The 72,089-nt window shown below is 31.4% G+C and overlaps 3 protein-coding genes across 3 annotated transcripts; 1 reads left to right on the top strand and 2 right to left on the bottom strand.

The window, feature by feature from the left end:
* Positions 1-2,838: 2,838 nt before the first annotated feature.
* On the top strand, positions 2,839-8,291 carry LOC143049021 (uncharacterized). Its single transcript, XM_076222838.1, has 4 exons — positions 2,839-3,087; positions 3,552-3,788; positions 6,435-6,482; positions 7,129-8,291. Exons 1-4 carry the CDS (start codon positions 3,027-3,029, stop codon positions 7,854-7,856), a joined length of 1,074 nt encoding a protein of 357 aa, XP_076078953.1. The 5' UTR covers positions 2,839-3,026; the 3' UTR covers positions 7,857-8,291.
* A 9,368-nt stretch (positions 8,292-17,659) lies between these two features.
* Positions 17,660-29,595, bottom strand: LOC143049963 (uncharacterized). Its single transcript, XM_076223742.1, has 4 exons — positions 29,444-29,595; positions 27,512-27,608; positions 24,831-24,958; positions 17,660-23,550 (listed from the first exon to the last, which is right to left on the bottom strand). The coding sequence occupies exons 2-4, from the start codon at positions 27,552-27,554 to the stop codon at positions 23,155-23,157; spliced, it is 567 nt and encodes a 188-aa protein (XP_076079857.1). The 5' UTR covers positions 27,555-27,608; positions 29,444-29,595; the 3' UTR covers positions 17,660-23,154.
* An 8,385-nt stretch (positions 29,596-37,980) lies between these two features.
* LOC143049961 (uncharacterized) lies at positions 37,981-69,148 on the bottom strand. The gene is made up of 25 exons (XM_076223741.1): positions 69,041-69,148; positions 68,067-68,171; positions 66,839-67,007; positions 66,358-66,438; positions 62,603-62,670; positions 60,990-62,288; positions 60,363-60,440; positions 59,756-59,877; positions 59,367-59,475; positions 56,754-56,903; positions 55,120-55,229; positions 51,251-51,412; positions 50,298-50,450; positions 49,597-49,702; positions 48,811-48,894; positions 47,644-47,756; positions 47,282-47,335; positions 46,229-46,384; positions 45,881-45,988; positions 45,268-45,440; positions 44,851-44,913; positions 41,225-41,374; positions 40,681-40,782; positions 39,457-39,547; positions 37,981-38,437 (listed from the first exon to the last, which is right to left on the bottom strand). Exons 1-25 carry the CDS (start codon positions 69,135-69,137, stop codon positions 38,306-38,308), a joined length of 4,035 nt encoding a protein of 1,344 aa, XP_076079856.1. The 5' UTR covers positions 69,138-69,148; the 3' UTR covers positions 37,981-38,305.
* Between the last annotated feature and the right edge of the window lie 2,941 nt (positions 69,149-72,089).

The following is a 72,089-nucleotide window of genomic DNA, read 5'->3' as shown; positions in this document are numbered from 1 at the left end:
TCTATCACGTTTTCAAAATTTGTTATCAACAATAGAATTTGATTTTTAAAACTACCGGATCAAGTTTAGACATATAATTAGAAAGTTAGTGAAATAAAGGTATCAAAGAATGTAGAGTGTGTGAACTTCTTGACTTTTTTAAAGAGATAACTGTGAACTGGATCCCCATCGATGTCCTGCATTCAACTGTGAATCAGTTTGCTGCAAGGGTTATCTACTTGACAATGACAACATGTGTAAGTTTTTCATTTATGTATTATTATCTTATGATTACAAATAAAATATTAAGAAGACCCCACGTGACAGGACACGCTATATAACAGTCATACAAAACTTAAGATAGAAAAAAATTCGAGGAAATCGATTTTAAAGATCTTATAGACATATTATTATGTAGTTCCTTGTTTCCAGTGCTGACCAGTGTCTGGAGCTAATGACAAAAAATCTGAAATAATCAGAATAAAGTGAATACTTAAATATGTCACAATTTTCTGGAAAAAGCTGACAAAGCACTTGGAGAACCTAGAAAGCGAAATGTTATTATTTTAATGATATAGAAAATATCATACGGAGAAATCAACTTATGATGTTATTACAACTTCTGTATTTTTCATTTAAGAATTGAATGCTTCTTTTTGTAAATTCATTGGGGTGTAAAAGCGTTGACCGAAGTACATTTGTATGAAGCACGGAAACGCTTCATCTAAAAATGTGCGCACGGTCAACGCTTTTACAACCCTATGAAGTTACAAAAAGAAGCATTCAATACTTATAATTACATTTTTAAGCTATGATTATGAAAACACGTATTTTATAATTGTTTTATTTAATACACCTGTGCACTTTATTGTGGGACTACGTGTTATCATGAATGAAAAGTTTTTATTGAGTAATGCAATTGCTTAAGGAATAACACGTGATGTGCAGTTAGCCAATCAAAATAAAGTATCATAATGAAACATACATCTAATGTAATTATTTTTGAATAACAAGTGACAAATATTGATAACTGTATAGTTTGTATGATATCGATTAAGCCGTTTGTAACACGAACGGCTTAATCGATATCATAAATAGTTAGACAACTGTCGTATTCCTGTATTGGTAAAGGTGTTTTCTAACAATCTGATTTTAGCTAAACATCATTCTTGTCTTACAGTTGTTTTTCGTACCGTTACATTGACAAAAGTAAGTGAGCACGCCGAACAAATAATATTGTACGTGACTGAAATTGGGATCTTGCAGCAAAACTTGGTAATCATACAGCGCAGAAATGCAAATTTACTAACGATAATATTCAAACAAATAAACTATAGAATCCAATAAAAACTTCTTGAACTATCTTTAGCAGTTGATACTATATTTGACAATGACGAAAAAAAAAAAATAATTTTTGACAATATTTGCATCATGAAGGGTGGTTAAAGTAAAACATTAAAGTGAAACACAGTAAAATACGTGGCATATTTTCTACAAAGCCAACATAGATATCAGGCTCATACTTTTATCCATTATCTTTACAGCCTTAAAACACACATATTGTTTTGATCAATTTTAATCAAAGGAATATCTGTCAGAGTTTGAACTTGTTTTTACTTAGGACACGATATAATCTCTTTAATTCTTTTTTTGAAAACATTACTACTATCATTAATAACCGTTACGTACATGACATAACCATAACATTCACTGCTCAGTAAATTTTCCATGTCCATGTTTACAAAAAGTGTCAAAGTTATGAAAACGAGGTTCATAAACAATATATATCGATGGTGACCAAAATTTCTTACAAGTCTTTAACACGCTTTCCATAAAAAGGCGACAGTGAGTTTTGAACAGCGGTATACTACTGTTGCCTTTATTTACAGAATTCGTTTTGCTGAATTAAGCAAATTAATCAGTTGTAAATATAATAGACCAACATAATTTGAAAGTTGTAAAATAAATGTACAGACTAATTAACTTTAACATATTTAATGGATTAATTTTCAGGTAAAAAGTACACAAGTGAGTAGAGCTATTACTTTGTAAAAAAATACTTTTTATGATATCTAAACATTCAGTCAGTTATAATAGATTCAAAATAAAATGAATACCAAAGGTTACCTCATGAAGTTATTGGTATGGCTTAATGTGGATGTGCATATAACGTCAATGAGAAAGCAACTCTAAACAAAACCCGGATCTATAAATATATAAAATTATATATAAAAGATTGAAATTCACGGAAACTGCAAAACTCTGAAATGATTAAAAAAAAAACACTCCGTGGTAGTTTAAGGACACGTGCTCATGTTAAAATCTGAGAATAATAACCTGAAATAAGAAAATTTTAGTCGAGTGTATTCTGTGTATGAAGAATATGGATCATCAGAGTGAAACTTTGTGCTTTCACATATTTGTATATGCATATCATTTCTTCAACATCTTTTTCATCAAAATTTTAAACCAATCCCAGAAAACAAGACAATTAGAAGAGAGAGAAAAAAAAACATCGATTATTTCTAAACATTAAATACATACAAACTATCGAACCTTTTATAGACCCCTTTTTATGATATGAGATTTTCTCATTGTTGTAGGCCGTACGCATGGTACGACTGCCAATAATTGTTTACTTTCACTCAATTTGTTCATTTTGAAATTTTAACACATCTCCTTATTTTAATAGTAATACGTTAGTTGAACCACTTAGGCCACTTGCCTATAGAGATCTCAATTTAATTTAGATACGGTAAACTCGATTAACAGTAAATTGTCAAGTTACTAGCACATCCAATTTATTCGTGTCCTTATAATTCTTTAATATAACAAACATATATCAACACGTTTCAGAACCACAATTTCTAGTTTGTCCAAGAGAAGGTCATAAGGTAAATATTTATATAAAGCCATCAATCAACCATGCGGAACTGTACCTCCCACTTACGGTAATTGATTGGAAAGGAGATCAACTAGAAACAACTTTGTCAAAAACTAACTTCAGTCGATGCAAGTGTTCAGGGCCACAAGAGGAAATTGTTCGTATGACAGCGATTGATGAGTTTGGAAATGAGGCTGAATGCCGGTTCACAGTATCAGTCATCGGTATGCAAATGATTTCTATAAATATCGTATAATAAATGTACTAATAAGTCTGAGAAAAAATGTATTGGTATAGCAGCTTATTGATTATTTTCCGTTTTATTCTCTAAATGAAATGTATTTGATAAATTAAAGAAACGGTTAATGCGGTTTTTCACAAAACATCACATCAAACGAATTGACAACAACGGTCATATCTCTTACTTGGTTTCTTAGTCATTTTTCAAAACTGTTACAATTACAGTATACACTAGTAATAATTATTAGAATTTCTATGGTCATCTTGAGGTATGTGTACTTGTCTAACGTGCATTCGATATCAACGCACATCTCTTTTTAACAATTTTTGCTACTAATATCCATATTCAGATGTATGAAGGAATTAAAGACTTATTTGTTACGATTTTCAGACTCCAATGAAAGCTTTAAACCTGTATTATTGTAATTTTCATACTGTGTTCTAACAGATGTTTCTCCGCCTGTTTTTATTTACTGCCCGGAACGTCAAACTAGAAATGAAAATGACAACATTGTGTGGAAGACTGCAAAAATACGGGACAATGTCGGTATAAAATCATTATCCACACCAGACCGCTATTACAATACAAAGTTCCCACCTGGACTGTATTCACTGGTCTATAATGCTACTGATTATTCCGGTAACTCAGCTACCTGCAGGTTCGAGGTCAATGTTTACAGTACAAGTAGGTAAAGCTAGAATTATGTTTTAGGGTTTCTGATATGAACAAAAGAAATGCAGAAGAAAGCGTCAATACAATAAAAATATTATATCAAATTACTAGAGACTTATATATTCTTTACAATAAATAAGCGTGAATATATTCAGCTCTAAATATCATGAAATCTTGCACACGCTGAGAACGAATTTAATAGGAGCTGTCTCAGATCACCGAATTCAAGTAGCACGAAAAATATATATATATAGGACAAAACATAATCACTTGTAAAGTTCATCACTGGCACATGCACATACTTTATTTTACCTTATAACCTTTTTTGTCGAGTGTCACTGATCAAAAGCGCGACTGGGGTACTAAATACGTATCTTGGTATCTATGATGAGTTTAGATGTCAACCATTCTTTTTTTTTTAACTCACTCAGTGAACTTAAATTGAATGAATACACAAACATTGACAAATATGAAATCGATTATAATAATAGAATAGGTAAACACAATCATAAATACAAACTAAACAATGAGAAACAAATACGCATTATAGAAAATTATCAATTACAGAAATTTGGCACACAGTTTTTTACCCGCATACAAGTCAACAATACTGTGCGTTCATGTAGTGATAATTAATTTTCTATAAGTAGTAGACGAGTGACATTAACCATATTTTTGTATTCATTATGTACCCACATAACATACGGCTAAATCATATACAACGAAAGGACATCATTGGTAATATCTTTTTTGCCCGGTTGTCAAATATTCGGTTATAAGAAGATCAGCAACAGCACATAATTTTACAAAAACTAGTAATTACTACAATGCCAAGCAACACGAATGAATAATAGTATCAAAGGTACCAGGATTATAATTTAGTACGCCAGACGCGCGTTTCGTCTTCATAAGACTCATCAGTGACCCTCATATCAAAATATTTATAAAGACAAACAAGTACAAAGTTGAAAAGCATTGGGGATTCAAAATTCCCAAAAGTAGTGCCAAATACAGCTAAGGTAATAAAATTAACGGTACCAAATTTCTTGCACCAGATGCGTATTTCGACAATACATGTCTCTTCAGTGATGCTCGTGGCCAAAATATTTGAAATCCAAAGCTTATATAAAAGATGAAGAGCTATAATCCAAAAGGTACAAAAAGTATAGCCAAATCCGTGAAAGGAATCAGAGCTTTGCATGAGGGAGATAAACTCCTTAATTTATAATAATTTCTAAGACTCTTCAGTGCCACTCATATCAAAATATTTATAAAGCCAAACAAGTACAAAGTTGAAGAGCATTGAGGATCCAAAATTCCCAAAATAGTAGTGCCAAATACAGCTAAGGTAATCTATGCCTGGGATAAGAAAATCCTTAGTTTTTCGAAAAATTCAAAATTTTGTAAACAGGAAATTTATAAAAATGACCACATTATTGATATTCATGTCAACACCGAAATGTTGACTACTGGGCTAGTGATACCCCCGGGGACGAAACGTCCACTAGCAGTGGCATCGACCCAGTGGTGTAAATAGTATCAAAGGTACCAGGATTATAATTTAGTACGCCAGACGCGCGTTTCATCTTCATAAGACTCATCAGTGACGCTCATAATTCCAAAAAGTAGTGCCAAATACAGCTAATAACGCATTTCATGAACGCAAAATATAGAATTATTCAGATTTATACCACTAACGTTACCATAACAAGGATTAAATTTTCGAAGCACCTTCCTCATAGGTAACTTGTTTTTGTAGTGACACCGGTTAGAAAAGACTAAAGAAGGTGCATTGGTGATAAGTGTTCTAGTGTGTTCATAATTGAATTGCAATCATTATTACAGTGTAAAATCTTCATTAAAGAAAATTCCGTGAAAAGATGTTATCTTTTTTGGTCCGTACACTAGGTGACGTCATAGGTATGCTTCCGGCGTCAAACATAAACACCGGGCGTTTTCTGGCCTCTGTGCCGCTTCAGAATATAATAAAATTATCCCAAATTCATGTATTTGGTTTTGATGTTATATTTGTTATTCTCGTGGGATTTTGTCTGATGATTGAATTGGCCCGTTTCTGTGTGTGTTAGTTACATTGTAGTGTTGTGTCGTTGTTCTCCTCTTATATTTATGCGTTTCCCTCAGTTTTAGTTTGTTACACCGATTTTGTTTTTTGTCCATGGATTTATGAGTTTGAACAGCGGTATACTACTGTTGCCTTTATTTGACACAAAATAAAATTACATTAAGTTAAGACACTTTAAATTATGTAGATGAATTGATTCGAAACTTTTCATTCCGAATTATGTCTAAACGCACCAAATCATGACAAAATTATTGTACTAAACACTCGATATTACGAGTATACTTAATACTTTATTTGGTCTTATTTACCTTTTTGATTCTATCGTTACATTACTGCTGATTCTTTTGATCATATGAAACACGCGTCTGGCATATAAAATATTAATCCTGGAATATATGATGAATTCTTTTACTACCTGTGCTAATATAAAGTTACAAATAGTCAAACCAGGAAAAATTCTTGTGGTCATGAGAGGTAATCATTGCATTTAAGTCGATGCAGTGCAAATGCAATTTAAGTTTACATATAAAAGACATTAATTCCAACCACTGTGTAGTAATTTGTTATTTTTTCAGCTTATTCTCAAAAATATGAAAAGAATACTGACCCATCGATTGTTATAAGTAAGTGAACTTTGTATATTGATGAACTATTCAAATGCAAGGGTAAATTGATTATCACTTTTTCGTGTTTAAAATATTTTCACTGTGATAAAAGTTCATTACAGCTGTAAATTAAAAAATATAATCGATTTGTTATAAAAAAAAATCAAATTTAAAGTGTCAGCCATGAGAGAAGAATATCTATAGGGATTAACGAAAAAGTTTGAAGCAATGAGAGGCACTAATTTCAATGTCTTATACTTACATGCTTAGTATAATCAAAATTAAAATTATGATAATGACCATTTACATTGTACCACCTCCCAACTTTTATATATATATATTTATTTCCAAATGTTTGCATTTACTTACCGTGTTCATACATGCTCAAATAAAAGATTAATTATACGTGTATTACCACTATTCCTATAGCTGTTTTGTGGTTTATTAAATCGAGGAGGCAATCCACTTCTTTTAAAGCATTTTAATCCTTTTTCAACATTGACCGAATTCACTACAGTTACTAATTCTGAAAATATTTGAGAGACAAAATTCACATTAAGTTCACTTTAAAACTAGCAGTTTAAATTTTGTATAGGTTATTGTTCGCTGTTTTTAGTACATACATGTATTAATTATATAATTTTTTGTGACTGACATATTTCAGGTAGTGCTATAGTAGGAGCATTATTTATCATACTGATAATGATGGCGCTTGGAATATACCGTCTGTATACAAAGCGCCGTCAGCTTAACAGTCAACGACGTCATCAGCTTTACAATACAGGTTGTCGTCAGCTTGACAGCTTAGGGCAACATCAGCCTCACAATCCAGAGCGTCAGCAGGTTAACAGTTCAAGGCAAAATCAGCCTCACAATCCAGAGCATCAGCAGGTTAACAGCTCAAGGCACAACCAGCCTCAAAATCAAGAGCATCACCAGGATAGCAGTACAAGTCGTCTTTCTATTGTTGGAGACCCAGATTTGATTACGAGTCAAAGAGAGACGCATGACAATCCCGTTTTTACAATATATAACGATGATCCGCCGCCATATGAAATAGCTGCTTTTGACAAGCTACCAGACTACAGCCCAGCTACATCTCCACCGTCATATGAAGCAGTTCAAAGTTTAATTGAGTTCACTGATAATCCGATTACAGAAATTCCTCAATTAGAACCTTCTCCAAGATCTTCTATAACTCAGTCAAATGTAGATTATTCAAGGGAATGCAACGCTGAAATACCTGTAAATACTGTTTCCGAAGAGGTTCAGGATAACACGTCAGTGCAACAATTCCTAGAAAGAGATCTACATCTGCCAGCACATGTAAACATGCAGTCGGATCATGTGCATTTTCAAATAAACTCGAATAGCATACAAACAGATGTCTGACCGTTCTAAACGTGTTACAATTAGCTTTAAGAACTATGTTCTAACATCGGTAAACTGTTGTGGTCTAAACTAATCTCATTAAATGTTCGGAGGAAATCGTGAAATAAGTGTGTACTAACAAATGTATCAAAAAATCTTCTCATTTAAAGAACGAGATTCACAACAATTAGTTTAATGGTGATCAGGAAGGCCAAAGCCTCATCATTGTTTGAAGGAAGTATCATCGATTAAAAAAGGCCATGATGTGGCATTCAAATCAATACCATAGAAGTAAACCAGTAAATTCTACAACTTCGTCAGTGTTAGATAAACAACTTTGAGTGATACCAATCCGTGAACTGTTTTATAGTTTTTCTTGACAGAACATAACTTGTTATTCAATTTTACATTTATATTTTATTTTACATATAAAAAAGCTGAAGAACAGTAAAATAAGCGCTGTTTCTTTGCTCTTAGTGTAAATTTTGCTGTGTATGTACTTTTTTTGTTTCATGGATGGCCATGGATATATTTATATCTATATTAATATATAGAACAAAGTAAAATCATAAAAATAATGAACTCTGAGGAAAATTCAAAAAGGATATTCCCTAATCAAATGGCAAAATTAAAAGCTGAAACTCATCAAACGAATGTCATATTACTGACTTTGTACAGGCATTTTCTTAATATTTAGAAAATAAAGAGTTGAAACTTTTTCATAGATAGCTGAACCTCTCACTTGTATAACAGTCGAATCAAATTCCAATATTGTGACAACGATACTTGAACAAAACAAACAGACACAATAGGTCAAAATATCAAAAACAGGGGTAAAACAGTCCTCAAACAAAAAGAAACAAACAAATGTAACAAAGAAGCACGAAAAGGCATACTTCAAATTTAACAAACTCATTTTGCTTTTTTAATATTCGATTTTATTTATCTATGTAAAATCTCCCCATAAAGGATTGATATTTAAGTACTGGGACCGAATCCTTCCCTGACAGACCCATGGTTAGATTAACATAAACTCTGACGTAGAATCGCGCATTTGACGGCACACAGGTAGATATAAATAATTGTGTCGTTCAAAGTATCATGACGGGATATATAGTTCAGAGTCACGTCAAATGGATATAACAAAAAAACAGACTTAACAGTAAAAGTTATATTATTAAAGACAAATAAAAGAATACTATGACATGATATTACTTAAGATGATAAACAATGTTAGTGCGCAGAATCCATACTTCAAGACCATCGTATAGATGCAATTAATGCCATTTCAAACTTGATCTATTTTTCAAAAGAACTATTATTTAAGTATATAGAAAACTATTCATTTTATACATTTTATAGGAAAGTATAAATCTAGGTCGATTTCCAATGAGAAAAACTATCCAACAAAGTATGCAGAATTAAGTGAACAGAAACAGATTAACGTGATGTACATACAATTAATTCTATTAAAATCAGGCTAAGTACGGATTGAGCCGCTATATTCCACCTACGATTGCTCCTTTAGAGACGATATTTGGTAGAGGGCACTGAACTATTTAAGTTAGCAATTCCCCCTGAATGTCTGAACATTTAACTGCAGAATTTTGCTTTCGACAAACACATATTGTGTTGTTAATGAACTTGCATATGAGTTTACAATATTCTGGCACAATGATTGATATAATTTTGTACAATTCTTATGTAAATTCAAGTATTTGTAAAGTCTTCATATATTGTATTAAATTTTGACTTTAAAAAACCTAACTGCATATATGTACAACGAGCATAGTTTATTTAGAATGGGAAATCTAAATAAATTAGTCTTTTACAAACAAAGTATACATGTTATGTAATGAGACATTTCGTCTCCTTTTGCACAATGTTGCATTTGTTGAAAAAGAAACTAACATGTTTTGCTAATTGAAACCCTTACAATATACATGATCAAAATATATCGGACGCGGGCTTCGTTTGAAATGAGATTTACTGTGCGTATTGCTGTGTGTTTAATAATTCTACATTGGCTAGACATATAGATGAAAGGTTAAAGTTTTAAAAAAAAAGTTGAACCCCGTTGCATTTTTGTGCCTGTCCCAATTCAGGAGACTCTGGCCTTTGATAGTCTTGTATGTTTTATTTAATATTGTTCATTTCTATTTTGCTGTGAATAGTGTGACGTCTATTTTTGATTAACTAGTACTCATTGTCGTTAAGGAGCAAGCTGAAACCCACTCCAGGTGCGGAAATTTCTCGCTCTGTTGAAGACCCATTAGTGGTCTTTGAATCTGTTTTGCTCTTTGGTCGGGTTGTTATTTCTTTGACACATTCCCTGCTTCAACATATGGATGAGGCGGTTTTGTCTTGTTTCGTTGCATTCCAATCAGTGTTTATGCAGAATGTTTTGTTTTATTAACAATTCCCAAACAATAAGAAGTCCACAGCGCAATGTGTCATTATTTTGCTATGAAAAACTCCAAACATTTTTGAGCATGATAAAAAAAATCGCCAAACTAAAGTTGGTATAATTCCATAAAGATCCGTTTCATTTCCTATGTAAAATGTAGGAGGCAAACGTTATTGTAGGTACAACTAATGAGAGTGCACTTGCTTATATGTATCGTCTGCTTTAAAAAAAAACGTGATTGATTTAATGTCGATAGTCCAAAAGTAAAGTTTTATTACATGTTTCACATAAGCTTAGCTTTCCAATGATCCTTGACTATTAGTTTATGGTCATATTGCAACGTAAATGGGTTTTCGTGTGTAAACGTATTATTCATTCATAATCTGTCTCATGACATTATACCCTGCTAGCTCATCCATTTACGTTACTGGTAGAGAGGGTTCGGCCTGTGCTTTCGCTCCAGGACTTCTGACAGCATACTGACAATACAACGAAACAGTAAATTCAATAATGACAGGAATAAGAAACCTAAAAATGACCAGTGATGACGATTTGCCAAGCAATGTATTTGCTCATATTACAAATGACCAAAATTCATAAAACAGTTTCATATTTAATAGACAAAGACAACATAAATACATAAATCATATCGCGGTATCTCCAGGGCAAAAATATCAATTTAGAATTTCAATACACTTTCGAACTTCCCCTTTTTGGACAAACAATGCGGTGAAAAATACCCATACAAGTTAACCATTTCAAAGAAGCGTTTGGCCTTAGTGCTATCTAATTGAATAAAATAAAGTACTAGAATTTTGAGGTGTCCGTTTACTTCAAATATTGAGAGCTGTACACTATTCGTTTTTAACTAAATTATAATCCAATCAATCAAGTTGTGACGTCATCCTTCCGAGACAAAATAATTATACCCACTGGTTCCCATCGACTTTGTTAGACTAGAACATGAATCTCATTATTCTCTGACTAGGGAACAAAAATCGATCCAGTAAAAAAAAAACCATCGCATTTCCCGTTTAGTTTTCAATCCAACCAGAGCAATGTTTGAAAAACGTTTTTCAATAAAATTGACCAGTTCAAGATCCAAAACCAAAACATGCGATAATACAAAATTCTATTTCAGAGTAATTAGGCACGAACAATCCCGTAGATTGACGACCGTTACTCCAAAATATCCCTCGGATTAACCCTCTGTCTAAATATCGCTATCAAAATGAAACCCATCTCTTTATAAACCCGAAATCATAAAATATCAAGCTAGTGTACAATTCCCTCTATTTATTCTGGAACGGAACGTAAATTTAACATTTTAGAACTGTTTGACTACGAGACCGAAAAGAAATATATCAAATGTAAAGAAATAAATATTTAAGTCAAACATCGAAATACAAAATAAATTGAAATTTAAAGTACAACTTACCAGTACGAAAGTTTTCCCCAATCTAAAGAAATACTGCCCTGACGAGGTTTAAATATCCAAGTCTGGACATTGAGTTCAAGCACGAGATAAACGATCCCCGCGAAAAAGTGACCGGACAACTATAGTTATATATAGTATCTAAAAATAGAAAAAGGGGAATTTACGATGACCCACAAACGTTACAATACCCCCTACCCAGAAAAACAAATCGTCCGCGATTTGACAACATAGTAAGACAATTTAAAGGACAAGACACGGTTGTCTTTAAACAGTTGAAATGTGCATTGTATTGTATATAATTTAAAATATAAGTCTAAATGTTGATAAATGTCCAAGAAAGTCCAAACAGTGATGAAGGTCTAAATGGTGACGAAGGTCCAAATTGTGATGAAGGTACAAATGGTGACGAAGGTCCAAATAGTGATGCAGGTTCAAATGGTGACAAAGGTCCAAACATTTCCATTGTTGAAGGCAATGTCCAAGCGAATTAAGAATTGGATCCATATATATATTCTTTTCCTCCAACAATACACAAACACTGAAAAATAATAACTGACAAAAAATAGAATCAAATCAAAATAAAAAAAAAAAAATATATATTTTTGGAGATACCGACAACCACATAATTATATTAACATTTTACGTGCAGAGCACGGAGATTCGGGAAGGTAGACATTCGAAATTAAAGTAATTTTGGATACATGTAATCTAAAATGAACTAAGGCCAAGCAATTATTTTCGAGAAAATCAGTACCGATTACATGAGTGTGCTACAAGAACAAACTAATTATGTCATTAAACAGTATTTCCAATATAGAATAATCATTACTACAAATCAATATATCAAATGCAATGAAGTTAAATAAGTGTTTATGGTGTGTGTACTAAACCCAACTTCAGAAGTACAGTAAGCAAACTATTAAAGCATAAGAAAGATAACAATCACGTGCAAATGCTATTCTTTTATTTCAGAGTGCATTTCTGTCACCCATGACTCTATATATATCTATATGTATACTGCCATACTGTGAATCTTTAGACTAAGTTCACGTATCCATTTTATTCATAAATCATCTATATTCAGCTTAAAACTACTGCACCACCAAAGCTTATGGTAGCGATGTATGGCCAGAGCAAAGCTAATACTTTCTATGTATATTATATCCAGGCAGTTTCAACTGTATACTAGTGTTCAACTGGTCATGTGCATGGGTGAATCATAAAATCATGTATTTATTGTCATGTATACGATTTACATGAATAAGATTAAAAATAATGTATTCGTCTACTTTTTTTTTTATGCACCTTTAAAATTTGGTTCAGCACACTGACTTTTTCTATATATCATCATCACATGCAATCTACACTGCAATAATCTTTTACCATATATATAAATAAACATATGTCATCACAAGACACCGTAAATATATTATTCATATTATAGAGAGCACCAGTGGAAGGCCAACTTTCATCACCAAACTCAATAATGTTTACATATTAACATATCAGGTTATTACCTTCCCAAATTACTCGAGTTAAGTTTAAATTCCTCCCAATGAATACGTTTGACTAAGATTAACGTCCATGCGCAGGCAAAATTGACCATTCACGCAAGACGCAAATCTGAAGTCAATTCATAAAAAATGAACATCTGAATAAATAGAATAACCCTGAAAAAACGTATACTAAACCCCTTAATAGCAAATAATATATAATAGATATATTCGAGTATGAAGGCACCGACTGTGTAGAAAACAATCCCTTATTCACAACAAGTCTATGCACGGACTTGTAAAAAAAAAATAACTAATACGTAAATTTACAACATAAAACAACCTATCAATGAATATGACTTTTTATAAAAACAATCCACAATAATCAAATTTGCCAACATACAAAAACAAAGGTTTCGTACCCCTTATCTTAACGAAGTATCAGTTCATGACACACAATGACTGTAAATAGTCCAAATTCCGTTATTCCGCACATATATAAAATAGTTCTTCAGCATAACGCATCCTTGCTGCAGTCAAGAATATTATTCACAAGCGTAGGTTCTGACCTGGGTCAGGAGTCAGAATCAAACTTTCAACATACAGATTGTTCATAGAAATAAATCCACCAATATAATCGTTCGACTATAGTTATACTTCGCAGATAAGGAGGCACGACAAATACATACACTGTCGGCAAGGTAAAAAACGAAATAAACTTTTTTTTATATTTTCTATTTATGAACATGAAATGAATGATAACAACATTATGTTACACAGCCGGTGAAAAATCTGAATCTACAATTTATATTACAAGCTCAGCCTTCCACTGTCGCTACCAATTTTCTCGAGATTAGAATAAAATCAAAGTAATTAGGTGCGGAAGTTCGAAAATGAAATGAAAGGTTCTAAAGCTAGCAAATCGGGGGGGACTCAAGTAAAGCTGGGGTCCCTACGTGGGCGCCAATGCAACGTAAATGGGTTTTCGTGTGTAAACGTATTATTCATTCATAATCTGTCTCATGACATTATACCCTGCTAGCTCATCCATTTACGTTACTGGTAGAGAGGGTTCGGCCTGTGCTTTCGCTCCAGGACTTCTGACAGCATACTGACAATACAACGAAACAGTAAATTCAATAATGACAGGAATAAGAAACCTAAAAATGACCAGTGATGACGATTTGCCAAGCAATGTATTTGCTCATATAACAAATGACCAAAATTCATAAAACAGTTTCATATTTAATAGACAAAGACAACATAAATACATAAATCATATCGCGGTATCTCCAGGGCAAAAATATCAATTTAGAATTTCAATACACTTTCGAACTTCCCCTTTTTGGACAAACAATGCGGTGAAAAATACCCATACAAGTTAACCATTTCAAAGAAGCGTTTGGCCTTAGTGCTATCTAATTGAATAAAATAAAGTACTAGAATTTTGAGGTGTCCGTTTACTTTAAATATTGAGAGCTGTACACTATTCGTTTTTAACTAAATTATAATCCAATCAATCAAGTTGTGACGTCATCCTTCCGAGACAAAATAATTATACCCACTGGTTCCCATCGACTTTGTTAGACTAGAACATGAATCTCATTATTCTCTGACTAGGGAACAAAAATCGATCCAGTAAAAAAAAAAACCATCGCATTTCCCGTTTAGTTTTCAATCCAACCAGAGCAATGTTTGAAAAACGTTTTTCAATAAAATTGACCAGTTCAAGATCCAAAACCAAAACATGCGATAATACAAAATTCTATTTCAGAGTAATTAGGCACGAACAATCCCGTAGATTGACGACCGTTACTCCAAAATATCCCTCGGATTAACCCTCTGTCTAAATATCGCTATCAAAATGAAACCCATCTCTTTATAAACCCGAAATCATAAAATATCAAGCTAGTGTACAATTCCCTCTATTTATTCTGGAACGGAACGTAAATTTAACATTTTAGAACTGTTTGACTACGAGACCGAAAAGAAATATATCAAATGTAAAGAAATAAATATTTAAGTCAAACATCGAAATACAAAATAAATTGAAATTTAAAGTACAACTTACCAGTACGAAAGTTTTCCCCAATCTAAAGAAATACTGCCCTGACGAGGTTTAAATATCCAAGTCTGGACATTGAGTTCAAGCACGAGATAAACGATCCCCGCGAAAAAGTGACCGGACAACTATAGTTATATATAGTATCTAAAAATAGAAAAAGGGGAATTTACGATGACCCACAAACGTTACAATATTAACTAATCCAGATAGATATGTACACTTTATTATCATTACATGCGAGACGAAAATACACACCATATAATCATTCCATTTGCCACATTTAGGTGAGTTACTGCTTATAGTATACGAGTTATAGACCTTATCATATAACTTAAACCTTGATCACTAATCCATGAAATGAGTTCGAAATCATATGAATCCTGTCTGACGGGTATGGAGGCTTTACACGTAAGACACCTATATACCAAATATGGTTATCATGTCACCCAAAAATAAGTGATGACGTCACACAATAAAATAAATTATTGACACTGCTTTTGTAATTTTGTTGAATATCAAACGCAACCGTTGAAATTCAAATGGCAATGTCTAAACCTGTAAACTAGGCAAATGATGCAAATGAGTCAATTCAATTAACCATGACTGAAGGTGAGGGGCCAACTATTTACAAACGTTATAATGAGAAAATATATTTACAACTAACAATTACAGACACTTTTCACTACCAAACATTTTATGGAGACGGGATTAATATACCGTAATACATACATTGATATATACATCAGAATATAATGGTTTAATTATCCTTGAATTTCAGATTCAACATACCATGTACTTCATATCTTAAAAACTGGGAAACAAGCAATCAGGCAAAAAAAGCACTCAATTTTCGAATGCACTTACTTATAAATACATTATTCAAAATTGGCAGTCAATACGTTTTCAATAAAAGAGGGACGAAAGATACCAAAGGGAGAGTCAAACTCATAGATAAAAAATAAACTGACAACGCCATGGCTAAAAATAAAAAAGACAAACAGAAAAATAATAGTACAGAAGACACAAAATAGAAAACTAAAGATGAAGCAATTAGAACACAACCAAAAACTTGGGGTGATATCAGGTGCTCCGGAAGGGTAAGCAGATCCTGCTCCACATGTGGATCAAAAGTCCTTTACCTTTCATTTAATACCTTTATAACTAAAACCTATTCTACATAGTTTTAAATATACACTTTGCGTACGAACTAGTTTGATTTCAATATTTACCAATTTCTAGTATGTTCTTTTTTTACCGGTCCTGTTTTGGTGATGGATGATACATATGACAAAGTCCATCCGAATCATTTTGCAAATAATCTTCTAAAACCTGTGCAATTGAGCCGTCTTAAACTTACACTGAGGTGATATTTTTTTGCTCTGCGTTGAGAGCATCACTGTGACTTTGCGACTAAGAACAGCAATAAAAGAGCGGTTTCCTCGTATTTTCTTTGTTTTTTTGTTGTCCATGCACTTACTTTGTGTCATGGATGGACATCCTATATCCTGTATTTTTTTTCTTTGTAACTAAGAAAAAGTTTCAAAGTTCCTAGACCATGACTGAGGTAAAGAATTTCCATGGAAATTTGGTGTGATAATGCTATTCCTATTGAATACAAAATACCATTGACCATTGCTTCACACTAAACTTGAACCTACTCACAAGTTAGTACATTGTTGATGACACCGAAGCTGATTGGAAAGCATGCCTTAGTCTCGCTTTTAAAATTCATCGATGCGAGACAAAAAATATACATGTTTTAAGCAGACATTAAGAAATTAAAATGAGGTCAAGAATAATGGACATATGGCAGATAGAAACTTCACCCTATAATGCATCAGTATACAAGGTATGAAGCCTCCATGTCATCTTCCCTCTAAAATAACAGGTTTTGCACAGAGTTCACGACTCCACAGCTGACGAATTGCAATCAGTATGTCACCTCACCTTCAAATAGACCTGATCAATTACATAGAAAGTATACAACTTCATACAGTATCGATCTTTAGGTCAACTTTTGTTCAGTTCCAAGATAGTAAAAATCTTGTGTAGGACAGGCCAATGTTGGCTATCAAAACTTCATAATTCTACCTGACAAAATAATTGATTAAAGTGTTAAGCTGCACAATACGTGTTTGTTTACAACAATCCTCCTAAAAGAGCATTCCAACTAAAGATCACTAAAGGGATGTTTTGCATTGATTAGACTTGGATAATCAATACATAAACAATGTATCTTCTTGAAATATATCATCCATTTGCAGAAAGAAACATAACTGAACCATACGATGCCATACAAAACGTATCTTGACCTATAAAGGGTTTCTTTTACAAATTGTGACTTGGATGGAGAGTTGTCTCATTGGCACTCATACCTCATCATCTTATATTTATATAAATATACATTTATGCAGACAAACAATGAACATATACTTTACTTTATTCAATAAAGCCGTTAATATAATAACTATATCAAGAAGCGATAACCATGTGTTTTATAATAAAATATAATATCATTAACCTTAACAATACTGACTAGTACAATTTTCATAACAAGACAGTGCAGCAGAAAAGTTGAACACATTAGATATTCATGAAGATATATACATTACAAACAAATAGAAAAGCTTTCCTATTGCTCATAAGTTTTATCTAACAAACATATGTATCAGTTTTGTAAACAAAGGGTATATGCTTATTGATATATAACATAAATGAAAAAAATGGTTTTGTACTGGTCATTTAGTTGAAGGAATGTAATTTATTCTGTCTCAATTATGACATAAGAAGTCAATATAGAGATAATCTGATAATTTATGCTTTGACAAAATATTTGCCAAATTCTTTTTTGTATGAAAGAGATATTTTACTCAATACATAGATATTTGAAATTTAGCTTTTATTAAAATATTTGCCATGCCATTTTTTGTATGCAAAAGATGGTAAATTATCTTTTTGGCAAATAAGATTTTGATTTTTAATTTTTTTTGTGTTTTAACGCCACTTTTAAGCACCGCTTATTGTGCTATTTAGTGGCAACCAGTTTTTATTGGTGGAGGAAGCCTTAGAAAAACACTAGGAAAACTGACAATCCTAGTCATTTAAGGTTGGAGTCAAGTGCACCTGCACCATCAAGGTTCAAACTCACTACTTCAGTGTTGAAGGGTAAGTGATTACAGTAGTAACTACTTAGACCAATCGACCACAGGGGCCCCTTGTATATAAGACATGTTGCACTTAATTAGCTGTCTTAACCGACTGTGCAAGGGCTATATAGCCAGTCAAGGTCGTTAAAAACTTCCATTTGTTGTTTGGCTGTCTTTTTAAAGCTCATATGTCAATATTACAAGGAAAGATTTTCAAATATTTCTTATGAATTCCATATTATGCAAATATGTGAGATACAATATAAAAAAATACAAACTAATATATTCAAGCCTAGTCTATTTTCAAAATTGGAAGAAATATTTTGATAGGTTTATACTACAGTTTGATTTTCTTAATGAAGGGGACTTTTGATACTTTTATCATACAAAACATGTATACAAGAAAAATAAAAACAAAAAAAAGCTTAACAAAACTTTAAAAAGAAACGGTTTAGTTAATAATAAATTAAAAGCACTTCAAAATGAAATCTCCAACATTTAATACTGAAAATAAATCAAAAACATTATTCATAACAATAATAAAGGCCATTGTATATTTATTTAATGGATAAAAGTAGACTTCTATATGTTTTGAAAAAGAAAGAACGAAGTTTTAAGAACATTCAAGGTGAAATATTACTATAAGTTCCAAACTTTGTCAGAAATACACTAAACAACTTTTATGGACTTAGAATCAATGTTTTGGTATTGGTTCATAATCTTGGTTTCAATGATGTGAATCATCCAGAATCAAGTGTTAGTATGATATGTGTGTACAAGGCAAAGCTAACAAAGGATTTCATATTAGGTCACATATCTAAAAGTATGTTTATGATAAAATACATGATATTTTTTAGGCAGAATTCTTATATAGAAATTTTAGTAACCCTTTTTCTTTTTCAATATAATAAAGATAAGTATGATAGGTTTTCTAATAGGTAGGGTCAAAAAACATGTTTTAGATTTTGGCAGGTAGCTATATAGTTAGTCGTCTAATAAATGAATAAATGGATTGATTCAATACATACTCTATATTTGATAGCATGTTCTCTTATATTCAGAAATTACAAGTCTAGATTATTACAATACAAGAATTTAGATGTTTGCTAAAGGTCTGACTGCATGAATCATCTAATATTTTTTCCAATTAAGGTGGTACCCAACATTTTCACTAAAATTAATTTGGCTAGTTTAATTTTCATAAAATTTTGACAAAGTATTTACTTTGACCATTTAACCAAAACATATAAATTTCAAATATTTTGAACCAACCATTTTATGAGAAAAAATACACTGGTTATATAGCAGATTGGCAAACACCAATTTTGATCATTGAGAAGCTTAATATTCCCTTAACAAACACAATGTAATTAAAACGTTTAGTTGATTTTACAGAGTTATCTCCCTGTAGTGTTAGGTGCCACCTTAAACAAATAAACAATAAAAAATTGGTATTTATCAATTGCAAATCCTCATCTTTAGAAATCAAAACAAGCACAAATCAGAAGGAAAACTTACACTTAACCTTATTAATCAATAACAAATGAACATTAATATAAGGAGATATGAGGCTGCAACACAACAACATAAAACATTATTGATCTAATAAAAATAACTAACAATCATCTAAACAACAAGGGAGGTAAAATGAGGGACAGACTAATATATGTAGATATATAAAAATATGTAAATAAAACAAATCAATCGTCAAGTGCGACTACATTAAATACAATTTGTAAAATTAAATCATTAATTGGTGAAGAACTGATTCACTGATCAGTCAAGTGCACATGAAACAGTATTTAAACACTAAACGTTGCACTTACTATAAAACTAAAAAAAAAAAGTGATAATTTCGAAAAATATTTTGTACAGCCATTTATATATTTTTTTCTTTTAGTCTAAATTAACCAAAACAAAAATGAAATGGGTTGGGCATTATTGATGGAAAATTGCCATATTAAGGGTCAGTACCTTATTCTCTCCATCTATCAATACAATCTGAAATGACATTCCATTTTGTCTTTTTTTCAAAAAATATTGTCATGAGTGTATTTTAAAAATGCTGACTTTCAATTTCCCTCTACAAACCAAACATATGATCTACATGTTTGAAAATTCCAGCTTCTTACAACCAACAGTTACCAATCAAGTTATACTCTTAATAGTAGCATAATAAAAATTCAAATACATACAATTTTGGTGTAAATACTTTTGGTGCTATAACATGTATAATGGTCAGTTAAATCATCCCTTCGTAAATTTTACGGACGCCATCACGAGTTGGTTGACCGTTATGGAATAACCGTTTCACAAATGATATCGGATATGTTCCTTACGTCGTAACTACAATCCCCTTCCCTTTAATGAATATGACCTATCGAATTAGACTATTTACCGGATTTGTAATCACATAAGCAACACGACGGGTGCCACATGTGGAGCAGGATCTGCTTACCCATCCGGAGCACCTGAGATCACCCCTTGTTTTTGGTGGGGTTCGTGTTGTTTATTCTTTAGTTTTCTATGTTGTGTCGTGTGTACTATTGTTTTTCTGTTTGTCTTTTTCATTTTTAGCCATGGAGTTGTCAGTTTGTTTTAGATTTATGAGTTTGACTGTCCCTTTGGTATCTTTCGTCCCTCTTTTAAAGAAATTTTATGGCACATGGTTTTGCAGTAGGTCTCTAATATACAATGATATAGATTTAAATATTTTTTCTCTCAGTTAGTGTAATAATTTAGCCAGACATATAACATTGTAACCATGTTCTAAGGAGGTTGCTAATTTATGATTATGAAAGTACAATAATTGATGAAATAAATATAAAGGTATTATTATTAACTCTGGAAACATGGGTTTTTCATGTAAATATCAATCGTAAAATTTTGGTCAAACAAACTGACAACACCTAGTTTTACACATATATATATAGTGGATTGGGAAACAAGTAACTGCGAATTAACATTAACATCATTTGGTCTCTGGTGGATAGTTGTCTCATCAACAACATACCACAACTAGTTATTCAGGTTATCCACAACTAGAAAATTAATTTTATATGGTTAATATTTTAAAACATATACATGTATAGCAAAACGTACTATCTTTAAATGTAATTCAATGTTTATGTCATTTTAAGGATTATCACAGATACTTTGTCTTTTGATTTTATTTTTTTATAAAGATTTACATAGTAAATATTGTTTAAATATTATCTGCTTAACTTTAATTTTCTATTGATTCACAGGCAAGTGAACTTTTGTGTTCAAAATACATGTATAATGATGATTTAACACAGAAAAAAAAATCTCTACACAATTACACCATACTTTCTTGAGCAAATTTTCACAAGCAGTTTTCAAGGTTAATTTTTCTTTCATCATTTTTAATTGATTATATATGAAAAAAATAAGTATTCATCAAAATAACATAACGAAAGCTTCCAATAAAAGTTCATAATATAAAACTTTATCAATATAGGAGCAAAGTCATATTCAAGGTTCTAGATCTTTTTGCAGCAACAATTCCTAATTTTTATATTGGGACATACATCTATTTTCTGAATACAAAACAATAATTTACTTTTCACTATTGAGATATATAGTTTGTAAAGTGTCTTTGATAATAAGATATTGTAACATCCAGTGGATCTCAACTGAAACTGTCAATAGAAATTTGGTATTGCAATATATTTATTTAAATTAAAGTTTATGTTTATATTGTGTTATGTGACCGTTGGTTGTTTTCGGGGTCATCTTGATAGTTAATAAGATGGCTTCTAGACTACAATACACACAAAAAGAAGCTACATATTATTGAGCCAATTGTTGTAAATCTAATATGAGAAGTTGAGTCAAATCTGTGAACATGAATTTGACAGCAAGTGCCCCTTTAACAACATATATAAAAAAAAATAAACAATGTCCATTGTATTTTGATTATTGCATGAACATGCACCAAACATTTGATTATACAAAATAGTTTGAAATAATATCTTTCTTAAAATTCATAGAAGTTTTATATCTAAAGTAGGAACAAAAAATGATGCACACAACATTTTGAGCAGCAGTAATCAAGGGGAGGAAACATATCTTAAGGAGGCTTGCGGGTACAAAAATTTCAGCAAAACATAATAACAAATTTTATCTATTACACTATTAGTTATTACTTTATGATATGATACAAACAAAACCCAAAAAATCGATTCGGTTTGGCCCCAGATGACTTTTAAAATGTTTATCTCATTGAAAAAGCTCCAAATTATCTTCCTTTGGTGCAAAAATGCTATTTTTTGGCATTAGAATTGAAATATCTTTTTCTACTCATCGGTGACCTATATTTTTTATTATTGTTTTCAAATAAGCAATACATAAACTAAATAATTGTAAAATTAAAGCAATTTCTGTAGTTAGGTTCTTTTTTTATTTTGATATTACCTATTTTTCTCCTATTAGTTCAACAGAAAAAAAGTACCTTTACAAAAATGTATGCTTCTTTCAAAGGCAGATTGTGAGAGTAAATGATAGGTGACCCCTCTTTTTTATTTTATTTTTCTATCAGGTATAAGATAAAGTTCATTTATAGAAAGAATTAGTGAAATCTTATATTAAATAAAAAAAATATTTAGACCCCCGAGCCCCCTTAAGAAGTACTTAATATAAAAGAGCAATAACTTAGCAAAGCAAAATAAATCACTAATTTGTGTAAAAATATCACTATAAAAATAATATTGCCTAATTCTATGACTTGAATATATCACAGACTAAGCTTTAAGAATGAACAATAACTGGTGTCATCTGTGAGTTTTTGTGTTTTTTGGGAGAAATTTCCAGCAGCGTTTCCTTGGAGGGTGAATTAGTATCTGAATGACATCTACTCTCCACATTTATAATGGTCCCAACATTTATAGGAGGAAGTATTGTTTTTCTATTTTTAGGAGTGGGAAAATCCAGAGTACAATTATTTTCATGGAAGTCATCTTGATCATGAAATATGTCTGCCTTGTCGTCTTTTCTTTCTACTGATGAGTCTGTCACTTCATCTGAAGGGGAAATCGTTGACAGTTCTTGTTGGATGTTAGACAATGCTGCCACTCCCATTGATAATTCTTCTTTTCTTTCTGTATATGATTTTGCTTCAACTGGTGCAGCATTTCTTCTGGCGTTCTGTAAAATAAAGAACAGCTTTACTCCATACTAGAAAACATAATAAATTTGCAAACCAAGCAAATCAAAATAATTTGTATTCATTCTAAATCAATATATTCTGGCAGGTCAAGACTTTATCAATAAGATGCATCAAAAAGATTTATTTTTCATTTAACTTTATCAGGAACGCTCAAACCCCAAAACGGCATAACAAGTTTTAGTGGGGTTGACAACCTAGAAATTGGCATATATATAAGAAAATTATGTGACAGGGTGACATTTTCACAAAATGCGAAATGCGAGTTAAGTACCTTGTGTTATATTATGGTGTAGAAAAAAAATAATCTGAGAACTTTGATTTTGATCATATCATAGTACTACAGTATTTAATTGAGTCAGTCCTCCTTTTTAATATCCAACCAAAGAGGAATCTATATTTATAAAAGTATATTAAAAAAACAAATCTTAGCCAGACACCTGTGGCTCAAGTAGGTCATGATCACAAGGTCTCATTTAGATATTGCCTTAAGTCACAGGGTCATTTTCAAGCAAACTCAAGTAAGATGTTTTCAAAGTTTTTATAGATCACACTGAGGTAAGATTGATAATGTTAGAGTCATACAGAGGGAATGATTCTGACAGATAACATTCAGTGTTCAATGTTACCATGTACAAGTGGAGAAAATAATTTTCAAACTTTAGTTTATTGTATATATATTTTTTATGTACATGTATAAAAGTACAGGCCCTCAGCCATTACGTCTCATAGGGGTTATTTGGTATCATAAAGCTCCATCGTTTAAAAGCCAAACTTCAGATATAGATCTGCCTGTCTTTTGCTTTCATCTTGCTTTGACTGCAATGTTGTTGCTGGTACAGAGTGTTTGGTCTACCTGACAGTATGGCAGCTTTATGAGCCTATTTGATTGGAGGTTCAAGGGCATTGTATGCATTAGTGTGGTGATTAAGTAAGTCAGGGTTGTTGATGTCAAAGCCTTCAGCCTAAAATGAGTTACATGTGATTACAACTACTGATTTATATTATATTATCTAGGTTAAAAATGTTATACAGAAGTGACTAATGGGCATAAGTTGATTAAAGATAATTAGTAACCATGGTAACTGGAATGTTAATCAGAAACTTACATTCTGTGTTTTGTCTCCTCTGTCCTTGTACTTTGAATATTCAATGGAGCAAATTAAGAAGAAGAGGAAGCCAAACCAAGCGGATGTGGCAAAAAATATAATTACGAATGTTTGACCAGCATCCAAGCCTGGAAGTAGAAAATAAAACTTACGTAATTACGACCTCTTCCTCTTCTTTGGTAGCCACGGTATTCTGAACAACAAACAATACACATGATGAACACACACCAGGCAGAGGTAGCAGAGAGAACAACTAGGAACAGACTGCCACCAGTTAAACCTTGAAACAAAGTGGAAACAAAAATTGAATAGGAAAATAAAAAAAGCAAAACTTGTTAAGACAGCAGAAACAAAGATTCATCAAACAAACAGATGCTCTGCAGGGCACAAATTTATACTATAAATGCAGAGGTCGAACCCTGAACAGTTGGGGCAAGTATGGACACAACATTTCAGCTTTATACAGCTCTGAATTCTGAATTTGGATTGTGATTAAATAGTTGACACAACATAGGTTTCTGACACAGAATGAACTTAAACTTAAAAACTTAAAAATTTTAAATCGGACATTTACCTTTTATGGTCCAATATCCAATATCTAAATACATGGTTGGATTCAGCATATCATAGAACCCCAAGAATTCAATTTTTGATGAAATCAAATAATGTTTAATTTTACATGCTTTAGACCTCAATGTGGACCAATTTGAAAACAGGACCAAAAATTAAAAATCTAAATACACGGAAAGATTTGGCATATCAAAGAACCCTAATAATTAATTTTTTGATGAAATCAAACAAAGTTTAATTTTGGACCCTTTTGGCTCCTAATTCCTAAACTGTTTGGACTAAAACTCCCCAAATCAATCCCAACCTTCCTTTTGTGGTCATAAACCTTGTGTTAAAATTTCATAGATTTCTATTTACTTATACTAAAGGTATTGTACAAAAACCAAGAAAAATGCTTATTTGGGACCTTTTTTTTGGCCACTAATTCCTAAACTGTTGGGACCAAAACTCCCAAATTCATTCCCAACCTTCCTTTTGTGGTCATAAACCTTATGTTAAAATTTCATAGAATTCTGTTTACTTATACTAAAGTTATTTGTGTAAAAACCAAGAAAAATGCTTATTTGGGCCCTTTTTGACACCTAATTCCTTAACTGCTGGGACCAAAACTCCCAAAATCACTCCCAACCTTCCTTTTGTGGTCATAAACCTTGTGTTAAAATTTCATAGATTTCTTTTTACTTATACTAAAATTATAGTGCGAAACCAAATGTCTTGGGACGACGAGGATGACAACGTCATACCAATATATGACCAAAAAATTTTCAATTTTTGAGGTGGTATTAAAAGGAAGGAGCATGGTCTAGGATTAGGAATATCATACAGTGCCAAAGACCGACTCCTGATTAAAAGATAAATGTAAAACATTGATTAAACTACAATGAATAGAACTATATATATGGTATATTACATGCAAGATTTAAATCAAATTAAAATTTAACTGTCTAAATGAACAAAATAGATCTTGTTAGCATACATGGCATACACATACGTTTGTTATTGCACCAAGGGACTAAATGAGCTTCCATTTATGAGTAAAATGATAAGGAGTCCAATCTTAAAGTCACAAGATAAGGTAAAAGAAAATTTTCCTATGGAAGTTTTTCAGAAACTTAACTTTTATGTGAACTTTGCTACTCAACAAAAATATCCAATCAAAGTGCCTGAAAGCACTAAGAGGTAGATATTGCTTAAATTTATCAGTGGGAAGTAAAATCAATTATTAAATTGGTTGTAGTTGATTTAACAGCATTTCTAGACAAAGGAAGATAATTCCAATTTCCTTTAGTATGATGTTAACAATGACATCATTCTACTTTTAAAACAGGTATTAGATACCTGCATCTTTCAAAAGTTATGTAATTTTCTTGACAAGTGTATCAATATTTATGTGTCTTTAATATCTGAGCATATATTACATCCATAAAATTCTTGAAATGTTCATGGATAGGATGTATAGGATGTTTTTATCAATGCAATATATTTTGAATGAAAAAAGGTAGTGATAATTATAAGCCTTGGAAAATTTAGATATCAAGTCAGTCCCACAAGGTTTTGATTGCATTTCATGCAATCTTTACCTAAAAGAATACAAACTATAGATTTGTTGTACTGTAACACCACTGTCCCAGGTTTGGGGAGGGTTCAGATCCTGCTAACATGTTTTACCCACCACATTCTAATGATTCTGTATGTATGTGCCTGTCATAATTCAGGAGCCTGTAATTCAGTGGTTGTCATTTGTTTATGTGTTACACATTCGTTTTTCATTTATATTTTTGTACATAAATTAGGTTGTTAGTTTTCTCGTTTGAAACGTTTTACATTGTCATTTCAGGGCCTTTTAAAGCTGACAATTCCGTATGGGTGTTGCTCTTTGTTGAAGGCTGTACAGTGACCTATAGTTGTAAATTTCTGTGTCACTTGGTCTCTTGTGTCACTTGGTTTATATACATGTACTGATGAATAATAAAAGACTAAAACTAATTTGAGAAGAGATCAAATAGCAAGAGGACAAGCATCATTGCAACCCCTGATCTAAATTGAGAAATGTCTGAATATAGTGCAGCCCTATGATGCACAAACATCATTCAGAATTCACATTCAATCATTCATCATGTGCCTACACATACAATAGTGTTAGTGAGAATAATGGTCACCATTATGGATTATAATGGATAGACATAATAAACATCTTTAATAAAATACTGTAATTATGACTGTGCATATGTATGCTATATAATGTTCAAATTTTTCATTATACCATCACTTGTGTCTGTATCTGTAGTATTGGTAGTCCCATTCATTGGTTCAGTCACAATGTTAGACTAAAATCTGGTTAGCATCATCATCTTAACATCCTAAAATTAGACAATATATATGCAATTTGTAAATGTTATGAATTGTGTTGAAATAACATATATGTCAGTTCACTGGTTACTTGTCTTAGAAAAAACCATCCTATATACCTTAACATGTGTTATATTAAGCTAAGTTGGAGTTTTTTTCTTAGACAATTGCCTGTATGCATACCTGCCAACAATCCCACAAAAACTTTCAAGTTTGAGATGTAAAAACATGCCTTTAACAATTTTCCTCAGGTTAGCTCATCATTTTATTTATTAAAGTTCAATGTTTCATCTCATTAAATAATATTCAACAAAGAAAATGATTGCGCAACATGCAAAAGGCAAAATTTACTTGTCCGAATGAAATTGTTACTTGTCCAAAAAAAAATCTATTAAAAATAACCTTTTTTTTAGTTGATTAAAGGAGCAAAACGAATTTAAACAATATAACAGAATTTGATGTATTTCTTTTCAAGTACAACTGCGAAACTAGTCATGTCACAGGAATTATGTTCTAGTTTTCATCAATGCCAGTCTCATCAGAATCTAAACATGAAGCACCATCTGATAGGCCTGTACACTCATTGGATTTGTATTCTGTTGGGTTTTTTTAAGTTGAAAAAAGTTTATTCAAATGCAATCAATAAAAAGAAGAAGATAAGCCATTATAATGTCTGATTGCCAATGAGACAACCCTCTGCAAGAGACCAAATGACACAGAAATTAACAACTATAGGTCACCATATTGCAATTATTGGTTTTTTTTCTACTTATGATTGATCAAATATGATTTAGTGAATTTTATGGTAAATAAAAAAAAATTTGTTGTGAAAAAATTACCAGAATAAGATAGCAAAATGTGGTACTGATTAGTCTTGGTCTCCTGCCTTGTCAAACTGTCTATCAATCATGTCTACTAAATATGTCTCCTACGGTGCCAAAATGTCTACATGTATTAAAAACTTGGAGCTGAATCTTTGAGGTGATGAACTGTCCTGTAAAGTTACATTATCTACAAAGCGCATCATTGATTAGGATCAGTAAGACTGGTTTCCATAATAAAATACCTTTTACCTGTTAAAAAGTACCTGACAAAAACCAGTTTAAAATTATCGATTGCAAGCTACAATGTAGTTTACATGGTAAACATGTTGAAGAAAAAGGTTTTGCATTTGAATAAACAGAATACTGAAACATGTCAAATTAATATTTGTTTTCTTTTTTTTTTGGTTTATAATTTCTTTGTTCATCAAAGATGGATTAAATTTATTTTCTGCAGAATAATAATGTACTTGTCCCGACTGACAAGCTTGATACAGCTTTTACTTGTCCGACCTTTTTTCCCTCTAGTACCAGACAATCGCACAAGCGTTATTGTCGAGGCCTGCTGACATTAAACAACAATAGTCATGATAGTACAATACTTAAATATAGATCAGTTAGAGCATACCCAGGGTGAACAGTTATTAGGGTGAAGTGTTCTAGAGCAAAAAGGTACTAAAACAAATGTTTATCAGGGGTAAAGGAACTGTAATGGACGTGGTTATAAAGGTTCCAACTTCCAGGAACAGGGGTTTGTTACAATTTGCTGGGTTTACTATCCATACGAACCCCCAAAATATCACGTACATGTAGGGTTCCTATGGATAGTAAACACGGCAAATTGTAACAAACCCCTGCTTCAAGTTAAATGTATTTTCCACTGGACACAAATTGTAATGTTCAAAACTAAATATTTCTTTCCTTATTACATAAAAATAAACAACCCTTTACAATACAATAGTCAATACGCATAATATTAGCATTCTGTGTGTTTTTACTAATTTATTTATAAGTGAAACTCATACCTGCTGAATGAGTGATTCCAGTGAATCGCCGAATTTCGGCTTCAAAGACCCATCAATTCTACTTTATACTTCTTTTGGAATAGGGTATATCAGTGTTTAATCAGGAAAGTAATAATACAGTTTATTACTTTAAAATACATTGTACGATCACAGCTTCTTTGTTGTGTCTAGTCTGTTTTCTAATTTAAGGGCTTAATGAGAGATGGGGAGAGAAGCGACTTCCATTCAGTTTCAGTTTCTTGTATATTCCTCCATTAATTGTGGAGCACTACCGAAAGGGTATAATTTTAGCAACTATATATATACACCTTAAAACATAAGGAAATATTTAATTATATACAGATGACTGAATTTGGTTATAATAATCACTTAATAATAAATATCATAATTAATTCATAGGATTGTCATCATAAAGTTTTAAAAAAATATATAATAATTCATATGTGCTAGGGTGTAAGAATACGTTAAGTAACAACTGCATATATTTACAAATGGTCTCAAATTAAACTTACTTATAGCTGTTAGTTAAAAGTGCTATACATACATTGGGATCTATAATGAAAAGGTTATTTTATAAGACTTATGTAAAAGGGAGGGGTTTGAAAAAAAAAAAAAAATTAAGCTATAATATATATACATAAATTTTCTTCACAGTTTACTTTACTATATGCAGATCTTGTCATTATTCTTTAGGTTATAACTGTTTCTTAAAACTTTTGAAAAGACGAGATTTATTTTAATTCTTATAAGTCATAAAACAGTAAGATGATATACTAGTAGTAAGGAACTATTTTATTTTTAAAAAGTTTACTTCATACTGTACTTGTGATCAGGTTTTTTTATATCCTTTTTTGCGCAGCAAGTGCGTCTCATAACACTTATTTCTAGCCAGAGTTTCAATGTTTTCATACACAGTTGAGTAACAGTTTATGTCCTTACTAGTACAGTCCATTATGAACTGAAGTAAGGGAGCTACCATTTGATTTTTATGGGGGGGCTAGGATGAAATTTGAAAAAAATAGGCAGGACAAGAGTTTTGAGTAAAAAAAAAAGGCAGGATGAGACACTTGCAAAAAAAAAAGTCAGGACGACAATTTAGGTAAAAAAAGTCAGGATAAACTAAAAAAAAAAAAAGCAGGACCGAACAGAGTGAAAAATAAAAAGGCAGGACAGAGATTACAGCTAAAAAAAAATGCAGGACAAAATTTTTCATCCTAGCCCCCCCATGAAAATCAAATGGTAGCTCCCTAAATTCCCTTGTTGTATGATCTTCTTGTATGTTGAGGTATCAATTTCATTCATTGTCTGTTCGATTTTTGAGCAGTATTTAGATCTTATTTGCTCTAATTCTTTGCAGTGTAGAATAAAATGTTCTAGATCTTCATTTCCCTGTTCACAGATTGTACACATCGGGTTCACTTTCGGATCGAACTTAGCTCTTTTGGCTTGGAATATGTATGTTTGAGTACTTTTTCTTGCTTTTATTTCTCCTGCCTTTACATCTTTACTATATATATATTGTTTTTTTTTTACACTTTTCCATATATTGTGAGCTTTATTTAATGGATTGTTCTGTATCTCCATGTATTTTTTTCATTATGACATTCATTTTTCCAGTATTCCTTGATCTTTATTCCTACTAGTCTTTTCCATTCGATTTTATTCAGTGGATTTTCTATGTAGTAGCTACTAGATTTCAAATTGTATTTTGATAGAGATTTTTTTCTACTCTGTTGATAAAATCTTTTCCTCTTTGGTCTGAAAATGCTATTTGTCGTCACAGAATTTCACATTCTATGGTTCCTGAATTTCGAACAATATTCATGAAGAAAGTAAGTAGATTTTTGTCTAATGTGATGGCAATAGGTTCTGCTCCTACCAGGGTATATACAGCCCTATTTGCTGTATTATTTGAAAGCCCTTGAACATTGAATTTGTCGGAGAATTTTCTCTCTGCCAGTTCTAGCATATCTTTTTCTTTTGCAACTAAGTTCATCACCTCAAGTCCGTAGATGCTTCTTGGTACTGCATATGTTCTCCATAGCTTATATGCGACCATGGGTGAGAATCCCCTTCTGACATGTAAACCAGCTCCAAGAAGGCTGTATATTGTTGCCCTACCGGTTCTTATTCTTTCTGAGATATTTGCACGGTTTTGCTCGTTTCTATTGATACCTAGATTTTTGGTTTCATTGGTTATATTGATGTCATTGTCTTCAAATTGCAATGTTGATATGTTTGAGCCTATTGCATTGTATAGAACAACTTCAGATTTAGTTGCATCTGCAGTACTATTTGTCAGGACAGCAATGTCATCGGCACATGTTGGTGCAGGGACTTGTATATCACCAATACATGCTCCAAGTCAATTTTTTAAATATGCTATCCAGTATGACGTTGTTGTAGCATTTATATAGCGTCGTAGATAGTTTGCACCTTGTTGAATTCCTTGTAGCACCATTACATCTTCTGTACATTGCCCTTCCCATTTAACCTTAATGCTCATTCCTTTATACAAGTTTCTCAGTAGTATCCAGAGTTTTCCTTTTGTTCCATGATGGTACAGCTTGTTGAATAGGATTTCATGGTTTAGCTTGTCAAATGCTTTTCTGCATCAAGAGTTATTAGGATCAGCAGTTTTAATTGCTTACTTCCTTCAATTGACTTCTGATGTGAGGAATGCTGCGCATAGTGATGATACTCCTTCTGTAAAGCCTCTTTGCAGGGAGTTTTGTATGATGTTAAATACAGAATCAACGCTATCCTTCAATAATATACTTTGTAATATTTTTGCAAATGTTTTAGTTACAGTTATACCTCTATTACTAGATGGTAATGTTTTGTCTTTTTCTTTCTTTAAGATTGGTGTTAGAATCCCTGTCTTTAGGAAGATTGGTTGGTACATCCAAATATGTTAAGATTAAATTTAGCAAATGTACTATAAAGGTAGTTAGCTCCTCCATCCCATGTTTGTAGTGTTCTGCCGAAATTCCATCTTTATCGGGTGCTTTTTCTGCTTTAAGTTTTTCTATAGCTTTATATTTCCTTTACATTAACAAGCTCTATGCCTTGACCTTTTTCCCTTTCAATGGATTCTATTATATTGTTTTGTATTTCTACTAGCTCTAGTTTTTCAGTGTCAAAATTTTCCTTTAATTAAAATGTTGGTGTAGCTAGTTGTTGAAAATGCTATTGTGTCTGTTTGTTTTGTTCACGCATTGGTGACAATATAATGGAATTTGATGCGACTGTCATACAAGTGAGAGGTTTAGCTAGCTATAAAACCATGTTCAATCTACCGTTTTCTACATTTGAAAATGCCTGTACCAAGTCAGGAATATGACAGTTCTTTTCCATTCGTTTTGGATGCGTTTTGTTATTTGATTTTGCCATGTTATTATAAACTTTCCGAATTGATTTTCCTCTGAGTTCAGTATTTTTGTGATTTTACTTCTTGCCAGATGTTCATTATGCTTGGTCCATCTTCTGCAGTCTTTTCATTCAGTTTCAGTATCTTGGTGTTAATAAGTGGTGTTTTTCTTTGCATGTTGATAAGCTTGTAAAAAAGTTTTGTATCTGCATTTGAAGCTTTCATAACTTTTCCCGCTGTTGATTCTCTCTGAGAGGCATAAGTCTTGTCTTTGTGCTTTTCGAAGTATTCTCTTTGCAGCTGTCATTTTGAGTTTGAGCTCATTCACTTCTTTCTTGAGGTGATCCATGATGCCTCCATACTTTTTATGCATATTTTGATAGCTTTGATGCCTTATCTATTTGTTCATTCCATATCGCCTTTCTTTTGATTTGATTTTGATTTTTCTTCTATACTTTGGGATTGCCGCTTCTCCGGCTTTATGTAGCAATTTTTCTAGATTTCTTATATCTTGCTCAATGATTCCTTTTGATTTTTTGCATGAGTTTTGGTTGATCTTTATTGAAGAATTCCTTATGAATTTGATGGTCACAGTCAGTCCATTTAGGTTTAGCTATGATAGTTGTTGCGTTTTCCCTGACTTTTTCAGTTGGCTATTCATTGTTTCGTCAAGAAACTATTCATAGAGATAGGAAAAATATCCGTTTTATGTTGTGCTGTCGTCGATACTGACGCGTTACATGTATTTGTACTCTGTCTACTCTGGGAAAAGTATTCAAACAGTACCCCGGTACGTATGTTGCTGATGTACCTCATAGTAGCAGTAAGGTCTAGATCACTCGCCTGCTGATTGAGCACCTGTTGATATAGCACCATCAGCTGGCGATACGGCACTTTATTTTTGGAAAATTTGATTTGCCTCCCTTTGCACAGTGTCTTAAGTTTTTAGAGAAAAACTATTATTGATATAATTCAACTAATTGCCAAAAAAACATTGTGTTCTTCCACACCCATTTTTAAACATAATAAAATATATCCACAAATGTGTATTTTCACAAACAGATCTAATTTACATTTATTTTATTTTCATTTTAACATAATTTAAAATGTTTTGTCGGGATTTATTTGAATATATACCTTTGAAAATGTAAGTATTTTTTAATTGGCTTTGTAGTATCTCCTTTAGATTTAAATAATATGTAAACTATAAGCTAAAAGAATAAGATTTAATTTTCGTTCTAAATATTTTTCATATAACTCACCAATAACGATGCTGTCATATATATATGAATGAAGTTCTGGATGGGATTGTTACATATATTAGTCTAAGAGAATAATAATAATCTTTATTTGTCATATAAGTAACATTCTACTTCAACTTAACTTGTGACATAAACAAAAGTAACAACAACAATAAAATAACTGAGTTGAACACACACATATCTATATATATACAAGTAAAACTAACTAAGAGTCCCCTGTCCTCAGCTTTAAAGACTGTTTTATAAAGGAACCTGTTGTTTCACTTGGTTTATATTAGAAGGATTTAGTAGGACTACTAGTTTTAGAGTATCAGATAGATTTATCTATTGCCATGTCATTAAAAAGTTTTATACGTAAAACATTATTAATTTGACAGTAGAGGAGAAAGTGATTTTCATCTTCTAAGGTTTTACAAGTTGGACATGTTCTATTGTCTCGAGGTATTTTTAGATATCTGCCCATCTCAATGAGCAAATTATGGTCACTAATTCTAATTTTGGTAAATAAACGTCTAATTTCAAAATTTGGATATTTTAGATAAAATTCTTGGTCTTGTTTGATTTTAATAATTTTGTAAAGAAAAAGTTTTTTTTTTTTCGTTCAAACTGTTTATTTTATTTTCCAGTAGTTCTGAATAAAAGTTGCTTGTAATATTCTTGATCCAAGGATTTAGTTTGTTAACTTGTTTCATATTTTAACAGGACATTATTTTTTGTATATCAATATTCAGTTCTTGTGTTGAATCTTTGATAAAAGTGGACCAAGTATAAATTCCTTGTGAATCAAGGTGTTTACTTAATGTATAACTTTCTTTTAGTAATGGGTTTATGTTTTCAGTATTTAATCTAGCCCAAAAAAGAATTGCTTGTGTTTTTATATATTTTTCTAGTTGTCTACCAAGTTCAGCTTTAACACCTAAATTAGCAGATGTTTTTTTTAGTACCTAGAATATATTTACAGAAATTAACATGAACCTTTTCGAAGGGAGTCTTATCCAAATATTGAAAATTATCTATATCTTTGTTTTGGGATTTTAATCTGCCTTTTGCTCTATAATAAGATTGATATGTATCCATGTATGATATTTCAGCAATATATGTTAAAATTGGTTTTATAAGAGAATCAAAAAGATTACAGGATACATTAACAGGGAAATTTCCCAAAAAGGCTGCATGTGTTTTTAATGAAAACAGAGCTTTCCTAGCTCTTTTGCCTAAATCTGTTAAACTTGCATTTAGATTTCCATTATTTTTTATCAGAGTGCCCAGACATTTATACTCAGTAACGTTATCATTTTTTTCATTGTTGAACCTTACAATGTATGGTTCCAGTTTTGTAGTTCTTTGTTCAATGATCATCGTTTTTGTTTTTTTAGTATTTATACATAACTGCCATTTTTCACAGTAATTTGATAAGTTATTTAAGCTATTTTGAAGACCTTCTTTACTTTCAGATAAAATTATAAGGTCATCGGCAAACAAAAGACTTCCTATATCAGAATTTATTATTCTGATGGGTTTTGAACCTTTATGGTCAAAATTTTCAACTATGTCATTAATAAATAAATTGAAGAGTGTGGGACTAATACTGTCCCCTTGTTTTACTCTTCGGTCAATGGGAAAGAATCTAGAATGTTTATCATTATATTTTAAAGATGTTTCAGTATGAATAAACTGTTGTTTTATTATTTCAAACATATGTTTCCCTACACCCATTATAGCTAGCTTATAAAGCATTCCAATTCTCCAAAGGGAATCAAAAGAATTTTTAAGATCTACAAAACAGACATAAAGTTTTCTTTTATTTTTATGAATATATTTATCAATCAAAGTTTTGAGGATAAATACACTGTCTGCAGTTCTATGATTACCTCTAAATCCAAACTGGGCATTAGTTAATTTTTTTCCCATAGTTTTAATCATTCTTTGATTTAAGATACTGCTAAATATAAGATTTCTTGCATTTGTCACCAGAAAATTAACATTAAAACAAACATAAGAACAAGAAGGTAAGATGTCTGTTTGCAAATAATGTTGTAAATCAACCAAATCAACTTCTTTTGAATTAATCTTTTAGACATACTTTTTCAGACATTCATCGATGTATTAGTATAAAAAAAGAAGATTTGGTATGATGGCAAATGAGACAACTCTCCACAAGATGACACACAAATTAACAACTACAGATCACTGTTCGGCCTTCAAAAATGAGCAAAGCCCATACCGCATAGTCAACTATAAAAGGCTTCGAAATGACAATGTAAATTCAAACGAGAAAACTAACGGCCTTATTTATGTACAAAAAAAGAACGAAAAACAAAAAGGTAACACATCAACAAACGACAATCATTGAATTTCATGCTCCTGACTTGGAACAGGCACATACACACATAAATAATGTGGCGAGGTTAAACATGTAAGCAGGATCCAAACCCTCCCCTAATTAGGACTGGTATAACAGTACAACATAAGAACGAACTATAAAAATCAATTGAAAAAGGCTTAACTCGTCAGATGAACAAAAATACAAATGGACGTGGCCGGGTACTTGTACATCCCACAACAAAATAGACACTAGGTACAGATCTGAGAGTACTCGCAGTTAACTGACAACTAGTTCAAAGCCACTAACAACTAATGAAAAAAATCATGCATCTAAAACTTGATTATCAATCCGTAAACATCCAACATCCAATAGATTTAGTGTAAAGTCGCCATTAACCGCTTCGATATACTTACACACATTTGCAGGGCAAACTATAATTTGGGATAGTTGATACACAAAGAGAGAGTATGATTGGCATACTAGTATTAAAGAGATTAACATATTGAAGGAAACTGTTGAAATGATTCAAGCATCAGTGTTAAACTTCCTTTACAATGGTTAAAAGTTCATAACTTTCTGTATGGAGAATACCAGTCGAATTCTGAAAAATTATCTGGCAATTTCCAACTCAAAGTTGTTCCAGTTTCATTCTTAGGTGTTCCTTTCAAAACTGATAATGAAGTTTTAAAAACAAAGGGGTCAATTAAACAAGAAGCACTTGACAAGAGCTAAGGTTTGATCACACCAGCTGATAATTATAATATTATAAAACCCATTCAACAATCTGATCATTACATAGTAGAACATATCATTAGTAGTCCACTCAACAACCGTTTTACCTACAAACTCTCAGCCTGATCATTTGTACTCTTTTGACAGAAACCTTGAAGCAAAAGTTTTCCCTGATGACAGTGTTAAAAAAATGCCTTCACCTTAGGTCATTATCATAAGCAAAGATTACTTCATATTAGATAGGAGTTGGGCAAATGACAAGTTTTATCTATTCTTTGCGTTCGATAAAATCATGTAAGAAAGGATTTTGAATTATCCAAATATATCTACATTGTCAAATGCTAACAGACTTGGCAACGAAACAACTAAAAAAGTGTCTAAGTAAAAAAATTTATATGATAAATACAGTCAAGTTTTATCAGCAACTGTTACGGGCAACAGAGCATTTTGGAGGAAAAAACGGTTAGTTAAAATTGCTATGGTTGAAATATACCTCTTGCAAACAAATTTGTTACTTTAATTACGAATGACAATTGAAGAGAGATGAAAGCAATAATGTATTAGTATGACAATCCACAATCAATTCTACATCCAGTAAATAAAACAGAATATTTCTTCAAATGTTTTAAATCATTTCAACAATTATTTTTTTGCGCTTCGTCTGTATTTGGAGAAGTAAAACATCACTGGTGTATTATAAAAAAATAAATAAAAAAAATAATTGTTTTCATGACAACGTATATCAAAATTTCAAATGATGGTTGTTCCAAAAATTATTGAATTTTATCGAATGAGATTGATAGAAAATATGAAGAGATGATTTAAATGGAAACCAGTGTATTGTATTGCACACCCGTCTCTTTCCGTCGCTGTGGAATAAAAAAAGATACGGTAACATAAACGATAGGATGAATATCAATCTATACAAAAACATTTATTATTATAGCACAAAAGAAGCCAACAAAAAATAATAACTATAGATGAGATTACAGAAACGCCACCTGCAGTACCAGAGAGATCTTGGTTTTGTTTCTGTAGCAGCATACTGTGAAATTTGATAAATTGTTGTAATATACGGCAAATATTTATTTCAAATTACACTGTACGTGACTTCATGTAAAAAAGAGTATAACTTTAAAATGCTTGTGCTTTTAAACATATTTGAAATAAAGTCATCGTCCTAGTCTGGATTTTGTAGATAGGCATGCACGAAAAAAATCATTTGAAACATAGTCTTCTTTGACTTCCCGTAAAATGTCTCTGTCTTTGGCATCTGCTACCAATTTCTGAAATGCCTCGTTTTCCTGAAACCACAAAAGAAATACTCATAATTATAGACATAGAGAACATTGGCAACCTTACAGACTTGCAAAAGAGAGTTGCAACCCTAGTTTTAATAAATTTGTCAGTTGTAAATAGTTATCAAAGGTACCAGGATTATAATTTAGTACGCCAGACGCGCGTTTCGTCTATATAAGACTCATCAGTGACGCTCATATCAAAATATTTATAAGGCCAAACAATTACAAAGTTGAAGAGCATTGAGGATCCAAAATTCCAAAAAGTTGTGCCAAATACGGCTAAGGAAATCTATGCCTGGAATAAAAAATCCTTAGTTTTTCGAAAAATTTAAACTTTTGTTAACAGGAAATTTATAAAAAAATGACCACATTATTGATATTCATGTCAACACCGAAGTGTTGACTACTGGGCTGGTGATACCCTCGGGGACGAAACGTCCACCAGCAGTGGCATCGACCCAGTGGTGTAAATAGTTATCAAAGGTATCAGGATTATAATTTAGTACGCCAGACGCGCGTTTCGTCTATATAAGACTCATCAGTGACGCTCATATCAAAATATTTATAAAGCCAAACAATTACAAAGTTGAAGAGCATTGAAGATCCAAAATTCCAAAAAGTTGTGCCAAATACGGCTAAGTAAAACATTTAATTGTCAATAGCTAATGGCCATGCTTAAATTGTGACTGCTTTACATCCATTTCCACTGAACTAGTTTACATTATTGTTTAGGGACCAGCCGAAGCAAGCCTCCGGGTGCGGAGGTTTCTCGCTGCATTGAAGATCCATTTGTCGGCTTTGTCTGTCGTCTGCTGTTTGGTCGGGTTGTTGTCTCTTAAACACATTCCCCATTTCCATTCTCAATTTTATAATCCAATCCAAAATAATCACCAGAACTCCCAATTATACACACATTATCATACAACCAATATTCTACTGGAAAAATTCAAAACATAATAGTTTAAAGTGTTTAACATAATGCACACATTTACAAATGTCGTATACATCATGCACATATTTACCTCAGATAGCGCATCAAGGTTTCCAACAACGTATAGTGCACTCCTAGCTCTTGTTAAAGCCACATTCAATTCCTTATGACATGACAGAAATCTAATTAAAAAAAATTTCTGTATTACCATCAAAAGAAGAGTTAATATAAATTAAAAAAAAAACAACAGTAATGCTATTGCATTTCTAAAAAAAAAATGATTGAATGTTAAATCTAATATTTTGACAAAATGTGAGAAATAATTACTCCAAAAACTATTAACCACACCCAAATTTTCAAATATGTCCCCCTAGCACTTCTTAAGTGGTCATCGTTATTTAATTTTGAGTTCCCCGTAGGAGTTGGTGACATAATTTTGAACGATTACACTATAGTGATGATTTCTGTAACAACTTGTCTATCTCCGATGATTTACATCTTCAACAAACTATAGGTCACTGAGTTTGTGGTATTATTTAAATGTTGTTATGGTATTCACCCTATGTGCCAAACTTAATCGTCTCGAATCTAAACATGATGGGAATACATTTTACCAACACCATGAAAAATATTACATCTACACCGAATTTCTCAAAATGATTATACAATACAATATAACAAAGAACAACGTATTCGGGTATCAACGCTACTGTTATAGTCGAAAAAAAGACGCGTTAAAATATACGAAAGATAGGCACATAAACGTTAAATTTATTTTCCTAATCTAGTGATGGTGACTGGGATGGAGATATGTCTTATTGACACTTACAATATATATCATCTTCTTATATCTAATGAGTCTAGAATTAAAACATACGATTAATTTGATAAATTCTGTGTATGTAAATGAAAACATGTACCTATAGTATACATGAAGCAAACCTTTCTGCTCTGAAGAGTAATGCAAAATTATAAAAGACGCTGTTAAAAGCCTGATTTCACTTCATTGTCAGTAATGTGAATGATCCTTTAAAAATTATTCAATCACTTTAATTTTGGAAGCAATTAGTCAGTGTTTTACCAAAATAAGTTTGAATAAGATAAAAACCAAACATAATGTTATGTTCAATCTTATTCAAATATCTTAAATATGAAAAATCATAAGATAATGCTGTACAGTAGAAATAAAGATAGATAAGTAAGGCTCATAGCTAGTGGATACACGTTTAAGAACCTATACTGCAAGTCAAAGCTAATAATTTCCTAAGGTCAGATATTGGTGAATAAAGTTATAATGGTAAGTATGCATACTTACCCATTTTTATCAGTGCTGCTTCCTGCGCAAAATAAGATAATGATTTCTTTAGAACGACCCTGAAAACCATTTACGGTGTCCACTTCCATGTTTTCAAGTTTGCTGTAATGTTAGTTAAATAAATAAAACTACCAAATATAAAGATATGCAATAATCAATAAAAAAACAGGAGTGTTCATACACAACGAAAAGAGTTGATTGTAAAACCAAAATCATCATATCGTTGTTTTCTGGTAAAAAGGAACAAACGTCTTTTATGTGATTAAAAAAAAGATGCTTCAGCTTCTTATATTGTATGTCTCTATACTGTATATATTTAATATCAATATTCAAAGTTGTCTGACGATTTAGTAATAAAATCTTTTAAAAATCCCACAACTTTTTTTTATTAATTATCAAATCTTTATCTGCAGTATTTCTGTTTAGAAAAGTAAAAAAATACTTAAAAATACTATTTTAATAAGATTGATGAATAGACAACATCTATTAGTATACAACAATGAAAGTTGATTTTTTTATTTCAATAATATATAAATAAACTTACATGTTAGCTAAGCCTTCTTTGATTTTGCTTACTTCATCAGAGGATGTTATTATCCCAAAGTCTTTTTTGGTTAGTCTGGTATTTTGTAGCACTGAGTACAGTAACTCACATAATGATACGGTTATATCGACTGATGTAACTGTTTGTGCTCTAAAACAAAAATAAGTTTGATTTGAATATACGATGAAAAATAGCCTCGTTCTATTCTTGACTTTTTGAAACAACTTGATCACGGGTCCGTGACTGATTAAAGTATCTTTCCCTCACATTAGGCTTAAAAGGACTATCACCTCCGAGGATATATACAAACAAATGATAACAATCAGCAGATGTGCTATGTCGCAGATTTTGCTTAAATTTTGAATTTGCTCGTTGAACTGCAATTGAAAATCGAAAAATATAGATTATAACTGTTTGAACTGTTTGGTGTCTTTAAATGTCAGCTGTGTTTGTACGATGTTACGAACAGGTGTATTTAGAGCTTAAGTGTGCTATTATTCCTGTTTCGAGCCTTAAAAACTATTTGATTAACATATGGTTTTTTTAATGAAAAATCAATGGAGTAGACATAAGAGACTGAGGTTTTCCGCCAATTTCTATAAAAATGTTCACCAATTTAAACAATTCAATCGGAAATATTTCTAAAGATAAATAGAATAAATGCATATTTTTTTTCGAGTTGTAGTTCATTAAGCTAGAGATGTATTCAAAAGCTTTTGGAAATCTGTGCAATAGCCCGTTTACTGCATTCTGACTTAACGTATATCCGGTAAATTGATTAAATATCAAAGTCAGAATTAAAGTACGTTGTTGAGTTCTATGCAGATGTATTGTTTTTGGGTAGATCTAAAATTAAACGCTTAACACATTTGATCTTTGTGTTGAACATGCTCATGCATAAATAGACATTAAATTAAAATTTAAAATTAATAATGGATTTTGAAATGACATTACCCTTTTGCTAATCGATGCTTAAATATTCTTCACCCAAAAAGTGATTTCAATATTTGTTGTTTAGTTTTCAACATGATACCTTTCTACTTCAGGAATATATAACTTAAGCTTTTTTTTGGCAAAACTTTAAGGAATATTTGGTCCTCAATGCTATTCAACTTCGTACTTTATTTGGCCTTTTTTTTAACCTTTTTTCGAGCGTCACTGATGAGTCTTTTGTAGTGGTATCTATGATGAGTTCATTTCCTTCTTGTTAACCTAATGATTATGTATTAATACAAATAAAAGCCTATATCAAGTAGATTAAGTATATTACGTATCATGATTCTATTTTAAATAACAAGGCCCAAATTATCCAAAGTTGCATCTGTAATACTTGACATTTATAACAATAATTGATTTAAAAAGTAAAATCACAAAAACACTGAACTTAGAGGAAAATCAATTCGGAAAGTCCATAATCACATGGCAAAATCAAATAACAAAACGCATCAAAAACAAATGGACAAGAACTGTCATATTCCTGACTTGGTACAGGCATTTTTAAATGTAGAAAATGGTGGATTAAACCTAGTTTTATAGCGCTAACCATCTCACTTTGATGACAGTCTTTCTTTTCAAATAACAAACGAAATTCAAATAATTGCTACTACATGGATTTGTCATATAAAACACTTCTTAACAAAAATACTGAAGTTCAAGTTAAATTCAAAATAAGGAATAAAAGAAGAAACACGAAAAATGCGAACACTCGACTATATCAACCTAATGTTATATAGTTGACTTGGTTAAAACAAATGCTTAAATGGTAGGTTAACCAGCTAACTAATTTATGTAGACGAAACGCGCGTCTAGCGTCTAGCGTACTAAATTATAATCCTGGTACCTGATAAGGTTTTATAACAATTATATTTAATTGTTTGGTTAAATTGACAATCCTACGCGAGCAATCGAAACAGACATAACTGTTAACTGAGATCATAACTAGGATCAAGAAGCCAAAGTTGTGTTAAAATACATCATAACAAAAATGCTTTTGTAGGTGACAGTTAATATGATTCATTTTGTTGAAATATGTAGACAGATTTACATTTCTCGTTAAGATACATATTAAGTAAGATATAAATACGAGTGTACACAAAACAGAAAGAAAACACACATTAAAAGTGCATAATATGTCTGAAAAACCAAATTTTGATGCCCTAATACCGATCCACTACAGAATGAACATAAAGCATAGGAACAAGTAATAAAAAACTGAAAAAAGTCAATGAAATGATAAACACCTAAAATTCTTAACTCAAGACTTCAGGCTGTATGAAGTTGGAATCTTATACTGAGTATTTCTTATTAAATTTTGGTCCTTTTCGAAATTTTATTTTAGAAAAAAGACAATAGGTCTTTGACAAAATCGTAAATATTTGCTCAAACACCAATGATGGTTAACAATGTCCTGAGTAGGAGCTGCAAGAGCTCTTGAATATCGTATAAGTTTAGAAATATATATGGAGATGATGTTTGTATAATACTGCTGACGTCAGGAAATCTTGAAGTCTTAGAATTGAAATCGTCTAATTTGTCAACGACTTTGGATCTGAGATGACAGCTGGAGTCAAATTCAAGGTATTAGTCTTAACATGAGGTGTGGGGGGGGGGGGCTGTGTTTTGGGTTTCTTTAGTCTCTATTTCACGAGGATAAATCCCAGTGCTTTTCCTAAAAATTTCTTAATTAACTCCGACTGAAATAAAAATAAGAAGTGCTCAGCGCCGGCGCGCAAGTGGTTTATATAGCCTGCTGGAAAATCTTACATTCAAATTCAACAAATTTGTAGTCAATTTGGAACTCCAGCAAACTCATAAATTATTTTATAGTCCTTTCTTAAAAGTCCGAATTCGAAGAAAAAGTGCAAAGCATTTCATGCAAAAACGATGATGAAACATTGCAACATGAAGTAAAAATTAAAAGCAACACCAGTCCAAATATATTATATTAACAGTGCACATAAACCATGATGATCGTACATAACTTGATTTCAATACGTATAAAAACTTACCAATTAAAGGAAAACTATAAACAAAACGATATATATAAGAACTAGGAACAACGCACAGTTGAACACACGAGTAAATGACAACCAGAATAAGTTTGGACAAAATGAGTGTCAGACAACAGTTAAGGCAGAATGTGACAGGCTACCCAAATAAAAACAAAACGCCATGATAACCACTTTGTTTTAATAAAAACATGCCTTTTGATTACATATGTCGTTCAGTAGTTATCTCATTGGTGTTTGCTTTCAATCTTATTAATTGTAATGCGTTTACCTGGTTTGTATTTAGTCGATATTATCCAATTGAGGGATCAAGAAGAAGTGAAAAGGTCCAATTTCATCTTTAACATACATTGTAACTATATATTATGTATATCACAAGAAAACATTTCAATGAACCTACCGAGAAACTTATAATTAATTCCAACATTTGATAAAAAAAGTTTCCTGTTATGCCTTTTAAACTGGAACTTCCATTTCCTCTACAATGAACAGTCCAGACATTTTATGAAAACTATCAATAGGTATATTTAAATAAGGAAGAAGGCTATTTTCCGCCTTTTATCGTCAGATGTATAACATTTAAAATTGTAATCATACTGTTTTAAAATATTTTCATACCTTTCTATATTAAAGACAATATAAGGTTTCAGGTTGAACATTTTAGACCTCTCTTTCAGATACCTAAAATATAATTTTAAATATAAATTTGCAATGCGATGTCAATCAAGAAAATTATAAAATTCGTGTTAAGATTATATCAATGATTGGATCAAAACTTGTAAATAACTTTTCTATGATTATCTGTGTTATTGTGAGAGATAAAGAATTAATGAATAATAAATGAGATATAGAAAATCTACTTATTTAAACAGAAGTTTATGAAATCGAAATATCAATGTCAATTTTCAAATACTTACAGTTAAAAAATATTCTGAAAGGAGAGATCTTCATCTTCAAGAAAATATGGTTTTGAATTTTATTTGATACACCAAATGAACCAAAAAGGTTGTTGCGCAGTTATTTAATCTTGTATACCTGTGTGTATCTATGTGTTGACCATAGAACATTTCACTTGGAAACTTTGCAATTTCTGGGTGACTTCTGTATTGGGTTTTTAATACCAAAACAGTGTTTTTATCTCCATGAAATCTGAAGTGATCACACAATCTTTCGAATAGCGATTGGCCAAAACTGTGGTCTCTAGATGGCTACAAAAGAAAGACAGTAAATAAACCATGGCGCATGGCACGAGTAATTAGATATTGAAGTAAAATTGCTAATAATAAAGATAACTTCAAAAAGATTCGTGACTTGCTTTTCCTATAAATCCCTTATCCACTTCTTGTACATAACTCTTATTTCTACAGCTAGTCAGTGGTCACAAAGCTATCAAATGTTTCTATTGATTAACCAAAAAGTATTTATCAGACAAACACGTGTATTTGTTTATAAGACTAATCATAATCAAAGCTCATTGTCAGTTCAAGAAAACATGCTTATTTTGTGGTGTTTGAACATGAAGCAGTAATAAAACAGCTGAAAATGAAATTTAGATGCTTGTGTATTGTGCTACATAAAAGAAGTGAATTTACCATAAGTAGTCTTTTAAACAATTGCATCATGCTTACATGTATGTCGATCTAAATACCTTGGATTTTATTTTCGGTGCAAGCTGTTCTAGATCACCAGCCATGATAAGTTTGCTTGGTCCGTATTGTAGAGGAAGGAGAGTTTCCAACTCTGATGCTTGTTGAGCCTGTAAAGTGAAGCTTGTGTGTAAGGTTGATATGTATTCTATCGTCTGATGACAAATGGTAAAAGAGTTAAATAAAACTAAATAAATGTAAAACTTAAGACTTAACATAATGTATAGAATATTTTTCGTTCTTATTCCCTTTTTTAACATAAATTCGTATTGATCCCAAGAAGAATGGCAGAAACTAAAGACTGAAACCAATGTATTGTTTGGTAACTGTAGCGTTATCTTAAACTTTACCTCATCCATGATCATGCATGTAAAAATCGATTTCCTGCAATTGTTCTTCACAGATGACAATACATTAAGGTACAACTGTTCTCCAAAAGATTTGAAAGTTCCACATATCACTTTCCCTTGTGACAAGACATCTCTTTCAAGTTTTTCTTCACTCATCTAAAATATTTAAATAGTTTCTTTTTGGTCATAAAGCGATTGAGAAACCAAACATTCATGTTTACTTTCAATACTGCAACATAAAATTGGCTTTTTCAATTACTAAATTTGTCAAATATTTTTGTTATTCATATAGTAGTGCCTTTGTGTCCTTAAAATTCTTTATAGACATTTGGTGTTTGTTAGTGTCTGTCATTTTTATTTTGGTTTTTGGCATGTGTCTTGACAATCGTATATCATTGAAGACATAGTATTGGTCACTAGAACTATTTTGATCTTTTGCTTTAGTTTGGTTGTACATATACGCCTGGTACCAAAGTAAAAAAATAGTTAAATATTAAAAAGAGCCACATAGTGGTATTCATCAGTATATGTATTTGCTGAACGTTCATTTGACAATTAAAGTGTAACTTAATTACTAAAAAAACGATTCGTCCATTATAATTGTTTCATATTTTTTTGAATTTTGAATATATTCATAATTTTTCACCCACATATGAATCTGTATTGATTCATTATTTGGTTGTCTTACGTTATGATATATTATATCCATACAAGAGATTGAACAATTTACTTTGGAAAAGGTTCAATAACGTTGTCAAGGGTCAATCATTCGAGTTGATTCAATAATGTGTACGTTAAAGAAAATAAACAATCGACAGACAGTTATCTAGACACATTATTCCTACTCCAAGCGACCATCATCTGCTCTAAAACATTAACACCAAGCACTGGGATAAAAGTAACAAGCCGAAGAACCAATCTATCTTCATTAACTCATAAGGCGAAACCACTTACACGAAACTACTCATATTATACGTTTTGTTCGTTTTTAGTCATGATAGTTGTTACAAATTTGTGTAAATGACGAAGGGGTGTTAATTTATTAATATTTACCTGATGAATCAATTCATTGCGTTTCTTTGAAAGTTGATTTATTTCAATTTTCTTCTGAAATGTAAGAATAATATCAATTAGGTACGCTCTTTATATTTATCATTCTGAAACAATGTGAGTACATTATTTTGTTCCTTAAGTATAAACTATAACAATATTTGAATTGGAATGAATTGTGAATTTAGTTTTTTTTAAAGAAACAAAAATTAAGGAATTAAAAAATACTACCTTCAGTCTTAAAAAATCTTTTAAAGTCTTATCATATCGATACAATTTTCATTTTGTAATGATATGTAAATGATTTGCAAATGTTAATTTACTGCAATTTGTAACTAGTGATATTATTTTATAAGTAAACGTACCTTTGCGTCTGTACCATGATCCGTTGCTTTAATAACGGCAATCTTTTCTTTCAATTGCTGAATTTCGTTCAACACACTACGTGTCGCAGTTTTCCTCTTATGATACTCTTTTTCTAGAATGTGAAATACTTTTTGTTTTTTTTTCAAACTATTCGTTAATATGCACATTTCTCATATATTACAATGGACATTATTTTGTTTCTTGATATATCTGATCAATGTCATTAAATTTGACAGTTTGATACCTCTCTATTGAATTTAAGCTTTGTTAGAATTTTAAACAGTTTTACATCTGAAGACACAAGAATAATAGTTTCTCTAATTCTTACACGATTTATCCCTTTCCTGACATGTTGATTATTTTTATTTAATCAACGTGTGGATCGTTTGATCTCAGTTCTTCATTGGTCAAAATTCGATTATGACGTCGAATTTTCTTGCTTTCCTCTGAATTTCCCTTTGTGACGGCACGAAAAAGACGACCTTGTATGATGACGTCACATAGAAAGAACACATCTTTTTGCAGATAATTTTAAAAGAAGTTTTGAATTTCATTGCATATTGTTTTAAAATCAATTTAGAGAAACAGATTCCACCAACAAAACTCGTGTAATACGATATTTATCCACTCTCGACAGTTAAATTTGGAAATTCACATGTCTCTAGTGGATAAATATCGTATCACACTCGATGCAGTGGTAGAATCTTTAAATAATCAGAAATTCAAATGACTTTGGTACATATTATCTATTCTAAAAATTTTTGTAAATCTAGATTTGTAAGTCATACAAACAGAAACAACTTACATGTACTGTGATCATTTTAACGCACAAGATAAGCTTCGTTTGTTTTTCTTTGAGTTTATATTACGATTGATTTGTTCATCGGTAAACTATTATTGTAAACTGCTGCACTATTTGGTTCTACATCAGGTGTCTTCAAACTTTGTCTGCGGTTAAAGATTTACGTTTGAGGCATATAAAAATAAAATTTTTTGATGTTCAATACTGACAAAGATATATGCCACAAGTGTGTCTCTACACTGCTGACAATATTAAATTGCTTGTGGTGTCAATTATTTTACGGATACTTGTCATTTTGATTGTCTGTGTGATGTTATTGCATGCATCTACTGCCGTGGACAAATGTTGTCTATAATATACTGACCTTTTCGTACGTGTGTCTTATGTGAGTACGCCTGAACATCTGGATGGTAGCTGCTATCATCTCCAATAAGTACTAAACCGGTTTCTAAAATATATAAGGTGACAACTTGAATCACATCTATATTTTTTTTGAAAAAATAGAAAAAATATACAATGCTTTTTTTCTTATTCTCATCGTGTAAAAACGGAAAATGCATTTAAACGTTATCGTCAACATTTCAATGTTTAACTAGTATTAAATGAACGGGAAAATAAAAGAAGTTCAAGTTGATCAGTTTATTTTACTTGATTACACTCGATATCGTCTTAATATTCTAAATATGTTTTTACGTTTCTTATGATTTTAATGTTTAAATTTGTCGAGATACTGACGTGTATACAATGTTCTCTTAAGATGGTGGATGTTTTTTAAGCGTAGTCGTGGTAGGGATTTGCAGAGGAATAACAACAGAAGTAAATGATAAACAAAACAACCAAACTTGTGTTGGACAAATAGGTAAACAGTTCCCCGCAGCGATTTGCAGATATTATATTCTCTCATTCTCGTAGTGACTAGAATCATATCAACGAAAACATATCAGAAGTAAAAAAATAAAAGAAAATAAGCATTCAAAACATAAGCCTCGTAAAAATTGCGAAAAAAAATAATATTGACAAAATCATCTAATAACAAATATTTTTTCGAAACAACGAAAAGACTTTAGTTCGAGTCAGTCAGATTAAATTTGTCGGATTTTTTTTTTTATTAAAAATAAAATTAACTAATTATATCTTTGGCAACACTCACTATTCAATTGAATTTTCTGTCTATCCCTAATCAACATTTTCATGTGATTTTCAACTGCTACTTCTGATGGAGCACACAGAGCAATGCAGCATTTGCCGCCACTTTGCTGAAATATGAAAATAGTGCGAGTAAAGTTACTTATGTAAATCATTTTAACAAGGAATTGAAGGTTATATAGGTATATGAAAAAAAATATTCAAATATTATACATATATATGTTTCACATTCCATAGAATATTTATTTCAAATATCACATCCACATAGGTATGCATTCAAATTGTAATAACATTCAATTTCTGGACTAAGTTCTTCATCTACGGGTGAAATTCTGAAGAGAAAAAGATTATTTTAATTTCCTCTTTAGTTATTATCTATGGAATAAATCTGAACTCCAATACCTTAAACTATAATTAGGTAGTTTGTGTAATGTGATTTACACACACAGACGATGCAGTTAGGGGCTTTATATTCCGCATGGAGATAGGGTAGGCAAAATCAAGGCCTTTAAGGATAGTTTTAGCATTAATTATAATGACTTTAATGTTTATGTATTTTTCTATTGATATGGCGATGTATTTGCCTATCAAACAATCTGAAACTAAAACCCTTTGTTTTTATTCCGTTTGGTATTTTACTATAACGATACGATAACCAAGATATATGTGTGTCAATATTTTTAACTAATAAATTCATTCACATACCTGAAATACTGTTTTTATTATACCAATAAGGATATCCGTTTTACCGGTCCCAAAAGGTCCTCGAATGAGACAAACACGGTTCTTTATATTTCTGTCCAAAATCATATCTGATGCATTTAATATTGCTGTTCTCTGTAAAGCGTTAAAATCGTTCTAAAATGTAATGGAAATGTCACTTTATAGCTTTATTTAAAAAAAGGTAAATATTGTTATTTCCATTTTGATGAATACGAATGATCAACAACATATGTGTTTGTACATTTTTGCTACAAAAGAAAGAAATTTCGAAAAAATGAAAAAATTATATATGAGATACGGAAAAGATGTAAAAGCTCAAATACGTTACAAGATTTAAAATTCCACCAAAACGACTAGAAGTCACAAACTATAAACCTTTCAATGAGCATGTCATAGAACAATATGAAAAAGAAAGATATCAGAGTGACATTCAAACTCATTTGTCAATAATAAACAGATAACGCCATGTCTAATAAAAATAAACAATAAACACACAATACAACAGAAACTAAGCAACACGTACCACAAACAAACTGGGGGTAATCTCAGGTGCTCCGGAAGAGTAAACAAACCAGATAATACGTCTTATTCAGTAGGTCACATTCAGAAAAAGGGTACGCGATTGAAGTAACGGCCAATCAATTCGTGATGGCTTTCGTACAACTGAGGAAGAGATGACATCAACATCACCACTTGGAACTCTTGGTTTAATGAAAGTGATCATAATGTTAATGTCATTCGGTTTTGATGTGCCAACATTCGTTATTTTTTGGTATTTGGCGTTTCTATTCTAATTTAATTTCTGGCTTTAACAACTTCGATCGAAGTTAACTCTAACTCAAAAACCACTATCCAAGAATGGTTATTCGACAACTGAAATCGAGCGATGACTACTCTGATTTGTAATATAATATACTACTTATCGATAAATATACCTTATTCACAAGAACATCTGAAGTCCTTTCATTGCGTTCCATAGAAATACTTTTGAAAATATCAATGTTGCCTGGTTTCAACACATGACGGATCAATTGTGTCTCGAACGATGTTGCCAAACCATCATATATTGAAAGGACATCCCTCAGAGAATGAACAAACTGAAAAGAAGATTTGTTTTATGATACTTACTAGTCTATAAATTTAACTTTTTAAGTTAATATCATGGAAAATATTTATTTACAACAAATTGAACTATAAAACCTCAATTTTCTTATTTGAAAAACAAATGTAAACAATATAACGTAACTCGGATTGACAAAACACATGTTGCTTTAAATAAAAAGTTACCCTCCTCATATCGTGTATCATTGTACGCTTTTAAAAACATGCATTCATAAATTCATTGCTTTAGAAATCTAGTCGAATATAATTGACTAGTTTATATCAAAACACTCAACAGTAGATAACCAGATGCTCCACAGGGCACAGCTTTATACGACCGCAGAGCTTGAACCCTGAACGGTTGGGGCAAGTATGGACACAACATTCAAGCTGGATTCAGCTCTAAATTTAGATTCTGATTAAATAGTTGACACAGCATAGGTTTCTGACACAGAATGAATGTGGTCTAATGAACTTAAAATTTATTTTTTGCCTTTGAGCAATTCACTATGCAGTTGAATATTAATCCTCTCAAAAATTTGTTTTAAGAAATTTTCTTTTTATTTATTAAATCTGAAATGAGAAAAATTGAACCCCCCCCCCCCCATTTTTTTTCACACCCCCCTTTCCCTTATTCCAAAACTGTACTCAATTCAAATTTCTAATGGATTTTGCAACAACTACTCATTTAAATACATCATAAACCAAGTGCTCCGCAGGGCGCAGCTTTATACGACCGCAGAGGTCGAACCCTGAACAGTTGGGGCAAGTATGGACAAAACATTCAAGCGTGATACAGCTCTGAATTTGGATTGTGATCAAATTTTTGACATTACATGGTTTTTTTTTTACACAAAACAAATGTCAAGATTTTACAAATCAATTAAAGATTTCTTCTTCAAACTTTTTAAATCTAAAATTAAATAGTTGACACAGCATAGGTTTCTGACACAGAATGAATGTGGTCTAATGAACTTAAAAGTTTTTTTTTGCCTTTGAGCAATTCACTATGCTGTTGAATATTAATCCTCTCAAAAAAATGTTTGAAGAAATTTTCTTTTTATTTATGAAATCTGAAATGAGAAAAATCTACCCCCCCCTTTTTCACATCCCCGTTTCCCTTTTTCCAAAACTGATATCAATTCAAATTTCTAATGGAGTTTGCAACAATAACTACTCTTTTAAATACTAAAATATAAAAATGTAAAATAAAGTGCTTGTTATCACTGAATGGTAAAGATTGGTTGGTAGTAAAAGTGAATATACATTGTTTCTTGTATAAAACAATAAAAAAAACTTCATCAGCAACATTTTATATTGGCAAATTGCCAATGAAGTTATTTACATAAAGTTATTGGCAAATAAAAATAGAAAATGACATCATAGTCATGTCTGGCAAATGTCCAACATACATTATCTAAAAACATTTTAGATAAGATAAGGAAAAAAGCTTCATCAGCAACATTTTATATTGGCAAATGTCCAATGAAGTTATTTACATAAAGTTATTGGCAAATAAAAATAAAAAATGACATCATAGTCATGTCTGGCAAATTTCCAACATATATTATCAACTACAATCTATACAAAGAAAGATAACTCCAATTGAACATTAATTGCTATTGCACAATATTGTGCAATTAGATATTTCTTGTTATTGTGCAATACTGTGCAATTGAAAATTTCTTGCTATTGCACAATACTTGATATGGAATCCTGATTTGGACCAACTTGAAAACTGGGCCCATAATCAAAAATCAAAGTACATATTTAGATAAAGCATATCAAATAAGCCCAAGAATTTAATTTTTGTTAAAATCAAACTTAGTTTAATTTTGGACCCTTTGGACCTTAATGTAGACCAATTTGAAAACTGGACCAAAAATTAAGAATCTACATACACAGTTAGATTTGGCATATCAAAGAACCCATGTATTCAATTTTTGATGAAATCAAACAAAGTTTAATTTTGGACCCCCATTTGGACCAACTTGAAAACAAGGCCAATAATTAAAAATCTAAGTACATTTTTAAATTCAGCATATCAAAGAACCCCAAGGATTCAATTTGTGTTAAAATCAAATTAAGTTTAATTTTGGACCCTTTGGACTTTAATGTAGACCAATTTGAAAACGGGACCAAAAATTAAGAATCTACATACATAGTTAGATTCGGCATACTGTTATAACCAAAACTCTGAAAATCAATCCCAACCTTCCTTTTGTGGTCATAAACCTTGTGTCAAAATTTCATAGATTTCTATTCACTTAAACTAAAGTTATAGTGCGAAAACCAAGAAAATGCTTATTTGGGCCCCTTTTGGCCCCTAATTCCTAAAATGTTGGGACCAAAACTCCCAAAATCAATCCCAACCTTCCTTTTGTGGTCATTAACCTTGTGTTAAAATTTCATTGATTTCTATTCACTTTTACTAAAGTTAGAGTGCGAAAACTAAAAGTATTCGGACGACGACGACGACGACGACGCCAACTTGATAGCAATATACGACCAAAAAATTAAAATTTTTGCGGTCGTATAAAAATTAAAATGTAAAAAAAGTGCTTGTTATCAATGAATGGTAAAGATTGTTTTAATTTATCAGTTGGTAGTAAAAGTGAATATACATTATATATTGTATAACACAATGATTTATGTTGATTCAACTACTATTCTGGACAAAGAAAGATAACTCCAATTGAAAATTTCTTGCTTTTACGCAATATTGTGCATTTAGATATTTCTTGCTATTGCGCAATACTATGCAATTGAAAATACTTGCTATGGCACAATACTGTGCAATTGAAGATTTCTTGCTATTGCGCAATACTGTGCAATTGAAAATTTCTTGCTATTGTACAATACCGTGCAATTGAAGATTTCTTGCTATTGCTGAATACTATGCAATTAAAAATTTCTTGCTATTGCACAATACTCAATATCATAATTTTGGATCCTGATTTGGACCAACTTAAAAACTGGGCCTATAATCAAACATCTAAGTACATGTTAAGATTCAGCATATCAAAGAAGCCCAAGAATTCATTTTTTGTTAAAATCAAACTTAATTTAAGTTTGGACCCTTTGGACTTTAATGTAGACCAATTTGAAAACGGGACAAAAAAATTAAGAATCTACATACACAGTTAGATTTGGCATATCAAAGCACCCCAATTATTCAATTTTTGATGAAATCAAACAAAGTTTAATTTTGGACCCCGATTTAGACCAACTTGAAAACTGGGCCAAAAATAAAAAATGTAAGTACATTTTTAGATTTCAAAGAACTCCAAGGATTCAGTTTTTGTTAAAATCAAATTAAGTTTAATTTTGGACCCTTTGGACCTTAATGTAGACCAATTTGAAAACGGGACCAAAAATTAAGAATCTACATACATAGTTAAATTCGGCATATCAAAGAACCCCAATTATTCACGACGACGACGTCAACGTGATACCAATATACGACCAAGTCGTATAAAAATTTAGAAGAATGTACGTTAAGCATTTGATTGATTGATTGATTGTTGGTTGCTTTACGCTGCATTAGCACAAAAAGGCTATATCGCAGCGAGAGGTAAGCATTTGAAATGCATGTTTCAATCTGCTACAAAAAGCAAAACAAAAAGGACATAAGGTTGACAGTTTTCATTTTTCACAGAAAACACGTCATATATTAACACATGTAAATGGTAATATTATTTACCTCTAGAGTGGATTCACTTATTTTGCTACCAGGACCCATTTCAAAATGACTAGACTTTAACTGAAGTTTTAAAACTGTATCGCCTGTCTCTGCTGAGGACACTTGATTATCTGAAATGAAACTTTCTTATTGATTTCATGTAACTAACAAAAAATTAAAAAAAGTTTTGTTCAATTGAAAACAACCACCCTAGCGGATAGAATATAAAACACTATCACCCTGCCGAAGTAGTCGACCGTGCAAAAAAAAAACACTGATAAGCTGTCTGTTAATTTTACCCCCCCTTTTTATTTTCTGTGTAATGGTTATAAGCAAATTTCGACTTCTTTCTGATACGGTTGTAATCATACAAGAGTTCTTGCCCTTTCCAAAGTTCTAAACAGATTTGAAACAAGTAAATGTAAAATATGACAACTTCGCCTAGCTCATTGCTTTTAAAATGGAAAGGACGGTTCATCACGCAATGGAAAAAAATAATTTAAAAGATAACTACCGTTTTTTACTACGATAGACAACGTGGATAACTAAGTTATTAGGCATCACACAATGCAAATGTTTAGTTGAATCTTATTTCATCTAAAGGCATCAACATCAAACTGTAAACCATTCGTCATGATCATGTACTATTGAGGTTTATTCACTAACTATAAAACCTTGCATATTGTGATATTTTTAACTTAGAACACTTTCCTCAGCACCACAAAAAATAGACGAATCAGTTACTGGTAGATACACCATAAACATTGATGAGCAATTAAAAAGCACAGAGTACAAAATTGAAAATGAAATCAGGGCATGAACTCTTTTTCAGACAAAACTAGTTGTTGCCAGGGGCTTCGGAATGATAACAAGATTCTGCTTTATCAATGACACCTGTCATATTACTCATGACCACTTATTATTCGGTGATGCATTTTATTTGGTTTGTCTCAATCGAGGTAAAGAGGACAGGTTTGTGGTAACGACACCAGTAATAATTCCATCGTCATATGTGACATGGATAGACCATGAAGATAAAACTAACTCGTAATATCGTCCGTTAAACTGCCATACACATTACTTCATATTTTCACTTGGTTCAATAGCATCTTAGTACAGCATTTCTCTATTAACAACATTACAAATCACGAAACATAAAGAAAAAGACAATTTGACCAACCTGGTGATGTATACCATAAGCTGGCGTTTCTGGAATGTTGCTACATAAAACAAGTGAAAACTCACAATTAAGTTCTTTCTTTTTGTCGTAAAATTATGATTTTAACCGACCGATTCGACTAATACTGTTAGGTTTTTTAGGTTGAGAAGCTTAATTCGTTGCTCATAAAAAAACTTAGATAAAGTTTACTTTCTATGGTGATATTTGTTAGTCAACAACTTGATTTTTATCAGTTTGATGATCGATTTAGATTGCAATATGTGTTTGAATGTCGATCTTTTTAATTGTTCTGCGAATGAACTGTCTGCAAGCTCTTTCGATCTAGACAAAACATTTGGTATCGATGCAGCTTGTTGTAAAACCACTAATGCCTTAACTCCACAGAAAATGCGTTGGCTTTGGTAAAAATATACAATATAGCTGTAAAAATGTAAAAGTATATTTAGTTATTATGTCTTGAACTATCAGAACTTACCTGCATCACAATAGGTCGATTTGCTTTTTAAGCTGTGTGAAAGTTTGTGAGTTATGTCTTCTATATAACACAGCGAAGTTCTATGTTGATCGTCATTTGTGGACGATCGCAATATAAGAACGTCGTCTTTGGTAAAGCTATGATCTTTTACTAAAATTGAAAATGCAGTGAGTTTGATTAACATCTTAATTTTGTAATCAACCCGAGCACTTGATAATATAGAATATTAGAAGTTAAAAGTTTTGAAATGATTTTTAAACATATCTTTATTTTTTCAACTCCAGACCTATATATTTGAGCGTCACGTAACTTCAAAATACCATCGCGGACCTAAATTTAGAATAAAATATTCCATATCCAAATATAGAAAGTGAAACTTTCAAGACAAAATGTTACTCAAGTTCAAACAGAATGCACACACAACACATAAAAGAAACCATGAGGTACGAGGTCAAATAGAAAATAGAGTAAATTCAAAAAAAGAAGATGTAAATATTAATCATGTGTAAAACAATGGATTTATATATATATAATTTTTTTTTTCGCCAAATTTTGTTCTTGTGATAGATTTTTGCTTTGCAATATGTCGCTTATATATTTCTTATATAGTATATAAGATGAGTTAATTACTACCACTGGGTCGATGTCACTGCGGATGGAGATTTGATTCCCCGATGGAATCACCAGCCCAGTAGTCAACACTTTTGTGCGAACATGAATTATCATTAATATGGTTATATTTATAAATTAACTGTTTACAAAATTTAGAATTTTTGAAAAACTAAGGCTTTTCTACCTCAGGTATCGATTAAATTAGCTGTATTTGGCAAAACTTTACGGAATATTGGTCCTCAATGCTCTTTTTTTGTAACTCGTAATCTGTTAACTATATAACCAAAGAATTTTTATTTCAGGCACGTGGGTCAAGGTCAAAGGTCAAGTTCATGTTCTCAATTTTGACTTTTCCTTGTTTTTGCATTTTCTCTGACCTTTTAAAGATATTTATAAAAGAACAATTTTAAAATGTTTGTTTTATTGTAATTAAGATATGTTACATTTGGTCTGAAACTATCTAATGTCATCTTATATGAGTTAATTCCCCTGCAATGTCTTACTATAAGGTTGAATGAGTATTACTTCAACTTGGTTCTTTATAAAGCCATAGGATCTTTTACAAAAGGTTGGTTGACATATGATCTTGAAAAAAGACAACCGGAAGTGACCTTTAAAAACCGGAAGTAGTCATATTTGAAAGGTTTTTTTTTTATGGAAAAGTATCTCCTAATTTACATGCAAAAGTATATAGAAACAATATATATTTTGAAACAGTGTGAATGATACTAGAAGTGACAAAAACTTCACCGGAAGTATCCCATTATCTTCCTTATTTTAGTCAAAAATATATAAACTATTTATTTATCGCATCAGTATAAAGAAACTTATGATTGGGTGCCAATTTAACTTCTCTGAACAATTGGTTTTAATTAAAAAAAATCTTATTCTGCCGGTGTTTGGTGGTTTTGTAAGATGTCACTTAGAAAATGTTTTGCGCATGATATCGAACAACTTTGGCGACTTTGAAACTGGCCGTGTTTAACCGAACACTTCTAATTGTAACAGTTATCTCCCAACACTCTGTTTTTGTTTATGTGCACATCTCCTTCCCAATCATAAAAGTTAAAGACACAATTATTTCATCAATTTGCTAGCTATTTCATCAGGATATTAAGAATAATGTTGACCGAAATGGTCTGGAGGCTCAATATTAGAGTTATTTCCTGTTCTGTATTGAAACTAAGTTAAATATAATTGTAATTGGTAAACCATTACTGACAGAGACCTAGGATCTTTTGATTTGGATTTTTTTGTCCAAACAAAAGAAAATTAGATCAATGCCGAATGTCAAGGTCAAAGGTCATGTTCTTAATTTCTATTTTGGGTTATTTCTTTTAAAACATCTCTGAACAATTTGATTTTAATTATTACTATAATTGTTAACCAAACTCATGCAATTGTATTTCACTTAATGTGGTTAATACCGCTGATAGTGGACTGCTAATTGGTGAATTTATAACAACTAAACAATCAGAAGTTCGTTACTGACATGATTTTATAAAATATCTGTCTTTATTTATCCCCCCTTCATCATAAATTTAAAGGTTACTCTGAAAATATGGTTCCATCTCAAAGTGGATATCAGACTACTTTGCTTTAACTTTTAACGTCCCCTTTGAACATACAGGTAATTAGGTAGTTAAACTTTTTTGCATTGATTTTGTTGGTTTGACCGTTTCTAGAGATAATTCTGTTTAAATCTAAGGACACACCTTACTATTATTTACAAATTCGGCTGCCAGTGAACTGTAATTAACCCGATGTAACAATCTTAATTCAGTACATACTATTTTATTCTTAAATTTTCGTCGATATACACGTATTTTAAACAAATACCAACTTCCTAAGACAAATATGACATTGATTTGATTTGACTATTCCTTAAGATAAGTTTTAGTCCCATAGTTCATCTCTTCTCATTTTCATGTGCTTTTGCATGTTTGGTTCAAGCGTTCCAGATGAAATAATAATCTGAATTAGTTTAGCTTATTTCTATACCTGTGAAAAATGCATGGGAAAATGTACTGCTGTTGGCATCATTTCGCTTCCAGAAGATACATTTTGTGACAGTTCTTTTTCCTGTCAGGACTTGCCATGATCGAAGACACTAGAAATAAGATAAAATGGATTAGAACTAAAGCATTTCCTCTTAAAGTTTAAAATAAAAGATGTTGAAATATTTAAGGTTCCCCATAAAATTCTTAATTTCGACAACAACAAAAATTAAATGCATACACATGACTGTCCGTAGACAATGAGCTGTCTTTTAAAATGTCACGTTCATATATGGTCCTTTATAAAAATCCGATAGACAAGTTGTTTGTTTTAATGGAGACGTTATACAATAAATAATAATACAATTATTCAAGAAAAAATGGCTTTCTTACTGATTCCCAAGTTTCTAGAAGCAGATGAGGCAATACTGTTTTAAAATAATCTTCTTTATTTTCATATGCTGACAAGTGATGACCAACGTTCTTTAAAATATCGCCTGGTGTCGTCTTACACTCTGTTTGAAAAAAAATACATTGTTATAATATGTAAAAATGAATGTGATTTAAATCGACCAACCCTGTTTGAAAACCGAAGATTAAAGCCTTTCATTGGTTTTCTATTCATTTAATATGCCACCTTATTTTTAATTTCACATTGGTATGAATATTTACATGTCCTTGTCCTAACATGCGTGTGCTATTTTTCACTGGATCACATGTTCTAAACCAATCATTGTCCAACTATGTGCATTATGTTTTCATCAGCAATCAGTTCAGTAAACTGCCTTTATACTTTGTTTCAAATATTTGATATAATGTGTTCTATAATCTTCAGGTATTACAGAGACACTAAAATGAACATTAATTCACTTTTTAACAGAGTTTTAATATGAGCCTGTGTTTTTTTTCCTTTCTGAGGTTCTTTATCAATAAGTTCCCCAATTTCCTTATATTTTTCCATACATTACATTTCGATTTTCCCTCAGAGAAGTGTACTTACCTTGGTGTGTCAAAGAGATACGAGGCTTATGATTTGCTACGCCAGACTCATAAAGGGATCTTCGTCTAAGCCATTTCTCTACAATATATTAGTGTTATTTTGTGAAATTACTTGCTTAGATGGTAAAAATAAAAATAATAAACTGTCTGCAATCTTGCTTAATGTGTTCGCTGCAGGGTTTTGTCCCCTATTTGATGTATTTAAAATGGAAATCAAATGGTTTGCGAAACTCTCAGTTCAGTGATTATACAAAACTCCTTGAATTAAGGAATTTTACAATTACGTGATTTTATAAACTTGACGGTAAAATCTATATGTATATATATATATTCAATTTTTTGCCTGTGCAATGGTGATCACATACCAGTAGGTCATTGGTATTTCAATTTTCAATATCATTTAATACATGTAGTTGAATGAACTTCAAAACACTGTAATGAAATTAGATAAACCGAGAAAAAAATGCTTCTGTTTACTTTATTTATTTAAGTATATTTATCTAAATTTGCTACAATTTTAAATTTACTTTATCATTTATTGCAATTGAACAAATGAATATTCTAAATCATATGGCTTATACAAATTTACGCCAGTATATATTGCAATTGAAGGTATATAAAATCTTACCAAACTCATTAAACCAAGCAGGATTCCAATCCAGCACCTTGCGAATTAAGTTATTACGATCCCAGAATTTTATCGTAACACGTTGCACCATTTTATTCTGAAGGGTTTCTGATGATGAGTGGTGATTAACATTATCATTATTTGTTGCATTACACTTTTTCTTTTTTATTCCTAACGCCTGTAGTTGTTCTTTCTTAGTGTCAGCTTTAAATATCTTGTCTTTAAATTTATCTTCAGATATCCTGTCAATAATTATTGGTTGTGTCGGAGGTAATGTTATAGGGTATGTTTTTGCAGGGTCTTTAGAAGAAACTGAAAAAGAATCGCTTAAATCTTTTAAACTAGTATTCTCTACTGAAATTGGTTCACATTTTGATTCTCCTGAAATCTTTTGTTCTGCTTTGTTAATTTTGGAAGCGTTTGTTTCATAACGATTCTCATTACATGATGATGATATGGAGTCATTGCCGTCAGAAAAATCATTCTTATCGAATCTCCCTATATCAGCTTCCGTATCCAATAAGTTGAAGTGCCGAGAGATGCCTGAATTTTTATCCAATTGATTAAAAGTTTGTTCAACTCCTGTTGTTGTTCCATAATGTTTATAAACACTTTTATTGTTATTCTTACTTTTATGTTTCACATTAACAATGTTAGATGCAACTGATACATTTTTGTTTGTTTCTCGAATTTTCAAATTGTTTTGAAAATCGTCTAGTCGTGGTATATCCACCCCCTTTTCTCTTTCAAGTTTTATGCGTGTTTTACTATGTATTGTAGATAAGCATGTACTATAATTATTACCACATTCTTTATCTTCAAATTCGGTATTTTCCCCTGAATCTGGTATTATACTGTAATGAGTGTGTGTTAATCTATTTTCTGAACTGTTTAAGAATATCTTTCGTGGACGTTTCAGTGTAGGTAAATCAACGTCAGTTTCATTGTCATTTGATTCAACATTTTTAAACGACCTTTCATTGATATTATTGTTATCCGAGTCAATCTTTATAGAACTTGTTTTAGCCAACAAATCTTCTCTCGAACAATTTTCTGAATACAACTTGTCGCTTAATGTCAATATTTTCTTGTCTTTGTCCAATGAGAGTCTATGCTTTTTCACTTTAACTTTATCGTCTAAATTACTACCATCTAGTTTACGTTTCGATTTAAAATTCCATGACTGATAAGTGTTCTCCTGCCTAGCTTTATCTTGTTTGTACTTTGTATCACCATTTAGAGTTGATCTGACTTCAGGTGGTGATAAATGTCCGTTTTTAATTCTTCTTTCATCTTTCTCTAAATGATAAATAAACGGTATGCTTTAACAAATATGTTTCAAATTAAATCAATGAAACTGTGTTCACTTCAGATTCCGGAATGGTTTGTTTTTCTCAATAATTGGTTTACCGGGTTACGCTTCGTGCTTTTCAAGATTTCTCTCTAGTTGGTATGCTTTGATTTTATTAATAGATATGTAACACTACTTTTTGATAACCAAGACGAAGGGTCGTAATTTATTCAATCGGTCTAAATCATACAATAACATCTATGAATATATACTTTTATGATTCATGATTTGCAATTTTAAAATGAATTGTTTAGGCCCTTACCTTCTGTGAGATTAGAATGTCCTGCATAATGACTATATTCTTGCTCTGTAGATACTTTATGATTTTGCCTGAAACAAATTATGTTAGAACAAATTCATCACTAAATGCTTTACTGAATTAATGATTAAAATCAGCAAAGACCCATCGCAACAACATCTGATTAAAAAATTTAAAAACACTTTTTTTTATATTTGGATGATATATTGGCACTGAATAAAGTCGAGTTCAGTATGAACTAAAGAGATTTATGGTAATGTGGAATATGCCAAAGAGACAACAACCCGACCACAGAGCATACAACAGCCGACGGCCCCCAATGGGTCTTCAACACAGCGAGAAAAACCAGCACCCGGAAGTGGTCTTCAGCTGTCCCCTAAATAAAAATGTGAACTAAATCAATTAAAATGGACGTCATAATAAAATCTAAAACATATAAATGAACTAAAATTATAAAACATGCAAGACTAACAAAAGCCAGATGCTCCTTACTTATGTCAGGCGCAAACATGCGGCGGGGTTAAACACGTTTCAACAGATCAAACCGCCCCTATATCTCAAGCCGATGTAGAATAAGGGAACACATAGCCATACGCACAGTAAAATTTAGCTAAAATGAAGTGCCAAGTCGAATAGGTTACATAAAAAACTTAGCAAAATGACAATGATACATAAATCATAAAAAGACTACCAGCATTTACTGAAATGCCAGATCAATTAAGTTGATTGAAAGGTTATGTCTTCAATATATGAAAATGAAGTACAATTAGGGGTTTAGTATCATACCATCATACAATATATGATGAGAATATAACCTGTATCATACAAACAACTGGTTTTAGAGTAAATGTGGTTATTTCCGATGTAAAGACCCAACGAATCAATCAATTTTAAAACCAAAATATGCAATCCTTAATGTTCTGACAACAGTATTGTGACTATATTTCTTCCAAATAAGTCTGTTTAAAGGTTTGGTAATCTTTTGAAGTTAATGCCGACATTGATGTGCTTTGTTTAGAATACTACCATAAAAGATTAGATGTAAAATACCTGAATATATAACATGTCTGCATGTTGATTTATATTAACGAATGATGTCCTTGTACATGTTGTACCGATGATAAAATTGTGTAAATGTGTTTACTAGTTTGTGATATCTAAAACCCTAATGTAATACTTTTTCAGTCATACAGAGATTTTTGTCATTTAAATCAAATACATTGTTACATACACGAGCGAATCGAACAAGTTGAGATATATAAACACCATAAAATGGTGACAAAGACCTGTTGTTTGCATGATACGGTTTATGTTCTTCACATATAGTTTATGATGGTATGATACTCAATCCCTAACGGTAGGGATTGTGTCTGATTTACATATGATGTACACATTATCTTTCAACTGGTTTAATTGAGGTCTGGTGCCATATCAGTTACTTTTAGTAGTCCTTTGTTAATTTATTTATCTTTGTTATTTTGCTTAGTTTGTTTTGTTACCTTTCCTGACATCGGACTGGGTTTTACTGTATGTATGTACTGCCTTGTGTTTGGTTAATCAAGATTGGCTCGAGGTTTAGAGGTAGGGTTGAATCATCCCAAAATATTTTTAACAGGGCCGCATTTTCCAGCGTGTCCTAAGTCAGGAGCCTCTGGCCTTTGTAGTTTGTATGTTTTTAGTCACTTATATATTTGGATTTTAGTATTATGCCCGTTTTTACTGAATTAATACACCTTTTTGTTTAGATGCCAGCTGAAGTCCGCTTTTGGTGCTGAATTTACTCGCTGTGTTGAAGACCAATTATTGGTCTTAGACTGTTTTAAGCACAGTAGTCTGGTTGTTGTCTCTCTTGCATATTTCCCATTTCCATTCTCAATTTTGTCAAATGTAAAACCAGTAAGATAACACTTATGTAAAAAAAATTATAGAAAAACACATACACGAAAATTGTGTTTTTGGTAATAGTATGTCTTTCCTCAAAGGCACCACTATATTTACTTAGAGAAAACAAATTAGTTAATCAGAGTATAAATACCGAATATAAATCTGTTAATTAAACATAGCAAAATTGAGCTTTATTCTTAAATAAAATTGAAGAGAACGAGAAGTAGCCATTCGTAGAAAAGTAGAATAATGTTATGGTTATGACGATACGATAGAAAAGTATCCGTTAATGATGTCGGCATTGCTTCCTTACTATATTCCAATATTGAGCTGATTCATATTTAGATATGATGTAGACGGAATTTCAACAAGCACCATCAAATCAATGAAAATCTATAACATTAACAAAATATCGTCCTCCATCTAAATAGATTGGAGACAGTGTCGTCAGCTCAACAAAGATGCTCTTTCCTCGTATTGTAAAATTTGGTGTAAACGGGATGATTCAATACAAAATCTCTTGGTTCTTATCTAAATGAATATTGTAGATAATGAATATCACATTTTGAAAATAATTTAGAAATAAATAAAAGGGTATATACAACGCCTTTATCCATAATAAGAAATAAACTTCAGGAACTTTCAAAGCGGTTTGTGTTTGAATAGGCGACAAAGCAGTCAACAATGTGGTGGTAGTATGCCATAAATACTACACGAACCTTTTAAGAATGAAATTTTACATTCATCTGCTGTCAAGTCCTTGCGCTTAACATATAGTCATAAAGTAAACAAACATATCATAACCACATCACAACGTAAGGCTTCTTCGAACATTTGAAGGTCCCTACTATGTATTGGTTACCTAAACTACACAAAAAACAGTAAACTATAGTTTTATCTCGGCCTCTTGTTTGTTCTTATGTTGTACTGTTACACCACTGTCACAGTCTATTAGAGGATGAGGATCCCGCTAACATGCTTAACCGTAACGCATTATGTATGTATATGCCTCTCCCCAAGTCAGGAGCCTGTAATTCAATGGTTATCGTTTGTTGGTGTGTTACATGTTTGTTTTTGGTGCATTTTTTTTACATTAATTAGGCCGTTAGATTTCTCGTTTGCCTAATTTTACATTTGTTATTTCGAAACCTTTTATAGCTGACTATGCGGTATGGCGTTGCTCATTGTTGACGGCCGTACGGTGACCTAACGTTTTCTGTTTCATTTTGGTCTCTTGTGGAGAGTTGTATCAATGGCAATCCTACCACGTCTATTTTTTTATATATATTTTTTAAATTTGATTCAATGATTAAATGCAACAAATGTTAAGGTGATGTTCAAAGCAATCATTCGTTATGTTTATTGTTATTGAAAGTAAACATCTCAGAATATTTTTCTCGTCACTTCCAAAATTTTTTTAATTAAATACGCTAATTGACAAATTATGACTTTAATTTATGTGAATAGTAATATGGGATTGAATGTAAAACTTAATCATGATCATTGATGTCATTTAGATGTCCATTCATTGATAATGTAATTATTGGTCACGCTTGTTTGATACCATTCTCGATATTCGTGCATATAAATATCATTCAGGTCTTTCTAATAAACTCATCATATATTACAGGATTACAATTTTGTTTTTGCGCCAGGCGCGCGTTTCGTCAACAAAAGTCTCATCAGTTTAGCTCGGATAAAAAAAATTTACTTAAGGCTAGTTAAATAACGAAGTTGATTTCAATATTTGATACTTGTTTTATAACACATATATTGAACATCTCAAAGGAGTAAATATATATCGGAAGATGTGGTATGAGTGCCAATGAGAAACCTCCAATCTAAGTCACAATTCATAAAATGTGTATACTTACATATGTCGTTTGCAGTTTGCTTTAGGCGTAAAAGATTTTTGACATATTTGACATGTATGATTTTTTTCTCCCTTATGTGATCTGTAAAATAATATTGACAGTTTGATATCGAAATAAAAAAAACTCTTTTAAACAAAGAAAAGGAAAACAAGTTTTCACTGAACCAATATCTTGATTTACTAAACTGGATACATAAAATAGTTCCTACATTTGATTGCACGGATTTGTGCGGTTTGATTTGTCTTGCTCTATTGTAACAGTGTGTCAAAAGCCCTTGCACTTATAATCTAATTAAATTTAGTTAGATGCATTCTATCAATGAGTTAACTGAGCTGAACTACTTAAGATGTTTCAAACTTAAATGATATCATAATCGCTTCAATGCTAAAATAGTCTTCTGTCTTTTAATTTTTGTAATTTAGTAATTATGTTATCCGTTCCTCATAGCTTCAAATAGTAGAAGTTATAAATTTACAATTACCTGATATGTCTATTGCAATTCGACTGTAATCTAAAGCGTCTTTCGCATATGGTACAGCTAAATTTATATTCTGTGTTGTGTATATTTTCGTGTTTAATCAATTTTGTTTCATCTTTGCTTGAAAATTTGCATATTTTGCACTTAAATAGAATTCGAGAAGTCTTTTCACCTAAAAGGGTAACAACAACAAAATTAACATGTGTTTTCTTCTTTTATGTTTGGAATGATATGATGAATATTAGAATTAAATACTAAATGTTTCTAGTATTCATTTATCCAAAAAGGGATGTTAAGATGAAATCGTACTTCAATTTCAATGTCGCTGTTCTCTTGAAAGTTTGTCTAAAAAAAACCAAAAACATAGTTTATATTTGAAAATAGGTTCTCATGTAAAGTACGTTTTTCAGTTAAGTCCTTTATCTAACGTAATTAATATCCAATATGGACCACAATCGTATCATCCCCACATACTTATAGTTTTGCTCATTTTCTATCTTATTTAAGTCGTAAAAGGTTTCATGACGATCCTAACTTTCATACATTTTCCCAATTGTAGGTGTGCCAAAATGATAAATTTTACCACTGGACCATCTATTGTTCCGGCATGCATCGTTTAACTCATTTCATTTTAACACTAACAGACACTTATAACATGCTGTGAAAAGTCCGAAAATCATAAAGGAGTGGTGTTTTGGAGTATTTTTGCTTTCATAAGAATACATGCGATATGAAAATAAGAATCACATTTTATATTCAATATCTTTGTTTCGGTTGTATAAAATGAAAAGGTGAGTTAGTTTATGCAAGTTTACAAAATTTACAAACTTAATTTTTTCTTTATCATAATTTTAGCCAATATTTTATATAAAAGATAACACACAAAAATGAAATAAGCTTAGACATAAATAAGATTTTAACTAAATAAAATATAATTATAAGGCTGTTGCTTTGCAGATGGCTATTGTATATCTTGATAAATGAGAAATTACAGGAGAAGACTACCATGTCAACACATTCAATCAGGATACGTTTGGAGTATATAGGATTCTCTAAAATTTGTCTTAGTTTTGTGATTAAAGTCTTTACACGAGCTTTGAAAATTGTTGAATAACCAGTGCCCCAGGTGCATTTAAAGTTATAGCAAATGGTTTTCAAAAATAAATTGGAAAACAGCAAGCATTAATAAAAGTGAATAAATAACGTATATTTAAAATACAATACCCATTACCAGTGGTAAACTTCTTATGAGTTTTTTTCGACAATTGTTCTAAATATTGACCCTCTGTTTCTGATGCAGTTTCATTGCCTTTGGGTTGGTTAATGGTAGGTACGCCTAAAGTATAAAAGTTTGTTCTAAACAGCGTTATAACTCAAGGACTTATACACATATATCTGTGTTATATGTGAAATAATAAATCTTTTGAATGATCGCATGTTTTGGTTAACATTAATTGTTATATATAACTGATACATAGAAAACAAATGATCTTTAGAGATCCAAACATATAATTTCAAATCTATTTAATTAAAATATCACATCCAAAGCATCATAAAACTTCACGGAAACCACTTGCCGTCATGTACATGTAATGATGGTATGCATATACTCAACTGTATTTGCTTTAAATATATTCTAAAGTAATTGTTGTCACACTGAACGGTAAAAAAATGTAGATTTTACCATATCATTGGGTGATAATGTATTACTTCTGACGTGACTTATAGAAATATTAGATATATTTAAATTTTATTGGTATCCGAAAATTACGATTTATAAGAGACAAAATTACATTCAATTCCTTCTCTTGTATGACTTATGGTGTATATATAATAAAGATATACGGCACAAATAGTGACACTAAAAAATTTCGTTTAACTTACTTTTTAACTTTTCTGGATTCGAGCGTCACTGGTGAGTCTTTTGTAGACGAAACACGCGTCTGGCGTATATACTAAATTTAGTCCTGGTATCTATGATGAGTTTATTTACAAGACAATACGATATCTTTTTGTGAATTCAAATTCTAAACAAATTCGTACCTTTTTTCATTCAGTATGCACATCATGCGTCATTTTGCTGTCACACATGGAATTTAATAAACTATTTCGATATACATATATTGCGATTGATCAGAGAGGAAACATACAAAACACAAAAGACTGAATGACTTGTTATGTATGTTTTTGGATTTTAATATATACCTTTAGCTGCTAAATCATAACTGGTTGAGCAGGTTTGTTGTTGATCATCTTCTACACTTTCTGTGTCTGATATCAGTTCGTATTTTTCAAAATCCATATTTTTGAACTCATCTGAAATAATTGTAAATAATTTAATAAAGACAACCCAGGTATCGTTCATAATTGAGATTATTACATCACTCACTGAACATAATTCGTTGTTACAAAATTACCAAGAGGCTGTCATAGTGACAGCAAACCGGATGTTCTTGCAGAGGTCGAACACTGAACAGTTGAGCAAGTATGGACGCAACATTTAAGCCTAAAACAGCTCTGAATTTTGATTGTGACTGAATATTTGACACAGCATAGGTTTGTGGCCAAAATGTATGTGGCCAAAGAACTGATGCATTTGAAATAGGATATTTGCCTATAATGATCCGATATCCAAAATCAAAGTACATTGTTAGAATTATCATATAAAAGAACCCAAAGTATTCAATTCTTTATGAAATACTCATTTCTATTCAAAGGGAAATAACTCAAAATCATATATAACAACAAACAGTGATGACTAAATTCTATAAAACTAGATATGATATAACTACTTAAACCTTGTTAAAATCTATATATCAAAGAAACACACGCGCTAAATTTCTTTTGAAATAAAACAAAGGTTTGTTTAAGAACCCTTTGGACATCAATGTTGAAGTATTTAGTTAATAATTTAAAAAAATGCAGGTTTATATTCAGCATTTCAAAGAACCCTATATACTTTCAATTAATGTTGAAATCAAACAGTTTCATTTTTGAGCCCCATTTGAACCAACTTGAAAACTGTGCCTTTAATCAGTTTTTACAGAATAACAAACAAATCTACCACAAAATTCTTCTAAAAATTCATTAAAGAAAAAAAATTTGTAATAATCATTTCCACAAAGTCTGTTTTGTAATCTATTAAACGTTTCTGTAATTACCTTCAAAATGTCTTATAATAAACAATGAATTATTAACTTTATTTATACAGTCCTATATAGCTTATAATCATCAACACTCAGGAAACAGAATATATTGTAATAAATCTGTCAATTCAATCATAAGACAATTACCAGATGCTCTGCTATTTATAAACAGGTGGAAATTAGTCATGCTAGTGTAATAAAATGTTAAATATATAATTAACCATTTCTGTTCAAAGGGAAATAACTCAATCATAAAATATCACCACTTTTGAAAGGACAATATTTCAATAAGGAGAAAAGCTAAATTCGTAAAAACTGAACTTGAACTTGTGTAGTCACAGGAAACAACAAATCTAAATTTGAAAATAAAATAGTCAAGACGTTTTTTATGTTTTTATGTTATTGAACGGACACTATTTGGAAACGGCTCGCCCGTCCGCCCGGCGTACATACCGCTTTCGAAACTGTAATGATATCACTTTTATAAATATAAATTGTACATACATAAACAGTATATTGTTATTGTAAAATACCCGTCAAATCATTAATGATAACGGGTTCTGCAAAATTATATGTAAGTGACTTTTGTTTTGATTTATCTATCATTTCATACACTTAACAATAACGTTTGTGTGATTGTAAAACGGTAAATTCGTTAAAAATCAACCCTTCGAATGATTATAGCTTTGATTTGTTCTTTCTGTATTGTTTGTTCAAAGGCGACATTTGAATAACGTTAACACACAAACAAAATAGCCATGAACAGGAAGAAATGGAGAGGAACTGTACTCGCCCTATATCCCCTTGGGACGAAGTGGATTAAGTCAAGTAAGTCAACACACAAACACTATATGTAATGCCAACCGATATTGTTTTGCTGTTTTGATGCTTAAAAAGTATCAAATAAGAAGATTAAAATAAGAAAAAGAGAAGTCGAAATAGGTATTTACTAGACCAAAAAACTTGATGAAGATTTTCCAGACTGTAAGATCTGAATGAATCGCTCGGGAATTTGTTTCATGCAGCTAAAAAGGCGATGGACACAAAAAAAATAAGTATTTGTGAAAGAGGGACGAAAGGTACCAGAGGAACAATCAAACTCATGAATCGAATTAAACTGACAACGTCATGGCTAAAAATTAAAAAGATAAACAGAAAAATAATAGTACACGAAAAACAACATTTAAAACTAAAGATTGTCCGACACGAACCCCACGTCGTGTTGCTTATGCTATTAAAACGCGATAAATTTTGTAGTCCATTGTGGTAGGTCATATTCAGGAAAAGGGAAAGTGATGGAGGTTACGATGTAAGAAACATATCCGATATCATCTGTGAAACGGTTATTCAATAACGGTCAACCAACAAGTAATAGCGTCTGTAAAATTTACGAAGGGATGATTTAAACTTAACCATTTGGAACTCTTAGTTTAATAGCTTCCTGAGGAGTAATAACCATCTATCAAGGAAATCATAATAGGAAAAAAATAAGATCACAAAAATAATGAACTCTGAGGAAATTCAATCGGAAAGTCCCTATTCACATGACAAAATCAAATGACAAAACACACCAAACGAAAGGACAACAACTGTCATATTCCTACTTGGCACATGCATTTTTAAATGTAGAAAATGGTGGATTGAACCTGGTTTTATACCGTTAAACCTCTCACTTTTACGACAGTCTCTTCAATTTCCGTTATATTTACATCGATGCGTGAACACAACAGACATAATACAAGCGCGGGGATATCGTATCAATTGGGAGATATATACTCCGTAAGCAGACGCGGCTGGAATGTTGCTACATAGAAATGGAAAGTTCACAATTTGGAATCATCTCGTCTGTTGTCAAATTTTGTTTTCAACCAACCCTCATTGTCAATTTCGAGATGTAAGTCAAGATATGAGACAGACGTAAGTGTATCTGTTGTATCCTTTATCTCTAGTTCGATTGGATAGATGACATCAAGATAATCACCGACGTTTGAATTATTTAATGAGAGAACATCATATATGTATCACAAAGTAAAGTTAAAGGATATTGCTAACTTTTTATTTTTCATCCTCAGAAATTCCTGTATGAAGTAAGCTTCATAACAATCAAG

This window comes from Mytilus galloprovincialis, chromosome 10, assembly GCF_965363235.1.
Source record: "Mytilus galloprovincialis chromosome 10, xbMytGall1.hap1.1, whole genome shotgun sequence".
Taxonomy (NCBI): domain Eukaryota; kingdom Metazoa; phylum Mollusca; class Bivalvia; order Mytilida; family Mytilidae; genus Mytilus; species Mytilus galloprovincialis.
This window is presented reverse-complemented; position numbering and strand designations above follow the sequence as displayed.

Bases quoted from the DNA above. Each gene is read 5' to 3' on its own strand.
- LOC143049021 (XM_076222838.1), top strand. From the start codon at position 3,027: ATGACAGCGATTGATGAGTTTGGAAATGAGGCTGAATGCCGGTTCACA. The intron at 3,789-6,434 runs GTAGGTAAAGCT...TTATTTTTTCAG, and splicing joins GGTCAATGTTTACAGTACAA to CTTATTCTCAAAAATATGAA. The intron at 6,483-7,128 runs GTAAGTGAACTT...GACATATTTCAG, and splicing joins TGACCCATCGATTGTTATAA to GTAGTGCTATAGTAGGAGCA.
- LOC143049963 (XM_076223742.1), bottom strand. From the start codon at position 27,554: ATGAATGGGACTACCAATACTACAGATACAGACACAAGTGATG. The intron at 24,959-27,511 runs GTATAATGAAAA...CTTTGTTTCAAG, and splicing joins AGATACAGACACAAGTGATG to GTTTAACTGGTGGCAGTCTG. The intron at 23,551-24,830 runs GTAAGTTTTATT...TTTATTTTACAG, and splicing joins GAGGAAGAGGTCGTAATTAC to AACGCCAGAAGAAATGCTGC.
- LOC143049961 (XM_076223741.1), bottom strand. From the start codon at position 69,137: ATGGATTTTGAAAAATACGAACTGATATCAGACACAGAAAGTGTAGAA. The intron at 59,476-59,755 runs GTAAGAAAGCCA...TCTTATTTCTAG, and splicing joins TTCTAGAAACTTGGGAATCA to TGTCTTCGATCATGGCAAGT. The intron at 56,904-59,366 runs GTATAGAAATAA...TTTCAATTTTAG, and splicing joins TTCCCATGCATTTTTCACAG to TAAAAGATCATAGCTTTACC.